At 38.5% G+C, this 60,948-nt stretch overlaps 3 protein-coding genes across 18 annotated transcripts in view; 1 reads left to right on the top strand and 2 right to left on the bottom strand.

Annotated features, from left to right (window-relative positions):
* Positions 1-2,581: 2,581 nt before the first annotated feature.
* On the bottom strand, positions 2,582-16,362 carry LOC143034586 (SET domain-containing protein SmydA-8-like). 2 transcript variants are annotated; one of them, XM_076200865.1, is made up of 6 exons: positions 16,226-16,362; positions 10,330-10,564; positions 8,282-8,387; positions 6,552-7,623; positions 3,867-3,982; positions 2,582-3,282 (listed from the first exon to the last, which is right to left on the bottom strand). In XM_076200865.1, the coding sequence occupies exons 2-6, from the start codon at positions 10,467-10,469 to the stop codon at positions 3,145-3,147; spliced, it is 1,572 nt and encodes a 523-aa protein (XP_076056980.1). In that variant the 5' UTR covers positions 10,470-10,564; positions 16,226-16,362; the 3' UTR covers positions 2,582-3,144. The 2 variants fall into 2 exon arrangements, with proteins under 2 accessions (XP_076056980.1, XP_076056981.1); XM_076200866.1 differs by lacking the exon at positions 16,226-16,362 and adding an exon at positions 15,885-15,957.
* Positions 16,363-20,585: 4,223 nt separating this feature from the next.
* On the bottom strand, positions 20,586-39,713 carry Miox (Myo-inositol oxygenase). Its single transcript, XM_076200863.1, has 7 exons — positions 39,558-39,713; positions 31,230-31,412; positions 28,657-28,860; positions 27,734-27,870; positions 25,104-25,238; positions 22,139-22,234; positions 20,586-21,911 (listed from the first exon to the last, which is right to left on the bottom strand). The coding sequence occupies exons 1-7, from the start codon at positions 39,561-39,563 to the stop codon at positions 21,803-21,805; spliced, it is 870 nt and encodes a 289-aa protein (XP_076056978.1). The 5' UTR covers positions 39,564-39,713; the 3' UTR covers positions 20,586-21,802.
* Positions 39,714-52,647: 12,934 nt separating this feature from the next.
* The window catches only part of LOC143034582 (uncharacterized), a 21,690-nt gene continuing 13,389 nt past the window's right edge, over positions 52,648-60,948 (top strand). For 2 of the 15 annotated variants that reach the window (XM_076200862.1, XM_076200847.1), the window contains exons 1-5: positions 55,350-55,452; positions 57,374-57,470; positions 58,355-58,442; positions 58,600-58,755; positions 59,121-59,258. In XM_076200862.1, the coding sequence (XP_076056977.1) occupies positions 57,383-57,470; positions 58,355-58,442; positions 58,600-58,755; positions 59,121-59,258 (470 nt within the window). In that variant the 5' untranslated portion in view covers positions 55,350-55,452; positions 57,374-57,382. Of the gene's footprint in view, positions 52,781-55,213; positions 55,271-55,349; positions 55,487-56,269; positions 56,413-57,373; positions 57,471-58,354; positions 58,443-58,599; positions 58,756-59,120; positions 59,259-60,948 lie in introns of those variants that run through there. The other 13 variants (XM_076200855.1, XM_076200848.1, XM_076200861.1 and 10 more) reach the window with 13 other exon arrangements.

The raw sequence follows: 60,948 nt of genomic DNA, 5'->3' as shown, positions 1-60,948 counted from the left end.
TAGTCCAACCTAGCAACTGTGGTCCTTTCCATTAAGATTCACCACTTCTGTCACCATCATTCCTTTCACTCCATCTCACCTCATATTTGTTAGGTCATTGAAAAATTACTATATGTACAATTATCATGTCAGTTATACCTAGTGGGAAGGTGCGGAAACTTCTGAGAAGGTGCTGGTAAAAATGAAATTATTTTTGCTTATGGAAATATATAATTTACCTCCAGTAGAAAATCTATCACCAACTACATACACCAACAGCTTTTTCCCCCATGCAAGGGAGGTAGCTAAAAAACAAAGGCATAAAAACCACACCCACCCATTCCATCCCCACACACTCCATCCCATCCCCCCCTCTTTTCTTGGCTCCTCCTAGATGACAGGTCATCCCCACATCTCGCCTACTGCCCTGGATCAGAAGCAGTGTCCCAAGACACAGCACATCCACAGGAAGTCCACTTCATTAAATAACTACCGTCTATATATATATATATATATATATATATATAAAAGTCGGCGATAATGAGTTTACTGCAAGGCCTATTAAACCATTTCTCTCATCTCAGCACCTTGGAAATGGAGGGTTGGCCTGCCACATCTCTCACAAAGCACTACATTTCATTGTGAAAATGTAAACTTTCATATTACAATGCCCATGCAATAACTTTATTAAGATAATTGTACATACATACATATACCAAGGCTTTTCCCCCCTTCCAAGGGAGGTAGCCAAAAAGGGAAAGGCATAAAAACACTCCCACCCATTTCATCCCTAAATACACTCCACACCCCTCCCACCCTCCCTCTCATCTGAGCACCTCCTGGATGACGGGTCATCCCTGCACCCTGCCCACCGCCCTGGGTCAGAAGCAGTGTCGCAAGACACAGCACATCCACAGCAAGTTTGATAGCCAGTAATACTGAAAACTAAATCATTTTGATGCTGTTGTGTTTCCATGGAACCCAAACAATGTAAATATGTGCTGTCATCAAGCAGGTGAGGTAGGTTGGGCCATGGCCCCCTCAGTTTTTCAGCTGGCCCCCCCAGTTTTTTTGCATACCCTATTTTTAAATTATATACAGTATATTTATATATACACCTTGGTAAATACTACTGCGGTACCGACCGCGTCACGGCCTCACACGCAGTGGCAATTCTAGGGGGGCCTGGGAGGGCCATGGCCCCCCCAGTTTTTCAGCTGGCCCTCCCACTTTCATAGTCCTAGAATCGCCACTGAAGGAGGCCTTCAGGCCACATTATTTTATCTTCTGTTCACAACTATTCTCCATTCACACCTATCTCTTGTCCTCTCCCAATCCTGTTCAACAGACATTCCCCTTTCACCTAAGCCCATCTTTACTCCATCCATTTCTTTCTTGGTCCTTCTCAAGTTCACTCCATCCACCTCTGCCTTCCACATTCTTTTTGCCAGTACCATCTGCCAGCTTCCTTTCCATCTCCCATTCTTCACCTCACCTCTTTATTTCTCACTCCATCCGCCCTCATAACCCCTGCCATATTTCTCAAAACATTTCACTCAAATTTATTTAAATTTCCTCTTTCTGCCTCCCTTAAATTCTAAGTTACGGGCTCATACAGTGTCTTATGCACAGTCATCCCTTCATACAGTCCTGTCTTTGCATCCATCATAAGATACCTATTTCTCATGACACTTTTCATTCCCACATTATCCTAATTCTATCCTCCATCAAGCACATCCTTGAGACATGTGGAATGCATCCCTTACATATATGGAGGAGCTGATGATTCTACATCTTTCTAGGTCATTCTCTAGATGTCTAGTTTCAATCAGTTTAATTAATTTAGAATGAACACAACAGAGCATGTGACTAAAGATCCTTCTATCACATCTGACCGTTACAGAGAAAATCTAGTGTCTTCTAGCACTACCATGACTCATTTTCTCTATCTTTCCACTTGGTTTTTCAAAGAGCTCTCCTTTTTTTTTTCATGGCACTCGGTGAAAGAATGTTGGGATGGTTTGGATACATGGAAAGAATGAGTGAGGAAATATAAGCAAGATTATGGAAGGAGTGAACTTGAGGGGAAGACTGAGAATAAGATGGATGGATGGGGTGAAGGAGACCTTGGGTAAAAGGAGAATGTCTGTTCAGTAAGAAAGATAAAAGGCAGAGGATAGATGTGAGTGGGGAATGATTGTTATTGGACAATAAATTGATACAGCACAAATGGATTTCCCCTTATCTTCTCTATTATTGCATGAGTGGGCAAGGAAGGAGGGTTGCCATGCAAATGAAATTGATGGCCCGGCTGTGGATGTGTTGTGTTGTGATTCATTGCTTCTGACCTAGGCAGTAGACATCCACAAGGAGCTAAGTTGGAACTTGGAAGGGAAACAAATGGGTGATGGATGGGTGGGAATGAGTGCATGCCTTGGTTGGTTACCTCCCTTATAAGGGAAGATAGCTAGAGCTAACAGATATATGTTGTAAAAGCTATAGTTCCATTAATAGCAAATGTACAAGCTAAAAAGGCAAAAGGATACTTTCTTTTCTTGTAAAAGTCTTATTCCTACACTGTTAGGTACATTCAAGAACTGAAGAGTATTAAATATAATTTTATTTCTACAAGGTACTGGAGCTAGAATTTCATTATCTAGTTCAGTTTTTTTTTGCAAAAAACTGCAAGGTTATAAAACATCTTGTGTGTATGGTTTCAGGTTCTTGAGTGGAGCCTGTCATATCCACTTGGATAGTTTTGAGGTGCTGCAAATCCTATTGAGAAAGTGGATATTTTTTCAGCACACAGTAGTCAGATGACACAGCATAATGGCAATCACACTGCTCCAAAGATTTTCTGTATCAATATTTCAGCACAAGTTCAAGAAACCTTTTCTCCCCTTGGAACTCTTTTGTATCCCATCTTCCCTTTTCCTTCACTCTCAATCCATGCCACAACCATGATCATTTCCTTACATCACAAGTTCTCTTTGTAGCTGGAAAATAATGTTGTTTTTCCATGTCTTCCATTGAAAAAATTAATAAATAAAATAAGTAAATTAATAAATAAAGTTATTAAAAAAAAAGCCTCATTGAGGCCCACTACCATCTTTTTGCAATTTCATAACACTTGTACATTCTAGCAATTTGACCAGAGAGGTGTCATCAATGTTTAAACTTCATGAGCATCTGAGTCACATGCTGCAAGGTGCTGTCAGCATCAAGACCTAGTTGGTACTCATCTTGAAGTGGCGATTCAAGGACTAGAATCTTGCTTGAATCCTTCAAAGCTTGAGAAGCATCCTGAAAGTTAAAATATATTTACAGTTGAAACATGATTTCCTTTCAATAAAGCTTATGGCAAGTACAAACAACTTATTTTTGTACTACGAGTCCCTGCTGCCTAAAATATGTACAACAGTGATTCTTAACCTGATGGGTGTTCGCCCCTAGGGAGGCATAAGTGATTGATTGATTGATTGATTGATTTTTTTTTTGGGGGGGGGGGGTGCACAAGCCTCAGGAGAAAAGTAGAAATTTGACCAGTTACATGTTATTTTCTTGACAAGAAAAAGGTAAGTAATGTAAAGGTAAGCTCGTGAGATAATGCAGAAGTATCATTGTTACTCTTATTTTCAAAAGTTTCCCAGGCATACCAGTTTTCCAATGTATTGACACCCCCCTTCTCTGCAAGGGCGGTCTATAGATGTATTTATTCAATATACTTACAATTTTTCTTGTACTGTTATTATGCCCCAGCCAAGAGAACATAGTTCCTCGTTTTGCCTTTATAGCATACATGCGTACACATTTCTTTTTTCCTAACTAGCATGGTGTAGCCCAGTTAACTGAGTATTAGTAGCTGATGCACAAGGAATAAGACTTACCTGCAGAAGGGTTTTTGCTTTATCTGACGTCTTTTGTTTCTTTGGAAGTCTGCGATGACGCTCAAGAAGGCAAGCTTGAAGCTCATACTGAAGGAGTCCTCGAAGACGTATCAGGCCTAAAGAACAGAACATAAGTAGTGTCATATGTATTCATAAAAACATTGGCTTAGGCTCAGAAAAAACAAGCAATGGGGTGAGAGGCGCAAAATGTTTTATGAGCAGTACCTGAACAAAATGGAGGATCTAGGAAAAGAACTCCAATCAGAACTCTAGAGATTAGATCATTAAATGCACAGGGGTGTAGTATACATGAGAGTAAAATGGGAAAGACTAGTCATATGTTTGTGAGAAAAATGATAGACATGTTAGCATTGAATGAAAAAAAAATATTAATAAAGGAAAGGGCGAGTTAAAGTTTGGGGTCACATGAAGAATTGTCACCCCAGAACACCCACATGAAGAATTGTCACACCATGAGTTCCCACCTGAAGAATTGTCACCCCATGAGTTCCCACCTGAAGAATTGTCATCCCAGTATGCCGAATATCAACGTTGGAATAAAGATTACGTTAGGTTGAATGAGGGTTATGCTTATTATCATCAACTTATGCAATCAAAGAATCATAAACCTGGGATGGCCCACATGAAGAATTGTCACCCTGTCAAAGTCTGGAGAAGCATTTTGGATTTATTTAAATAAGTGTATAGATTTTTGGAAATAATATAAAGTAGTGGTATTGTGAGAACTAAATGTGAGTCAACGGTGAGCCAAAAGATAATGGTAGGGAGGTATGGGGTGAAACGAAGGAACTGTAGTGGAGATCAAATGTAAGAGATGTGCATTGTGAAGGAAATGATGATTGTGACCACAGTGTTTAAGAAGAAAGAAGAGCATAATTATGTTGGCAAGGGTAGTGGGTGGGAGGGTATCTGAGACCATTAATGGACTGTATAGAGGTGTCTAAAAGGAGTATTGAAATTTTATAGATATAAAAGTGTTCTGGTGAGTAGGCACTACATTGTTAATGGAGGTGGGGTAAAAGGAGAAGAAAAAGAAGAGGCAGAGGGGTACTAAGGGTAAGCATATTGAATAAATAAAAAATAAAAAATGCCAGGCAAAAATGAGATGAGTATGGGAAGTAGTGAAAGATAAAAGAGGACTGGAGGAAGAGTGGTTGTGTTTGAGGGCTGGAGTGCCACAGTGCACAGGAATGGTGTATGGGATGAGGGGGATGGAAGAGACCTGAGTCAAAGGCAGTGAATGGTCTGCTGGGGAAGGTGAAGGTGGTACTGGCAGAAAGGAGACCAATATAAGAGATATTTTTGGCAAAGGATGAGGGTGTATTTTGGGGTGTTATGGGTTTGGAGGGGGTTTATGACAAGGTTGACAGAGATGCATTGTGGGATGTGTTGCAGATGTGTGGGAAGGAGGAGGTCAGTTCAGGGTGGTCATATTATTTTATGTGAGTGATAGAGCTTGTGTGAGGGTGGGGAGTGGAGAGTGAAAAGTTTTAGGATAAGTACTGTCACACAAGGGTTGTGTAAAGTCACCATGGTTGTTCAACATATGAATGGCATATGAAAGGTGGGTACGAAGGTGCTGGGCAGGGATTTAGAGCTAATGAGAGTTGAGAGAAGTGTGAGATGGACTAGCTGTTGATGGGGGATGACAATGCAAACGTAGTTGAGTCTGAGGATAAATTAAGCAGTTTGTGGCAGAGTATGGGTGTGTGTTTGAGGGAAGAAAGCAGGGAATGGATATGGTTAAGAGTCGGGTGTTGAAACATACAAGGACTAAGAGTGGCAGCAGGTTGGAGGTAAGTTTAAAGGGAGAAAGGCTGGAGGAAGTCAAGAGCTTTGAGTGCTTGAAGTCACATGTGGCGGAGAAGGGAGGAGTGTGAGCAGATAAGAATTGTAGAGGGGGAGGCAAGTGAGTGTCTGGAGGTAATGAAAAGTGTCATGAAAGTTAAATATCTGAGAATGAACATAAAGAGAAGACTATATGAAGGTGTGGTTGAGCCCATGTCCCTGTAAGCAGATATTTGGAATTTGATGGAGGCAAAATGGAAGAGCCTAAGTGTGTTTGAGGAGTGTGAAGGGGGTTGCAAGGAATGACAGAGTGAGGAGTGTGGAAGGTGTGGAGCAAGGAGCTGGGGAAGGAAGGAGAGCTGACAAGGGTTGGGCTAAGAATGCTCAGATGGTTTGAGCACAGAGAAAATGAGTAGGGAATGACTGACAGAAGAAGTGTGGAAAACCAAGGGAGAATTGAGAGAATTGAAAGGGGTGGGGGGTGGTGTAAAGGGCGCTGGATGCGGCAAGAATGTCTCTTGAGCAAGGAAAGAAGAAGACGAAAGATAGTGTGAACGGAGAGTGGTTGGAAATGGATGAGGGGGTTATGTGGCATCGATGAATTTAATTTGCCTGCTCTGTATATTTCTTTAGTAGATGAAGGTAGGAGTCATCATGTGGTGAAGCGATAGGGGTGAACCAACTCTGGCACCCGGGCCCTACTGTCATGCTGCATTGCCTCTGGCCTGATTGGTGTGATGGGGTCCAGGAACCTTTCATCCATGGAGGCCTAGGATAGGATGGATAACCGGTGGGTTTTTGAATGGGTGTGGGGTGAGTGTATGCTTTGATTTGGCCATTCCACTTATAAAGGGGAAGGAACCCTTTGTTATGTACCTGGACAAAATATATCAGCTAGGGCAAGAACTTCTTTGCACAGCTTCTCCTTCCGGTCAAGAATGTCTGGATCAACATCCTTGAGTTCTGTTCCGGCATGACCATACATTTGGGCCAGTGCGAGCTTCACATCTGTGCGGTAATAGTGGTTCTCGCTTAGCACCTTTGCCGTATCTTTCAAGAATACTTCTGATGCTTTCAGTGAACCACGGAGATTCACGAGACGCTCACCAATTTCCTTGAGCAAATCATCAACTTCCCCTGTAGGCTTGGAGGTTTTACAGGAGGAACATACCCATAATTTCTGCGGTTCTTCTGCATTTTCTTTCCCCAGGCCTTGGAGTTGAAGAAGGCCGTCCTTACACAGCTCACACCGCAGACTACTAAGATGCGTACCCATTTCTGTTGGGTCACGGCACCGTTGACAGGAACACTCAAAATACTTGGAGTTCTTCAGATGTATCTGGCGGTTGGCTGTGCCCCACATGGGGTCTGTGTAGGACGTCGTTATGTGCTGTCCTTTGCGAATAGGGACGGCAGCACGAACTACAATGTTCATTTGAGAATCAAACGTCCTAGAAGTGTTGGGGATACAGGTATGCTCCAGCATGCATGCCTTTCCGTAAAGACCAATCATATTTGGTCCCGGAATTTCAAAACCGTTCACATCGATGATACCACACACCTCCTGGACCTCTTGTTCTGAAAAGTCAGGGACCTTCAAGTAGTTCTTTATGAATTCCACGACATTGGTCTGATTAAATAGGTATACTTCGGTGTTCTTGCGTTCCTCCAGGTGCGATTCCATGGCCATCAACATCTTCCACTTGTCAGGAGCCTTGTCCTTCAGCCAGAGGCACCGTAAAGGGGATATACACTCGTACATTTGATTCACTTGCAGGAACTTGGTTACTTGTACCTTGGTGCCCCGGTAAGACGTGGACATTTGGCACTCGGGCGTGTGGAGAGTGATACTTTGGCACTCTGCACTACACATGGGCCAGCCACAGTCAGTGCAGGTGTATGATCCATCGACAGGAGTAAAGCAGCCGAGGCAAACTGGAACCGTCACCTGTTGGTGGTTCATCAGAGAAAAAGGAAAGAAGTGTATAAAATCAGGTAGGCCTTGTGACATTAGTAGTAAGACTAACATCATAATGAATCTACTGATCGTTGTTCATCGACGAGAAGACAGAAATTTTTTGTATTTTTGCCACATGAACTAGTGATACTGATTATTCTACCATTACATGATTATAACTATTTCAAAATCTAAGATACTGATGATGTTATTTCTTTAATTATTGTATGTCAAGAAAGTGATAGCCTCCATATTAAGAACCACTATTTTTTTTTTTTTATTACAATAAAGATATCATTTGAAATGCAATCTAGTACAATAGTATGAGCTCGTTAGTTGCTCACCATTCAAATTTGAAATATTCATAATGGATGGGTAAGATAGAGAGCTTCCTAATTAAGAGCCATTATTTTCAGGTGTAATTTTTATCAGTACAGTAAAGACACATTTCAAAATGCAATCTGCTACAATGGACCTCAGTAGTTGCAAGCTGTTCAGTTTGAGGTATTGATAATGAATAGGTAAGACATATTTAATTTGTAAGATAATCTATAACAGCAGAAAATATATATCATGCTGCTGTATCTGTTTACATATTTGAATATAACTATGTGAAACATCATTCATGTTTATCCTACAACTCACTGACTTGTTTGGGCCCTAGGAGCAAGGGTGTATCCTTTAGTATGACTTCACCAGGTTCAATATCTCTTGAAGCTTCTAGGTAACGTCCCAGAACCTCTGACACGAGGACTCTGCAAACAAAAGAAAATCGTTATTTGGGTGTTAAGACAATTCCAGATCAGGGTGAATACACCTAGAACCTCTAAGCACAGACAAAATTAAATAAATTCCATATGCATTCATGACAGACAGATTTGATGATTTGAAAGAGTTCACTGCAACTAGTGATTTATTCCATAATAGTTACAACAGCAAAGCCATTAAAAGCCTCGTTCAAATGCTACTATGCCAAGCTGGTGATATTAGGAACTCTGTAGAACAGGAGATATGACTGTAGATTTCAATTGTTTCCAGTTCAGGGTACTCGAGCATACAAATATATAAGAAAAGTTGCGCTCAACTTATATCTTTCTTGACGGTGTATTGGTCTAATAGTCAATACAGCACTGGTAACATTCTCGCCGCGTTGGTTCGAGTCCTCGGGCGTACCACGTTTCAATTTCTGCATATGTCTCTACGGTTTGTCCGATGTAGATGGCTTAGAATTAAAGTGCATTGTGGTTGATAATATATATATATATATATGAGAAGCGGTCTATAGATAAATTATAAGGGTCCATAGATTAATAATAACTGCCCCTCCCAAAGGGAAGGATGAGGCAAAATGGTCTAGTATACACCTACGACGTGTGAAATAAATAAAGGTTGATTAATACAAATAAATTTATAAGCTACTTGAAACTCCACGGGCCCCCAGGTAATTGTATAATATTTCCGTTTACCCATGATCGGTTTCATGACGAGTCAAGTGATCTAGACATAAAGAGCAGTCAGTGACTACGTCATTTTGTGTCACCCTGGTTTTGTATCCTATCCGAGAATTTGCTTCTTGACGTGGTAGATAGATATTGAAAGCTCTGCAGGGTCACCCATATCGAATAGGTACTGTACGAAAGATGATACAAAGCTGTTCGCGCACAGTCTCAGAACACATTGGTAACTGGCACGTCCATGATGGCGAACAGGGAAATTTATCATAGACATCTTTCTAAACATGCTGATTGGAAAAAGGCAACCACAAAAAGCATAGTTGGATCAAGTCGAACGGTCCCACCGAGAACTGTTTAGAATGAGAAGAGTGGATGCCTATAATGCCTTTACTCTGTGAAACCGTTGGGAATGACGTCGACAGCGTGTTATGCGACGTCTCTCGCCCTTCCCAGCAGTGAAAACAAATATATGATACATGCCAGTTCCCACAAATGAGTGAGATTTTTCCACAAAATTCCCACAAGGAGATCTGGATTTCCACATTTTCCCCACAAAAGAAGGTATTAGTATATATATAAATAAGTTTACTGCAACATATAATTTGCTGACAAAACATCCCATGTGAGCAAATTTCTCCCACAAATTTGTGGAAAAATTCCCATAAAATGGCATCGGTACCCCCCCCCCCCGAGTTATGTGCATCACTGATGATACAAGAAATTCAAGAGCATAGGGGGTCGTGAAGCCTTTGCTTTCAGAACAGAAAAATATATCTAATACTGATATAGTAAACTTTATGCAAATATATCAAGACCGCAGCAGTGAGTGTAATTATGTGTCCTGGGGAAATGCATTATTAAAGTAGGCCTACACGAATTTCACTGCCATGCTCAATGCTGTGCTCATGCACTAAAGATACATATTAATTTGTTTTTGCGTACATTGATGTGCAATATAAGACCACTACGGTCGTTTACTCTGAAATCGCCGTGATAGGTTATTTGCTGGGAGGAATGTAGCCTAACAGTAAAGTCATCCTATTTCCATTAAGACAGCCACACCTGTTTCCGACCACCTTGGTACAAGGCTATTTCATGATCATCTTCATGACGGGGAGGAGGGTGAGACTCATTCCAATTGCATTGTCTTGAATTCTTTTTCATAAACAGAGGAACAGCACAAATCAGTCTGGTCGCCGGTGGTCGGAAACAGGCCGTAAGCCTGGTGTGACTGGGCCCTTACCTGTACGGACTGCATTCGTTCTTGTGCGTCTTCCAGTGTTGTTTCTGGTGTTCTCTGGAGCAATAGCACACCACGTGACATTTGCCGCAGCGCTGACTAGCTGGGCCCATGCATAGGGCACATACACCCCCAGCCATCATTGTGCTGGACGCCTACGAGAGACCCAGGAACCTCTGTTGTTGACACTTAGCGAACTTGTGAGAAAACGGCACAGCTTCCTGACGTTCTCTGGCGACTGCGGGAGAAAAGTAAAGATGTACAGAAAACAGAAATAATAAAACAAACTTTTCAACAATTTGTGAGCGAGTGTGGGATTGTATAATCCTTCTGTTTTTTTTTGTTTTTTTTTTTTTGCCACGAGGACGTCTTTCTCTATTTCTCTATCTGTCTACCTCTCTCAGCAGCCTTTTCGATTCCGCTACAAAGAAATTACTCATCTCATCGCTGGCACTTAGGGGCTACACCACGTGGAGGAGCCATTGATGGGGAGAATTTGGCCACTCGCTCCCCAGGCGCCATCTTTCATCAACCACTCAGTCGCTGCCTCTCCGCCAATCAGTTTGGCCGTCAGAGGTTAATTGATGATACTAATGACAAGTTTAAGGTCATCATAATATAAGTGAACTGGTAAAAAAAAAAAAAAAAAAAAAAAAAGCCTCTCATGGATACAAATATTGGGCCGTATTCATAAAAATGAAGGATACCCTTGCAAGCATAAGGTAGAAGTATAAGGTAATGCTCTCAAGCAAAAGGTAGAAGTATAAGCATATCCTTCTTTCCATATTCATAATGATTACCTTATACTTGGGAGGATATCCTCCAAGCAGAAGTAAAAGAATGACTCGTGTTTCGGGAGCGCCGGGTTACATAGTTACATGTTTGAACGTGTCGTAACTCGTAAGATTTCTGATGTGATGTCCCTGTTTCCCGTACACGAGTTTACTATTGCATTGGTGGTTGCTGAGTGGAGGTATGTGGTGATTGCTCTCCTACATTATTTCAGGTAACATTATAAGCATGGCAAAATTACTAAATACAATATAGATAAGAAAAAAAAAATTATCCATTCTCGTTCCGAGTTTATTCCTGACCGGTTTCGCTTGTAGTTTCTTCGGTCAGGAATAAACTAGGAACGAGACCCGTGACTCTCTTTTTCCACCTTTTTCAACTTGTCACAATGTCTCAACATTTATCCATTCATTCGTATGAGCAATTATGCTATCAACTACTGCATTCACAGTCCGTGATACCGTAGCTTGGCTAACACCAAGTTCTTGACCGATACCTTTCTGATAGCTAGGCTCACTGAGATAACGCAAACATATCTTCATTCTACAGACAGATGACAAGGCGCCTCCCCGAGTTTCTTCATTGGTGCCTAAAAATCTGTCCGCAAGCCACTGTACATTTTGTTCTTCAAAACGGAATAACATCTTAAAATCACGATCAGGTGTAGGTAAATGGGGCATGTAATGTTTAACATGCCTCACATCCACAAACTCTGCCATCGTGCTGAGAGTTGGACAAAACAACCTTCCACTTCTAACTGTAGTCTGCTACTGACCAGACTCAGCCTTCTTGAAGCATATGCTCTTTATTTGAAGTAAAGGGTCTTGTTTATGTAAAACCATTTACTTTTATGCGATTATAAGGTTATGCTTTTGCTCGACAAGTAAAAGGTTTTGCTTGATTTTTTTTTATGAATACAAGTAGAAGGATTTCCTTCATATTTTGCAAGTATAAGCATATCCTTTTCTTTATGAATACGGCCCATTAGGTACCTATAATTCCTAAGAGCAACCTTCATCACACCTTCCTAGCTCACTTGTACTTTCTGTTCTCCGAGTCGTCTTGCGAATGTTTTGTTCTTTCTTTGTATGTTCAACCGTAAAGTGAAGAAGTGTGTGTGAGGAATTTACTTTTGATATTGTGACACAAATGAAATACAATGCAATTTTGTCTGGATTTCTGTCGTGTGCTCGAAGCGACTTAGCAATAATGGGGACTTCCGTGCTCAAAGGGCGTAACCACCACCTACAACGTTTTCGATCTAGTAACGGAATCCGGTAGATGGAACCCTCTCACTGTCTAGTCTTGAAAGCAGAATACTGGAATTGGACCTTTACGTCCCTCTAACTGAAGGCATTTAATCGCGTGCTGTGGCGAGCGAGCCATGATGTATACAAACTCCATGCTCAAGAGGCGTACTTGGCTGAGGCAGCCAGCCAGTCACCGTGCCGGCTAGTGTCCTGCCTGCCTGCTCGGCCAATCACAGCGCCGCTCCGAGTCTCTCACGCCTCCCCGCCTCAGTACACACACGTGGCGAGTTAAAGGGTGCCAACCTGTTGTTTTTGGACCATTATTTTCTTGTTTTATTAAGGATATCGAGTGAATTATGGGTGATCATGCTGATAATAATAATTATTTACATCACAAAAATACTTATAAGACACGAACCAATAAGAGTTTTAAGCTGAAATTTTCAGGGATCTTTAGTTTTAATACACTTGACTGTGCCAAAAATTAATAAAATGGGATGATAAACATTTACATATATAAAATTACCCCTGGATTTTTTAATTTTTTCATTGAAGGAAAAAACTCTTTTGAAAGAAAAAAATAAACATTTACACCATAGAATTTGTCTCCTCGTAAGCTATCTTTTCATACCAAATACCTTTACGTTTGTTGTTTTCTTAATTGTGTAATTGTTGATAGACTTTAAACACATTTTATCGATTGTTTTTTGCGCATACGCCCCTTGAGCACGGAGGTCACCAATTGCTCTGTCTTGCTCAACTCAACTCTTTTTTAATATCTCAGAATTCTCGAACATTTTCAAGCAGTACTTAGCTGAGTAAGTTTCTAGGCAGATGTAACATGGACAAGGAAATTTGTTTACAGTGCAAGTGATTTGAAAAAAAAAACAATAAAACAACGCTAAGCAGTAGGACCCGGTTTGTACTGTCCATGTTTGGTGTCAGAATATTGACATGTAATGCCCTTTTCAGAAAGTGTAAATTTAGGTGCCTGAGCCTTTGTAAGGTAAATTTCTAACCCTTTGTACAATTTTGGTCAATCTCCTCTGTATTGATTTTAGTGAATTAATACCCATTCTATAAGATGGAGACAAAAAAAAAAAAAAAAAAAAAACGCATAGTCAAGGATGGATTTATCTTCAGATAGAGTATAATGATTGCCTCTGCGCTTTTGTTTGTAGCCGTCTTAGCAATAAATCCTAATAACTTTTAGTTCTATTCCTGGCACTAACGCACTGTTTCATGGATATAAGTTCAGGACTCGCTAACACTCCCAAATGTTTTTCATATTCTGTTCTCTCTAAAATGGTATTATCTAAGCTATACCTGTTTTCTTGGTTGTGTAACTTACATTTAACATACTGCATTTTGGGATATTGAAGTCCATTTGGCATTTCACCGACCATACAAACAGTTTGTTAAGATCCTCCTGTAGCATCCCATTATCTTCCCTCGACCCAATATGGCATCCTATTTTAATGTCATCCGCAAACTTACTAACATCACTATTAATCCCATTGTCCAAGTCGTTTATATACATAATAAAAAATAAGCGACCCAAAACCGAGCCTTGGGGAACTCCACTAGTAACACTACCCAATTGGGATTTTGCACCGTTAATGGTGACCCGATGTTTTCTGTTAGTAAACCATGTTCTAAGCCGTTTGAACATCTTTCCTCCTTTGCCAAGGGATTTGGTTCTATTTCGCAGGCTCTGGTGGGCCACCTTGTCGAAATCTTTGCTAAAGTAAGGTAAATAACATCGTAACCAACATTGTTATCTGCCGCCTTGTAGGCATTAGTTAAAAAGGATAAACGATTAGTTATACATGACCTTTCCAAATTGATGAGCCCATGCTGTGATTCGCGAATCAAATTATGCCTCTCGATATAATCCATGATATTATTAGCTATGATTCCAGCATTATATCTATAACCAACGTCAAACTGATTGCTCTATAGTTGTGCATAGAATATTTATCATCTTTGTTATAAACCGGAACAACGTTTTCCTGTCCCCAAGAAACAGGCACGACCTGACAGCATCTAGAACAAAAGGAAACATGCCACTCTGTACAAAATGGGGTTCTTTGGGCAGGCTTGATGGTCTTGAGACTCAAAAGTCCCTCGAGGAAAAATTCGATGGGAAATGTGGAAGTCGTTATGGCGAAAAACTACTGTTCAATTTTGTATTTTGGACTTCCTTTTCACATTTTGCCTAATGGTCCTCCTGAACGCATTTTAGTCCCGTGCTTGGTGTTTCTCTTTGTGTAAGCTCTACCAGTGCAGAGATGATTGTCTCCATCTACTACACAGTCGATATCTTAGAGACTTTAGTGATGTCTCTGCAGACCAAAGCCACACAATATTCTTTAGTGATTGGAGACTAATCTCCACTTAGAAAAAATATACTGACTTTGGTCCCTTCGCTCTGCTAACCTTCCTTTCATCTCTCCTTTATATCAAATTTTGACAACACTTTTTGGATGCGAGATTGTCCCCAACGGACGGAAGCTTTGGAAATTGCTGACAGAATATAATGCAACCGAAGCGACACTACAGAAAAACATGTATGGTTATGTACAGTTCCCGGTACTTGGAATCGGTACTGCTGTTAGACCAGTGGTTCTCCTTTTTCAGTGCCCGTGCCCCTTGATATTTCAGAAAAAAAAAAAAAATCTCGTACCCCCATCCAATATAAATACAACGTAAACATATAAAAAATATTATAGTGATACAAACCTGACTGAGAAATTATTGTATTCAATTATTGAACAAAGGTACTTTTTTTATTTCAAATTAGAAATGTCAATTAGTAGGATACAATGAATGCACATTATGCTTTTTCATGGTAAATATACAGAACCATTGCACTGGCTATCATGTCTCGTGCCCCCGGGGATTAAGGTTTCGTACCCTTTTGGGGTACAGGTACCCCAGGCTAAGAACTACTGTTAGACCGTTGTGCCAGGTATCATACCCATATGCTCGTGTACAAAGTGGTATCACGCTGTAAATGATTAACGGTGATTGATTAATAACAGCCTATTCATATCCTAGTGTATATTGTACATCTAAATATCCACTTCCTACATTTAATGTTGTCATTTCAGAAACTACTATATTATCTTTAGGTGATGTTTAGCAACAGTGTAGGCCTGTAGGGTGATGTAATTTTGACGTGATGCATGATAGATACATTATACATCTTCAACCTAGATGATACAAACATTGTGACAGACGATAAACTTTTATGAGTTATAAAATTTGTAGCCCACAGCTAATGATACTCGTATGTTGAACCAACGCGTCCTCAGAACCGTCAGCGTTAACGGTTTTTCGCCAACATTTGATACCCTTACGCGTTGGGTCATAAGCGGTAAGCAATATTACAGTTTTTTACATGATCATACTGTACGCATGCAATGTGCATGTAAATAGTTGTGGTAATGCTTATCATTTATGACAAAATGCGTCAAAGTAGCAAATTATGAAGAAAAAATCGTCAATATTCACGGTTTTGTGGAAGACATCAGACGAATTCATTCAGCAGAAGTTCAGTCTAGGTACCAAGGTTCAGTTCAGGCCATGGTCCGTCCCTCAGATAAAACAAAATAATAAAATAAATAAATAAATAAAATAAAAATAAGTGAAGGCGTTTGCAACGACAGAATATATGCCGTGCTAAATGGTATCTAATAAGAATGAGCAGATGTGAGGTGTTAGAAAACCCAAATATAACAAAGGCAGCCCAAAGTCACCAAGTCTAGTGGGAGGAGTAGGAGATGGGTGTTAAGTGTTGCGCTGTTGCAGTTTGTGTGTTTTAAGTTGCAAGTTGTATGGAGAAGTCGACTCACCTTAGTACGGAAGATTGGAGCGTCCGCGTGGTACCCTACCTTCCCTGGCACTAGGGCAGCCATGCTTATGCCAGGGTGCCAGCAGCCGAAATAGATGCACCGCCAAAAACCAACCCTCCGTACCTACCCACCTTCACCCATCTCCTCCTCCTCCTCCTCTTACTTCCTGAACATCTTCCCGTTTCCTGTTTCGTATTCTGCCATTTCTCATCTTTGTCCCATTTCCCTCACTCCCTCTTTTGCTTCACTTCTCGCCTTCTGTTTCTCGTGTCTCCTTTCTCGTTTCTGCTTTTTTCATTAAGTACTCGTCACGCAACGAGACACATTTGCACACACACACACACACACACACACACACACACACACACACACACACACACACACACACACACACACACACACACACACACACACACTCACAAATAAATAAATAAATAACAACAACAGTAACGGCATCAACAAAGACAATGACAACAGTAACAACAGTGACAACTAAAACAATAACAACAATAATAATAACGATAATAACAACAAGGACAATAACAACGACGACAGCAGCAACAACAATAAGAATAACAATAACAACTATGGCAACAGGAACAACAACATTAACCAACAACAACATTAATAAGAACAATAGCGACAACAACAAGAACAACAACGACAATGACAGCAATGACAAGAACAATAAAAACAAATACAATAATACCAAATGACAGCAACAATGACAACAATATTTACAACAATAACAACAATGACAATAACAATAATTACAATAACAAAACAATATCAATATCAACGACAACGATAACAATAACAAATAACAATAACAAAAACAAGAACAACAAAACGACAGCAGCAACAACAAACAGAACAAGAGCAATGACAATAACGACAATGACAACAACAACGATAAAGATAACAAATAACAACAAAATGACAACACTAACAATGATAACAACAATAATGACAGTAACAACAACATTGACAAGAATAACAATAAAGATAACAATAACACCAACAATGATAACAACGACGACAAAAACAACACCGATAACAGCAATAAGAATAACAACAGTGACAATAATAGCAACAACAATAAGAAAGACAACAATAATGATATTAACAGTGAAAACTACAAAAGCAACAATAACAAGTGTAGGCGTAAATATGCCAGGCTTAGTTCTGTCTACAATATATACGGCAACCCTTCCAGTAAAAATCGGAGGATTGCCAGAAACATAGTATATACATTTTACAAGGGTTGCCAAATATGGAATAAGTAGGCTGTTGCCATATTAGCAACAGGAATATTTGGAAGGTTTGGTCCGACGCGGAGAGGCGCCGGCAGAGATCTTTTGTGTCTGAGCAGGTGGCTGACCCGAGATGCAGGGAGGCCATTGTTCAAAGTAGGGGGCTTGGCCTGAGATGCAGAGAATTTATTTTCGTTGAAGGGCGTTGTCGAAAAGGTCACTTGAAAACAATGAACCGTCCCTTGAGAGATGGTCGCCGTCGTCGAGAGTACCAAACTGTAGCATATGTGTGCGTGCGCGCGTGTGTACACTAGGCATCGAAGGGAGATAGCAGCTACGTTGAATATTGAGATGACACAAAAATGATAATAAAAACTGACAGTTACAACAACAACAATAATAAAAACAACAACGACGCCAGTAATAAGAACAACAATAATGAAAACAACAATGACAACAATGATAACCATGTCTGGAAGACGTCCCACTAGGAAGAATGCCATCACTAACACTGTGCAACCTCTTTACATCCGACTTCCCTAGTCCAAACCCTGAACATGTCACCAGTGCCTTCTCATACGCAGATCACTTAAGTAGGGATGTCAAACATGCGGCCGGTCACACTCCAATATGCGACCCGTAGCACATTTGCTGTTCCAATCTTACAGTAGTCTTGCCTTATGTTTATATGATTAATTAATCCGGCCTTTCGTCTTTTAAATTTATCATTTATATTCATAAATCTGTTGGTTCTCTGTACGTCAGCCACACCTATTATGTTTTAAACAATGACAATTTCGTCGCATCGACTTTTTACTGTACGTATTAAACGTGATCGTGATGCGGCAGGCTCTTGCCTCACCGGGCCCTCGAGCACGAGCACTAGTCTTGTTTTGTCCCTCGAGTCAATTGGACTGTTAGTGCGTAACGTATATCCAATATATTTGATACAAAATTCCTTTAAACACCTTCATCGTGTTTCCAAAGAAAAGAACTGGTGACGAAGAACATCGTGTGGTGTAGGGAATCATGTATATATATATATATATATATATATATATATATATATATATATATATATATATATATATATATAGCTGAACTGAATGAAAAACCAACTTATTTGATTTGTAAACAAGATGTAGCTATGGCAAAGGAACATAAAATTCACAGTTATTACGCAAGCTCGCATACTTCGTATTATGATGAATATTGTGGAAAATTGCGTGAATGAAAAGTTAGGGAGTCAGAACAGTCACTCAAAAAGCAACATTCAGCATTTAAACATGTTCATCAAACCAGTGAGAGCCTAGTTCGGGCAAGTTATAGGATTGCATATGAAATACCTGTGTCCATGAAGCCTTTTTCGGAGGGGAACTCTATAAAGAAATATATTTTGTTAGCCACAGAAGACATTTCCCCCCGAAAAACGTCACGTATTTGCAAACATAAGCCTCTCAAGAAATAAAGTTTCAGGTAGAATTAACGAATTATCAAAAAGATCTTAACACTCAACTCGAGAAAAAATGGCTAAATTTGTAGCATTTTATGTGGCAATTGATGAAAGTACAGATGTACCTGACACGGGACAAAGTGCAGTTTTTATACCTGGTGTCAATGAAAAAAATTATGTATTTTATTTGTTATTTACATTATTATATTTTATTCATTTATTAATTCATCATTACTATGATTTTTTTTCGTATCCGAGCTAGATATGGAGCAAAAGGTCTCCTGTCGGCATGCTCCGCCTTTGTAATCACTTTGGTAAACTATTTTGTTCTCTTAACAGTTGACATAGAATGTAATTTGATATGCTGAAGGAAAATTACTTTCCACCAGCATATCAAATTCTTTCCCGAGAGCGACGGGATGCAAATCTGCTCCAACAATTGGAGATAAAACAGCCCAGTGTGATACCGCCTTCAACAGTTACGGGACAACATTAGAACCACAAAGACCCAGACAAGATACGCAAACGTACCTCAAAGAAAAGGGAAAGTTGACTACACAAAACGTGATGTCATCTTCCAACACACGCACAATGGTAGCGTTTGCGGCCGCCACTACGGCGGTCCGAGTTTGAAACCCGCCCAGGTCTGAAATAATTTCAGTATCGCTGCGCTGCGAGTCGTTACTCCAACTCTCGTGGGCGGGGAGTTGTATGTGTGTGTGTGTGCGTGTAAGGTCACAGCATTACTCATGGATCGGTCATATATGAGCTCTGAGCTCTCTTCCGGGAGGGTAATAGCTGTCGATCATGAGTCCAACACGTGATCCGAGACCATAGTGAATCTCACACACACAAAATAGCTATCGATCACGAGTCGAACACATGATCCAAGACCGTGATGGATCTCACTCATGTTCCCTATAGACTGTTTATTTTTATCTTAAACGGTCTCTTATCTCGGTTGGAGAATATAATGAAACGAAAGAGATATGGACCAAGGTCTATCTCAATTTTGTATTCATTAGACCAGTGATTCTTAACCTTTTTCAGTGCCCCCCTTAATTACCCCCCCCATTTTTTTCGTACCCCTATTAGATACAAATACAATGCAAATATATGAAAAGGATTAGTGATACAAACCTTGCTGAGAAATTATTAGATATATTAAATTACTGAACAAAGGTACTTCTTTATTTCAAATTAAAAATGTAAATTAGTAGGATATAGTGAATGCACATTATGCTTTCTCATGGTAAGTATATAGTATCATTGCACTGACTATCATGTCTGGTACCCCCCAGGTTTAAGGTTTCGTACCCCGGGTTAAAAACCACTCCATTAAATGCTTATCAATAGATTTACAGCATCTATAAAACCTCGAAGGAGGGAAGAATGACTCTTTATCCATGAGGAGCTAAGGTAAGAGGAAAATAAGGGTGGATGGGGGTGGAGTGCTCGCCTTGATTTGGCTACCTCTCTTATAAAGGGAAGATGCCCTTGGTATATAAATAAAAATTCGAAATGGCAGACTGAATAGAAATATTTGTGTTTCACGAAAATTAGAATATTATTAGTTGATAATTTTTTATTGACTTCGTCTGACGACTCTTTAAAAATATAAGTTTAGGAACAACCACGGAAAATTAAATATACCTCAAAGAACAACATTTATTCTATCCTCATCTTGTGTCGGAACAAGATGCAGTTACATACATTGGTAAATTCTGATACATTTCAAAAGACACAGTAACTTGAAGTCAAACCTGCATATTCCCTGCGTCACACCAGGCAGATGGCCTTCAATTGTTGTGACTGAGCATGTTTGAGTAGAAACGACATCGACTACAGTCTTGTTTTTTATGTATTGAGAGTCTGAATGACGAATTAAGACTAATCAAACCTGTAAGAATGTTACACGCTGTTTATATATTATGAAGGAGGTCTGGAATACTGTAAGCGTAGTCTTCTACCTATTACAGTTTACAACATTTGACTTGAATCGTTCCAGTCTAAAGCGGCTTTTGGGCTGCGTTTACACCAAGCGAGTCTCGACTGATTCTCCTCAACCGTCGTGAGTTCGTTTGATTACAAACGACGTCGGTTACAACCTTTCGTTTTTTTCCAATCTTCAGAAGTCAAATTACCTTTGCGTCATGTATTGAGAAACTGAATGGCGTAATGAAAGGAGCTAAACCTTTACGAATGTTAGACAGATTGATGAAGTGTTCTTAGAATGTTGCAAGCAAAATCTTCTGGCTATTCAAATTCACAGCATTTTGCGAGAATCGGCCTGGACTCGCTCGGTGTATACGCAGCCAGGGCTGCCGTTTCGTAGAATTTTGTACCAAAACGTAGAAAAATAGCGGCATGTGGCAACTGCATAAGGACACGAGGAATTTTTTTCTTCATATCAACGGGCTGTTCAAAACATTCTAAAACTCAAACTTTTGTTTAAAAATCATAGAACTAGTTATCAAATAATAAATGGTACATCGAAATATGACTTTTATTGGTAATTGTGTTACTTATAGATTACTGTACCCCAAAATATACGTTTTTACGGTGTAGAAAAAATTCTACGCTAAAGTTTCAGCTTTCTTTTAGAGAAAATAATAATAATAATAATAAAAAATCTTACTGAATATGTTAGGGCATGGAGGCTTTATATACATTCAAGAATAAAAAACTAGAACCAGCATTTTGTCAAAGTTTTACAAGTATATCTTGCTATAAAAGTCTGCACACGCCCGAGAAAAATGTATGCCCCGGTATGGCAACACTCCCATTCTACACGGCAGTGTAGAAAACGCGGCAACCCTGCACGCAGCCATAGTCTACGCCTTTGCCTTCTCCCTAAGTGGTCGCTACCTACTACCACTCCAGAAGTCCGGGGCAGTATTTGTCGATGAGGCTTTGGTAGTAGGGTTTCAAGGCTTCTGCGTCAGGAGTCTTCTCTTTCTTGGTGTAGAGATCGAACTTGCTGCAAGGAAAAAAATTCGTGACAAATATTATTGTTGCTACTACCGTCATCAACACTTGTGTCCTCAAGGTGAATGTTTATAAATATAGTATAATTTCGGATAATCAAAGGACAATAGCCGCAAACATTAACATGGTGGAAAGTGGAATCTGAAGAAATATGTTCGTCTGATCGTAGAAACACTTTATGATGAATTGGAATGACGAATAAACTAGGATTCTCCTTACTTGAATTCTTTGATCCAAGGTATCATTCTGAGATCGTTGTCGTTGCAGAGATGCATGTAGTCACCTCCATTGTGCCAAGGGTAAAACGAATGGTACCTGCTCAAAACCAAGATGAAACGAACACAATTTACGTATGAAGGAAAGTGGATCTTATATTCTATAACAAGAAATGCAATGACTTGAGTTGATCTGCATTATTAAACATTTTATGATTTTTGTTTTTATATTTTCAAATACATTTTTCCCATATGGATTTATTTACATTTTTTCAAGTCACCACCTAAGAAGTTTGGGAACAGGACAACAAAACACACAAATCCTTTACTCAGGCTTCTTTCCGCAAGAAAATCTAAAGAAAAAATTCAGACAAGCAGGATAGTAACCAGGGTGCGAATTTATAAAGGTCCTAATCCCTAAGTCTAGACATAAATCTTCAAAATGGCGGATATTTTACCTAAATCCCTATGTCGGCGACCTAAATGTTTATGTCTATACTTTGCGCTATGACGAGGTTATGTTACCTACCGTATATCCTCGAGTAATATTCGACTTTATTTAAAATTCGACTCCCTATTTGTGCCCAAAAATCTAGAACTTTTTATAAATCTCGTGTAAAAGTTGGCTCTAGTTTGTTCTCTTTATCGTAATGTATGTATATTCCATGTGAACGTACTTTTTAAATAAAATACCATCAGTAGCATATATATATATATATATATATATATATATATATATATATATATATATATATATATATATATATAGGTAGGTGGGTATCGCTGGTGATGCAAAATAGCATTTGTTTACCAGTGTACCATGACGTGCTGACGAATATCGTTTAAACATTCACGTACCGGTTATTTACGGATAAACAACAAAACTAGGCTGTATATTAGGTCAGAATGTTAACATGAAGAAACAGGTCCCCGGTGTAGTAAATCTGGTCTCCAAAACAAGTCTCCATATCTTTGAGTGCAGGAGGTTTGAGCCATAGGGGTCTGGTTAATTTCCCGGGGCCAGTAGCTCAGTACCCGCTTGGACACCAAGTTCGCCAACTGTGCAGGCTGTCCGGGGCAGTTCTTATACACGGTTTGTTGCCCACGCGATACCTCTGTTATTAGGGCCGGTGTCCTGATCTCAGGGGAAGGGGGGGGGGGTACCCGTCAACCGCAGGAGACTCCAGGGGGTGGGGGAGTCCTCAAGAATATGAGGGTTGCAAAGAATAGAGGAGACGTTGAGGTGCCGCGTTTAGTGGCGTACTGAGCCCTAAGCGAAGAAGGACCGTTGCTCTACACCGGTGGTTCTTATCCTGGGGTACCTGTACCACCAAGGGGTAATAAACTTTAAGCCTGAGGGGGGGGGGGTACGAGATATGATAGCCAGTGCATGATACTGTATATTTACTTGGAGAAAGTAAAGCAAGGTTTGTATCACTAATCCTTCTCATGTGTTTGCAGTGTATTTGTATTGGATGGGGTAAAAAAAAAATTTAGATGTCAAGGGGTACTAAGGGCACTGAAAAAGGTTAAGAACCACTGGTCTACACTAGTAAGTAGTGGTGGAAGGGCTGTTGCACCTCGACCTCGTGATTTCTCCTTCCGTGCGTAGCACTTGCCACCTACAGCGATATCCTCGGTGGATTCTGTGGACGGTAGATTCAGCCCTTCTAGCCGGACGCAGGTAGACCGCCTCGTACCTAGTGACGGGGTAATACCACAGCGCTGATTCCGAAATACGAAGTTTGCTGCTGTGGCCCTGGCCATTAATCTTGCCTTCTTGATGGTAATACCCTTGATGTGTGTGATCGTGGTTGCCGGGGCAGTGTGGTTTTGCTGAAGCGGTAAGATTGGGTCGTCGGAAGGGGCGGAAGATGGGCCGGTGCACATTAAAGTCCCGGCAATGAATGTGGGTTCATGGAGGGCGAGAGCATCTCCCAGGTGCCAGTTCACCGTCTCGAGGACGATATATGTTGTACTAAAGGAGGGTGCCCCGGCGAATCACATTGAGACACAATTACTTCACGTTTGTCTGAACGACATCACGAATTGACAGGAAACGACATTACACACACAAGGCGAGAACGAGATTTGTGACATTCCCACTCGACTGGCACCCGACATCAATTGTGAACCCAGACTCCTAGCTCAAACCGTGCAATTTCGGTGGTTTGGAGACTGATTTTAGACATATAATCAACGATTCTCTTTTCATTTTGTTCTTCATTATTTTTATTGCGATTTGCCTCTTAACTGTTTATCTTTTACTCATTGCAATCATGAATTTCATCCCTTTGAAAATAGCATATATCTGTGAGTCGACTCCCTCATTTCAGCAAGAAGGTTTTAAACATTCATCTATTACGAGAGGATATATGGTATCTCACTCAGAACAGATCTTTGACCTCATACTTCACTGTCCGCATTGGTGAGGTCATGCACAAATAAATAAATAGCCTGACAACAGCTAGAATGAAAGACTAGGCCAAGGTCCATATAGTATATGGACCTTGGACTAGGCTACGTTACTGAGCGAGTCGGCCGATTCTCGATAAATGATATGAATTTGAATAGCTAGAGGAAGACTTTGCTTGAATCTTTTTAAATTTACAAAAGAATACTTCAACAATGTGTCTAACATTTGTAAATGTTCAACTCCTTTCAGCTCGCCATTCATTTTCTCAATATATTACGCAAAGGTGATTTGATATCTGAACACTGGAAGAACGAAATATTGTAACCGAAGTCGTTTGAACTCAAACGAACTCACAACAGTTCAGGAAAATCGGCCCAGATTTTGAACACTTGCCTATGTATAGACATTGACTCCACCTAGTTGAACACTTGCCTATGTTTTACCAACTTTTTCAACAATAATTTTTTTTCTTCATTCTCCTCCGCTCAATGCTGTGTATGCATCGAATAGCATTATCATAGATGATGAAATTTGCTCTTGAACTCTTTCTCACCTGATTAAGAAGAGACCCTCGTCAGGCAAGGTACAGTTGTTGTGTTTGAGCACGTGGTACATGTATTCATCATGCCCCCACGACATGAGCACGTTGTCCAGTCCGCAGTTGGGCTTGTACATTCCATATTTGGTGCTGGAAGAAAAACGGACTGAGTACATACATTCTGTTTTTGGTGTCGAAATAAGATGTGATGTGATTCCGTATAATGTACTGATTACGGACATTCTGTATTTGGTGTTGAAATAAGATGTGATGTTATGATTCCGTATAATGCAGTGATTACGTACATTCCGTATGGAAGGAATATAACCTTGTGACTACGATGCTCAGAAAAGAAGTAGTCATCACGTGCGCCAAATAGCAGTTTTGGTTTGTGGTGTAGTGCTATAAGATGCTCTAGCATTGGATACAAGCAGAGCACCGTAGTGTGTGGTGTGTCCCGACCACCAGTAACGCTTCCTACAAGAACTCTTTGTCACGATCGACAATGTCTCAATCATATGGCCACAAGGCCTCATTCATATGTGTATGAGGCGTGGCCTCATCTCGCTCTGCGTAGCGAATCTCAACCCAGTCTAGAATTGTCTGTCTTACCATGCGCATGCAGAACTCCACGTACTCCTAACGCCACAATAAAAGCGATTCAAACGTTCCCCCAAAGGGTTTCTGTTGCACACATAACAGGGTTCAGTTGTGATTTACAGCATGTGGACCCGTGATCGATTCCTAACAGCTACCAGTGACTTTGATTTGCTCAGGAGGTCCAAGTACGTAGGGCAAATGTGACGACCTCGGGCGCAGTTAGACTCCCTTTGGCGTAAGATCCTCATATTTGGGAATTGTAAGGAAAGAGTAATGTTTTTATTATTTCAGCATGGTGATGTAATCTGATGTTCTTCTGAATAGAGAGGAGGACAGGATGCGTCTTTGAGGATCTGAGGAGGCAAACTTTGGGCTTAATTTTGATTGATTTATTTATATATTAATTTATTTACCCATTTATCTGATTCCGTTATGGATCATTGTAACTTGTTGGACAATCAAAAATCAGTCCCATGTTAGATAGTGCAGGGTCTCGTTATGTAAAGAGACATTTACTGTATACTCGGCCTCAGGGTAATGCGGGAAGGTGAGGATCTAATTCATTTCTGCCCCCCACCCCCACCCCCCGCCTTAACAACCTCAATATGAATCAAATTCTCACGCGCAGCATCGGCTGCCAAACGAACGATTCATCACCCTACTCGCATTATAAAATATAAAGTCACTGCTGTATTACTCGTTCTCTTTTACTCTGAGTAATAATAAACACAGAAAACGGGATCAAACCAGTTCACAGAATCCGGGGGGTAACTCGTGTACAACTACGAAAAATATATATAATCAAAACACCGACACTGGCATTTTCGTGTACCCAGTCGCGCCTCATAACGCCTACGCGGGCGTCATCGTACCGTAGTGTCTCCCTCCCGAGCAGATGCTCGTACTCATTTACAGATGAATCAAGATTCTGGTCGGAATCCTTCCCCTCAGATGAATGAAATGATCGTCTGGCCTTATCCGGAACATCAGTCAACTGTTACGCTACAGTGATTGGGAAAGACCCATGTTCAATGCTTACAATAGGATAAAATCTTGCATGGTATTAATCTTACCTGAAGTTAACCATTTACTGAAATATGTTCTTTCCCTGGGTGACATTTATGTTAATACAACCCCTTTCGCCATTGCGAAGTTCCGCAGGTAATGCCTAATAGAATCTGTAGAGTAAGTCTTAGTACTGAGGGGAATTCAGGGAGACAACCCTCACTCCATTTGATGCACGACTCGGTGGCGCGGTTGATAGAGTACTGGACTGCCAGTACGGTGGCAGTACCTGGTTCGAATCCTGCCCAGGGCCGAAGTTAATTCGGTATCGTTGCGCTTCGGGTCGTTACTCCGACTCTCGTGGGCGGGGAGTTGGGTGTGTGTGTGTGCGTGTGAGGTCACAGCATTACCCATAGATCGATCATACGAGCTCTGAGCTCTCTTCCGGGAGGAAAATAGCTGTCGATCACGAATCCAACACGTGATCCAAAGACCAAGGTGAATACAGGGCCCTCACATGCGGGGGGGGGGGCATGTGCCCTGATGAGGCACATTTAGGGGGGCGGCAATTCTAGTCTGAACATGCCGCCCATAAGGCTGACAACAAAATAATTATAATAAAAAAATGTCAGAGGAGCCATGAATATTTTACCGTAATATACGAATTTTGCGTTAGAATCAACAGAATATTAAATATTTTTCCTATATCCTTTCTGCAATAGGGACATTAAATACAATTTTTAAAATCTGTTTAGTTATTTCGCAAACCGATAGCTATAATAGGCAGTAAGGAAGGGAGGAGATGGGAAGTGGTGATGGGGGGAGGGGAGGGGGGGAGCGTTAATGAGAACCTTACCCCTGGGCGCCACTCTTAGGCACGTAAGGCCTCTGTAGATGCAGTGTCTTTTTCCCAAACTGGATAAAAATCTTTAGAGTTAACCCAAAACGAGAGCTTCGGAGTATGCCATCCCGATGATGGTGGGATTTGAGAATCTAAAGAAGGGCGAAAACTTCACAAAAGAGTATTCTGTATTGCTCACTTGTACTTCGGATTGTGGAGGTCTGGGTTGTCGTGGAAGGTGCTTTCACTGTAGACGATGGAGGGCGCAAACTGACACCCGACCACGTAAGTGTCCCCTACTGTTGAAAACTGAGGTTCTCCGTAAAGGGCCATGACCTAGAACATAAACACTCAGATAGATAAAAGAAGGTGGAAATAAACGAAAAGCAGAGTGAAAGAAGTTAGTGAGACAGGGTAGAGTTCATAGAGAGATTTCCGATGGTCCTGGAAATCATTTCAAATATAGTTGGGTAAGATTTGAAAAATAATATAGTACTGTAGTCGATGGATCCAGGTCCTCTGGCAGTCCCCCGCAGTCCCCCCCAATTGTGGTGATGGGGGGATTGTGTGTGTGTGTGGGTTGTGTGTGTGTGTGTGTGTGTGTGTGTGGGTTGTGTGTGTGTGTGTGTGTGTGTGTGTGTGTGTGTGTGTGTGTGTGTGTGTGTGTGTGTGTGTGTGTGTGTGTGTGTGTGTGTGTTGGGGATGGGGTGCGCCTCATAGGATTCCTACATTCCAAAGTCCCTCGATGTTCCTCACAGTTACGCAAAGCCCCATGGTCCACGTCAGTTTTTTTCATGTGTGTGTGTGTGTGTGTGTGTGTGTGTGTGTGTGTGTGTGTGTGTGTGTGTGTGTGTGTGTGTGTGTGTGTGTGTGTGTGTGTGTTTACCTAGTATTTACCTAGTTGTATCTTACAGGAAAGGGAGCTACGCTCGTGGTGTCCCGTCTCTGCATCTCGCCACATCTAATTTGCTCTTAAATTCTTGTATGTGTGTGTGCGTGTGCACGTGTGTGTAGTAAGATATATGTGCAGAAGCTCTTCATTACTCATGGCATGAAATTAATCACTAACCGTATTCCATTTATCCAATATAAAAATGACAGTGAGCCGACGGTTACAAATACCTTTCCCAGGTCGTGGATGAGACCGGTGAGGTGAAGCCAATCCTTGTCCGGGTGCGACACACGGAGACGCTCTGCGGTTTGGAAGGCGTGGACGATGTTCGGAACGTTAACGTCAGGGTCGCACTCATCTATGAGGTCGTTCAGTTTGTCAAGGGTTTCCATAATTGTAGCCTTGAATTTGTCAAACTTGAGCCAGTACTCCCGCTATAGAAGAGACACCAGATAACAATGTACAGTACAAATTGCAATGTACAGTTGCTGCTGCCTGAAACAAACTCGCACTTTTAGAATATCACAGTTGTTGAAAGAAAAGAGAACTACGTTATCGAACAACGCTAAGCGGTCATGCAAAATAAAGAATGAAGAAAGATGGAAGTTTTCTGTATGTTGTTACAAAGGGAAAGAACAGAATCACGCTCATGTGATAATGTGTAGAGACAAGTCTATTAATGTTTTCGGGATTTTAACGTCTTCCGTACGATGACGCCATGTCGCACGATTGGATGTATGAGGATGCCGACGTCGATATTTTGATTATATTTTGTAGTTGTAGCTGAGTGATCCCCATATTCTTTGAACTGGCTTGATCATATTTTCCGTGATTATTGATATTCAGAGTGAAAGAGAACAAATAATACAAATGAAACTTTATAACACGAGTATTTTGATGCACCATCGAATCATCGTACATCAGGCAGCTTGCATCCTGGCCAAGGCCAAATGTTCTTACTCAGCCCATAGGAACCTTTAGGCCCCAAATTTAAAAATATCTTATTCACTCTAAAAACTACATCATTCAGCTTAAGTCAGCCTTGAGGTCTCATAGTATTTGTTATGCTCAAGTCTTGGCTTGGCAAAAATTTCCTTAAACCGAATAGAAACTCGTTTGGTCGGGACGCATCTACCGTGTGAATGCATTAAAACGCATTAAATGTTAAATAGGAAATTGAGTAGGGAAATGTGTGAGTAGTTATTGGTTGTTGGCCTCAAATTCGATTTGGTTGCTAAACCATATCCCTCGTGTTCTGTTGCTCGTGAAATAGTCTATTTATATTTAATGGTGAAGCTTTAGGTCCTTTTCGGAGAGGGTGAACAAATGGCCAACTGACGCCCAAACTTATCATAAAATCAGATCACACGACTTCGGGCTACATGTACTATTTATGATAACATTCGTACTAAGTATATCACTACTATCCTTCTTTTTAGTTTTAACCTGAAGCGTTATATACCAGTTTGTAAACTTGTATGTTTAAAAATAATCACGAAGGAATGAAAGGAAACTTAGAAGAAAGTATAACTTCTACATTTCGGCTAATAGCTATAGCCCTCTTCAGTTTGATACTTTAAACCTTGGGCAAACTTTGAAAAATCAGTGCACTATGTTTCCTGTTATTGTGTAGACCAGCGTTCCAGGGTTCCAAGGTTCCCCGGAACACTAAGGTTCCGCAAAAGGTCCCTAAGGGTTTCGCGAGAACAAGTGAGATAAGCTAATGCACTTTTGATTTTTTTTATCTAATTTCATATACGTAATATAATCAAACACGCGCATCTTCTTGGTTATTGTAATAATGTAATATAGACATCATCCTATCTAACCTATCATTACGATGAAAATAAAATGAGAAAGATATGGTATATGTGTTTTCTTTTGCGCAGGGGTTCCTTGAGACATGAAATTTATTTTAAAGGTTACGCAAGGGTAAAAAGGTTGAGAAACGCTGGACTGTAGACTGTGAATACGAGTATGCTGGTACATTGTGACAAGCTGATGAAGGTGGAAAAAGAAGTCACGGGTCTAGTTCCGAGTTTCTGAGTTTATTCCTGAGCGGTTTCGCTCTATGCTTAGAAGCATAGAGCGAAACCGGTCAGGAATAAACTCAGAAACTCGGAACTAGACCCGTGACTTCTTTTTCCACCTTCATCAAATACGAGTATGTATGCTAAATAATCCGGATTTGTCAAGTTCCTCGACTAATACAAAATCTCAGGAATGCTCATCGTAATGATTGCTCGTTATGTGCTGCTGTTGACAGGAAGAGTGAATCTATAACATTATTATAAAACTATTCAGCTATTACTAATAATATATGAAGTGTAATTCCAACAGAATTTATTTTATCTGTTTGAAGAAACTGAACAATCAGTTAATTCTATTCCATTCAATTCTATTCTATTTTATTTACTTATTCATTTATCAATGTATTTATTAATTTTTTAGTTGCTTAATAATTGGATGAGTCGAACTCTATAGCAAATGGGTATTACCTCCTTTTCTATGTAATTTTGAAATCTTGTTACAACATTGAACAATAATGTCACTACTTCACATAAACAAAATGTGACGACAAGATATCAAACTAAAAGCAAATCGTTCAAGATTACTTACTGAAATACTGCAGTAAAACAGTGCTTACGAATTGATATTAATTCCTGCATTAAGATCCACTGTTGAGACGTAATATCGTACACATCAACTAGATGTAACCCTATCTAACACCTGCCCCAGGTGTTAGATAGGGTTAGATACGCCTTGTCGGACATCACTGGCGTAGAATGAAATGTTCACAAACCCTGGATTTGACGTAGTCGACCCCTTGATGAGTGTGCATCTGGAGGTATGTCATCTTCACTTGTTTGAGCCAAGGATCCTCAGACTTCTCGTTGAAGTTTCGAAAGGTCCAGCCAGTCTCCTTGACGACTTTGTCAGTGTTGAACTCCATCATGGGTTGCGTGGATAGGATATGTCCAGAGGCCTGCAGGGGTATATAACGTGAGTGCGACAAATACCTGATGTCAAATACTATCGCACAGGCTTGAGCGTATCCGACAAGATTGGATCGTTTATGGGCTTATTGGTGTTGTTCGTGTGGTTGATACTCCGTCGGATAGCGTTCAAAGAATGTTTGGATTTTAGATAAGTCATATCAGTCTGTTCAGAGCAGATTGCAGTGTGTATGTTGATCATGAGGCCGACCATCAGTTTTGTATATATATATATATATATATATATATATATATATGTATATATAAATACATATGTATATATATAGATGTATATATATATATGTTACAGTAAGAACACGTAACTAGGGATTACGCGTAATCCCTGAATGTTTATTCAGTGAATACGCGTAATCCCCGTTTCACTAACCTAACCTAACCTAACCTAACCTAACCTAACCTAACCTAACCTAACCTAACCTTAGGTTAGGTTAGGTTAGGTTAGGTTAGGTTAGGTTCGGTTAGGTTCGGTTAGGTTCGGTTAGGTTCGGTTAGGTTAGGTTAGGTTACGTTAGGTTAGTGAAACGGGGATTACGCGTATTCACTGAATAAACATTCAGGGATTACGCGTAATCCCTAGGTACGTGTTCTTACTGTAACATATATATATTGCAGAAAAAGCACTGGGAAATAAAGTCCGAACGTTTTCGTATATTTAAGACGTCATTAGGGATTACAAAGTGACAAAGACACACACACACACACACACACACACACACACACACACACACACACACACACACACACACACACACACACACACACATATATATATATATATATATATATATATATATATATATATATATATATATATATATACATAATGGAGGAGACAAAGTAGAGAACATGGGTAGATCACAGAAGATATTCCATTAAACAGGTCGAGAAAAGAATTCTACTTATGGACATTTGATCACACAAGAAGCTGCCACCACACAGGCCTAGTAACTCTTGGAGATGTAGAATATTTTACAATTTTTTTCAGCGATAAATTCATCGAGTTTGTACAAGCCTAAACCTAGATTAATACTGTGATCAAGAATGTGCTGAATTTGCCTGGAGTCAACATTTTTTTCCTAATAAAGATTTGTATGAAATAATTTTCTTCGAATTATTCCAAGTCCATAGGATGGTTATGGTCCTTTACATGTACGAAAATGCCACAGGATATTTGGCTATTTCTTACACTATACTTGTGCTGATTGATCCTTGTTATCTTTAGGTCTTTGCCAGTTTGGTCAATATCAAATTTATTTCACTAAAAGCAAGGGATTAAGTAGACACAACCCTAATTTTCATCAGGTGAATTTTTAATTAGTATACTTTTTATGGTATTGTTGGAATTCCAGATGGTGATAGAGAAGCACCTGTTATTCCAAATTGTCCAGAAATGTGAAACTGGGAAGGGAAATGTTGGTTTTTGTAAGTGCATATGGACCTGGTAGTGAGAAAAATAAAGAGGAAAAGGAGGCTTTTGGGATAGATTTAAATGAGTGCTTAGAGAGTTTTGGGATGGATGTAAATGTAGTGGTATTGGGGGATTTCAATGCTAGAATAGTTAGCGAGCCACTAGATGGCCTACAAGTTTGACTTCAATCGTAGGAAAAATAATGGAAACTATCATCAGAGGCAGTGGACAAGGTGCAGGGATGACCCGTCATCCAGGAGGTGCTAAGATAAGAGGGAGGGAGGAGGGGTGTGGAGTGTATTCAGGGATGGAATGGGTGGGAATGATTTTGTGCCTTTTCCTTTTTGGCTACCTCCCTTGTAAGGGGGAAAAAGCCTTGGTATACGTATGTATGTATGTATCATCAGAGATGCCATTGAACATCATTTAGAAAGTAACCGTTTGATAAATGATAGCCAGCATGGTTTCAGACGGAAACGTTCTTGCGTGACTAACTTACTCGAATTCTACAACACAGTTATCTCGAATTATGACAAAAGAAACAATATAAATTTAATATATCTAGACTTTGCAAAAGCTTTTGATACCGTCCCACACGAAAGACTACTTACTAAATTAGCTTCGCACGGAATAAGTGGTAGCCTATTAACCCATTCAACTCGGATGACAAGATGTCTTGTCATTTGGTCAAATAAAACAAAAAATCATAAAACACCAAAATGTTTGATCAAACACCAGAAAAATATGACATCAATCCTCGCTTCGCTGCGAGCGAAGCGAGGATTGATGTCATATTTTTCTGGTGTTTGATCAAACATTTTGGTGTTTTATGATTTTTTGTTTTATTTGACCAAATGACAAGACATCTTGTCATCGGAGTTGAATGGGTTAAGTTGGACTAGTAATTGGTTGAATGATCGAAAACAGAGAGTTGTTTTAAATGGAAAAACTTCTAGATGGAAAAATGTTACAAGTGGAGTTCCTCAGGGTTCCGTTCTTGGGCCACTTCTATTCATAGTATATATAAATGATATAGACCATGGACTAAAATCTACTGTTTCCAAATTTGCTGATGATACAAAACTGTGCGGAATGGCAAATGATCACTTAAATCAATTAAATATTCAAGAAGATTTAGATAAATTACAGCAATGGTCTGAAAAGTGGCTAACGAAATTTAACACAAGTAAATGCAAGGTAATGCACATAGGTAAAAATAATAGTAAGTACGATTACAAGTTATTTGGAAATTCGTTAACAAAAGTAGATAGTGAAAAAGATCTCGGCGTAATTATCAGTAATTATCTCAAATCATCCAAGCAGTGTATTTCAGCCTCTGAGAAAGCAAATAAGATTCTAGGACTGATTGCACGATCTTTTGATTTCAAAAGTCCATCACTCGTTAACAAGCTATATAAATTGTTAGTTCGTCCACATTTGGAATATGCTGTTTCCGTATGGTCACCGAATCTCATTAAAGACATTGACAGACTGGAAAAAGTACAACGGCGAGCCACAAAACTGATTCCAAATATCAAATATAAATCATACGAAAATCAACTAAAACATATAAATCTGTTTTCCCTACAAAAGCGTAGACTCAGAGGTGACTTGATATAGGTCTTAAAAATTCTAAAGAAAATTGACAACTTTGAAAGTGACAAAATTTTCACATTGAATGAGAATCAGACAAGTAACAATGGTCTCAAACTGTCCGGAAATAGATTCAATTTGGAAGTAGGTAGAAACAACTTTGCCAACCGTGTAGTTAATGAATGGAATAAACTTCCTACACAGGTAGTGCAATGTAGTTCAGTTCGAAGCTTTAAAAATCATTTAGATAAACACCTAAGCAAGATGCTGTAATGATTATAAATTATTTCATACTATTTGTTTTTGTTTTGTTATCATTGGTCTGTTTTGATTTTCATTTATTATTAGTTATATGTCAATTCATTATTATTTACTATTCAACTTTTTGTTTATTATCTAACTATACCTATGCATTTATTTGTGTATTTTATTTGTTATTTACATTGTTATAGTTTTTATTTATTAATTTATTATGATTTTTTTCACATCCGACCTAGATATGGACCAAAAGTTCTCCTGTCATCATGCTCCGCCTTTGTAATCTTTTGTAATCCTTTGTATTTTTGTGTGCCAGGTAAAAATCTTAGTGAAGGGATGATGTTTGAGATATGATTAGATGGGGAGTTTATGATAGCAGACATAGTGTTTAAGAAGAAAGTCGAGCATACATATACATGGGAAAGGGTGGTGGATGGAAAGGTGGTTGATGGGGCATCAATGGACTATGTAGTGATATCCACAGAAGGAAAAGAAAGAGTTTCAGACACTAATATTTCCAAGGGAGAGAGTGGGGGAGTGTCATTTTTTTTTCTTTTTTTTTTGGGGGGGAAGGAAAATTTAGAGTGGAGGAGGAGGAAAATGGTGTGAGGTTGAGAAGTGCTGAGAGTTGACAAATTGAGTGAGAAAGGAAAAGAGAAAGAATACCAGAAGAAACTGAGATGGTGAAGAAAGAGGGGTAGATAGGAGCGGAAGAGGAATGGGTACCCTTTAAGGTGGAAATAACAAAGTGTGCAAATATGATATGTGTGACAAGGAGGAAAGTAAGGAATTGTGATATTGATGAACTTGTCATCCTTTCATCTCGATTCTTTCATCTCAAAATCAACTAATTTTAACAATTAACACATTTATAGATACAGTTCACCAAAAAACCCTAATTAGTTTTTTTCTCGTCTTTTAGTGTAATATTTCATTATACAGGTAGATATATAAAGCAATAAGGGTAAATCAGGCAAAATAAAAATAAAACGTACCCATATGTCTGGTATAGAAAACGCGTAGAGTGAGAAAAGTTTTAGCCATAAGGAACCAGTCATGGCGGCACTGACAATACATCAGTTATGTGGTTGGATTAAGGGGGGGGGGTGCACAGGGGCGTCTGTCCCTATTGTGGTAAAGTAACCTACAAAAATTTCAATATTCTATATACAGTATACCTTTAATTATTATGTTTCGGTCAAAATTGTTCCGTTTGGGTGCTAGGGTCGTCTGGCCCTATTGTGGTAAAGTGACCTACAAAATTTTCACTATTTTATATATTTTTTTATTATCATGTTTTCGGACAAAATTTGTTCCGTTTGGGTGTTATCCTAGCGTCAGATCTACCGCCATATGTCGCCTACCCAGGTGTAGCCTGAGGTGTACCGTGTGATGTGCGTTCTTCCGAGACGCTCCCCTCACCTGCCCATCAAACATGTGTCCTGTCCAAATACATCAAAAAACGTGACCTAGCCACGTGACCTGACCTGACCTAACCTTACCTATTTGCGTCATTCTTAGAAGATGTATGATAAGCTCGCCATGTCATGCACTGATACAAATGTATTACATATAACTCCCCATGTTATGCACTGATATATAATACAAAAGTATTACATGGGTGCTATTATAATATGCGGTCTACACCGCAATCGATCTCTACATAAAAGAGAGTGCAGTCTATCATTGACCTACTATAACATACTATAATAACACCATTACATGTATCTCAAATAACAAATATTCTTTCATGAGTATGTAAAATAATCTCGTAATATAAATGAATTGAACTTCAGAGAATTCTTGGACTTCTGTTTTTTTTTTTCTTTTCTTTTTTAATAATTTCAACACCATCCTACCTCCCAAATCTTAGCTGAGCATTCCCATATATGCGTTATGCATAAGTATTTTAATTACAGTGTAGCATGAATTAAGTGTCCACTTATGTGTGAGAAAGTGTTCGCGTGGGAAAGTGGACGTGTGAAAATATCATGTGAAAAGATATCTTTGGGGGGAAATGTCCGCACACCGTCTGCCCTAGATTGAGGGCAGTTTTCATAACACGAACATAGACACTCAATGTAATTATATCAAAGAGTTGAAAATATTAGAAGAATTGTATATTTGGTGATGGTCTCTTACCATAGATATTCAGTCTAATATAGTAACGGCCATTCCCTTAGTCATTAGCTCTTCGAGACGGATTCATGACAAAATACCTCCGCCCAAAATACCTCCTAAACCACCCATAATACCTCCCTACGGAAACAGCATAGTCTATATGTGGACAAACTAATGATTTATATAGCTTGTTAAGTGATGGACTTTTGAAATTCATAGGTATAGTTAGATAATAAACAAACAGATAGATAATAAATGATAATAAATTGACATATAACTAATAATAAATGAAAATCAAACAGACAAATGATAACAAAACAAAAACAATATATAACTAATAATGAATGAAAATCAAACAGACAAATGATAACAAAACAAAAACAATATGTATAGTGTAGAATCCCATAGAAAGTATCATTAGAGGACTTTTTCATTCAGGATTATGGTAGTATGGTAGATCAAAGGAATAATCAATTCTATATAGAAATTGTTAATCAAAGGAATCAGACAAAACAATTGATCAAAGGAATAATTAATTCTCTATAGAAATTTTTAATCAAAGGAATCAGACAAAACAATACGACTTCAGTTCACATTGATTAATAAATTGGATGCAATGGTCCTTAAAATCAGAAGTTAAATCAAATAATGTATTTTACCCTATATCAGTACCTGGTCGCCATGTAGTAATTAAGCCGATTTTCAAAAATAAAATAAAATAAATAAATAGACAAAATAAAATAAAATACCTCATTCATCGGGGGGATCTAAACACAAAATACAATTTTATCCTATTTCATCAATTATTCACCTGTCATGTTCTATTTTCAAAGGCATACACCATTTTATTTATTCCTGCAATTACACTAAGAGCAACTTAAAAGAACATGCAGTGTATCTAGTATTATTTTTTGGTAAATAAAAACGAAAATGCACCTGTGAGTATTGTCATGACAAATTCAATCAAGTTAATTGAAGATTTGAAAAAAAAAAACATAATGTTCCTGATTTCCAAAAATACTGGAAAGATTTTCAAATGGCGACCAGGTACTGATATAGGGTAAAATTCATTATTTGATTTAACTTCTGATTTTAAGGACCATTGTATCCAATTTATTAAACAATTACCTATGGGTGAACATGTGAACTGAAGTCGTTGTATTGTTTTGTCTGATTCCTTTGATAAAAAAAATTCTGCAGAGAATTAATTATTCCTTTGGTCAATTGTTTTGTCTGATTCCTTTGATTAACAATTTTTATATAGAATTGATTATTCCTTTGATCTACCATACTACCATAATCCTGAATGAAAAAGTCCTCTAATGATACTTTCTATAGGATTCTATACACTACATATTGTTTACAATATCATCCCCAAATGTCCTTATCATAACACTTATCATTTGCATGGATGATTTGAGATCGCTACTGATAATTACTGTATACGCCGAGATCTTTTTCACTACTCACTTTTGTTAACAAATTTCCAAATAACTTGTAATCGTACTTACTCTTATTTTTACCTATGTGCATTACCTTGCATTTACTTGTGTTAAATTTCATTAGCCACTTTTCATATCAATGCTGTAAATCATCTAAATCTTCATACTCATTCCAATAAACTTGACAATTTAAGATTGTAACCTTCTAACCAGTACAAACAGCATGATATGCATTGAGGTATTTTGGGCATTTTTGGAGGTATTCTGGGTGGAGGTATTTTGGGTGTGGGATTTTGGGTGGAGGTATTTTGGGCGCCTACCCCTCGAGATACTTGAACATTGTATTCATTTCATATTATTTGTTTTGTTATCATTTGTCCGTTTAATATTATTTGTATGTATGTATGTATGTATGTATGTATGTATGTATGTATGTATGTATGTATGTATGTATGTATATATGTAGGTATATATATATATATATATATATATGTATATGTATATGTATATGTATATGTATATGTATATGTATATGTATATGTATATGTATATATCACTGGTGAGAAATGTAGTAACACGTTTGTAAATTACAACTAACACCACAGTCGGACGAAAGAAAGAGTTGAGTAAGCGAAACTGTATATTTCGATTGCTAACTGCAATCCTCTTCAGTACTGAAGAGAATTGCAGTTAGCAATCGAAATATATAGTTTCGCTTACTCAACTCTCTCTTTCGTCCGACTGTGGTATTAGTTGTGATATATATATATATATATATATATATATATATATATATATATATATATATATATATATATATAGATAGATAGATAGATAGATAGATAGATAAATAGATAGATAGATAATGTATATGTGTATGGATAAAAATATAATTACTTTTTACCTCTATGCCTCCGTTCCACTCCTATCATCTTTACAGTGACTCCACCTTTGCTTTGCGATGTTCTCCCCAAGGATAGAGGCGCCGTTTGTGTTAATCGCCGACAAAACATTTGTAATTGTTATTTCGAACTATGTGTTCTTTTCTTTATCTGCTCTTCATGTATATTGATTTAATGTCAAATAAAATTACTTGCTTCACCTAAAGTTTGAGACTGAAGCGCTAAGCTGTCCTGTACTCTGGCCTTTTAAATCATAGAAGAAATCGACTGGCCTCAGCCATAGAAGAATTATGTGGACACTCCAAATTGGATAAACCGAGATAATCTTCAAAGTTTAAAACTTGGGAGTTATGACGTTGGTCAGAATAGAAATGTAGTTTTCGAACTCACCGACATTTTCGATGCTGAGAAGGCGAGACGCGGCTGAAGTGGTTTCCCGGGGTCGGCCGTTGGTAGCGTCGTTTGAAGACCTCGCTAGCTTCCCGGAGGAACACGTACAGAACGCCGCACAGGCAAGGTCCTTTTAATACTTGCCAGTGGCATAGATAATAGTGAGAACTCGATGATAAGAATGATACAGTCCACAGTGAGGCTTGACTCCCTGAAGTGATCAATCTAAAAAAAAAAAAAAAAAAAAAAAAAAAACGAGACTTGTTCACCAGTAACAGCATTGATTTAAACAACGTTATGATCAAACCTTGTAATCCATGTTGATATTTTAGCATGTCAGTGTTTAAGTTTTACTTGTAAATCGACCTCTGAATAATCTGCTCGCCATATCTCGGTAGAGCAGCCTAGTTGCTTAATCATCCTTGGATCGACATATATAATCTATGACATGGCGATTTTATTTATACCGGGAAAACGTCTGGTCTTATAAAAGGTTATATATACTGTATATATATATATATATATATATATATATATATATATATATATAGATATATATATATATATATATATATATATATATATATATATATATATATATATATTCGTGAAGTAAAGAAGCAGGTTTTCTTTGATGCATGTAGAATTAAATACGACAGCATTCTGACAATTGTTAAACAATTGTTAAAACAATTGTTAAACAAACCTGAAGGCTTTATAGCTTCGCTGGATGCGGAAAATTTATTCACTAATATTCCCCTCATTAGAACTATTAACATCATTCTCCAGTATGTGTACCAACACCCTGTACTCCCACCACCCCCTATTCCCATGGAAACCATGAAAGAAATGTTAACTATTTGTACAACTGAGGCCCCGTTCAGATGCCCCGAAGGTAAACTGTATGTACAGACCGATGGAATTGCAATGGGCTCGCCCTTGGGCGTTTTATTTGCTCAGTCCTTCATGTCACATGTGGAGGAAACAACATTTCTCGCGAGTGAACTTAAACCCAAAATATACTGTAGATATATTGACGATATTTTCGTATGTACATTCTCCAGAGAGCACCTGGAAAAATTAAGACTGCGTCTACAGGACATTTCGGGTTTGAATTTCACAGTAGAAATGAACACAAATGGTAAACTTCCTTTTCTTGATGTCCTGGTTGATTCCACCTCTACTAATTTTATTACCAGTGTTTACCGTAAACCCACCAACTTAGATAAATGTATGAACGGTAACAGCGAATGCAGTGATAGTTATAAGAAAGGTGTTATTAGAGCATACGTCAGAAGAGCTATAAAAGTATGTTCGTCCTGGGAAGCACTACATGCAGAACTCCAGCATGTACGACAAATGCTCACCAATAATGGTTATGCTAACTGTGATTTTGACCGCATAACCAATAAATTACTGTGTGAACTTGGGTCCAACCAAAGCGCCAATAAGCCTAATTTTATTAACGTTTTTTTATCGTAACACCTTCAGTGATGCCTACAAAAAGGATGAAAAAGCAATCAAGGACATAATTAAGAAAAATTGTCACCCCACTAAAGAGAACCATGAGATCCGAGTCCTTATATACTATCGTAACCCTAGAACCTGTTCAATGGTGATGAAAAACAACTGTAATAGTCGAGCTGACTTTACATCTAAAGCCAACGTGGTGTATTTATTCAAATGTCCAGCCGAGAATTGCACGTCTCGCAATATCACATACGTCGGGCACACCAGATGTACTCTCAGCCGAAGACTAACCTTTCACCAACAGGACGGAGCGATCAAGGACCATTATTCAAAATATCACAATAGAAATATTGACAGAGACACCTTAGTTCAATGTACCAAAATTATTGCGTACAATGAGGACCCTAGAAGGTTGAAACTCTTGGAGGCATTCCACATCAGGGACTCTGCCCCCACTATAAATATTCAGTCGGACATGACGTCCAGCATTAAACTGTACAGTAGCGCTAACCTGAGACATCGCTACATTGAGGTCCCCTCTCCCCCTCCCCCTCCCCTCCTACCCCCCACTCCCCCACCACTCAGACGATCCGCCAGACTCCGTAATGGGAACTCGGATAGCAGTTTCTCACCATTTCTCACCATACACCAGGTAGGGCTATGCCCTGTCAGCGATGATGCCTCACGAAGTCCCTCCACAAGTCCCTATCAGCATACAGCTGCACACTCTCCACATCTTCCATAGTTCTTCCTCTTGACTCTATGGCTTGTCTGATACCGTCTCTCCATCTCTTCCTGGGTCTTCCTGTTGGACGCTTTCCTTGTGGCTGCCACTGGTAGTATTTTAATGGGTACTGATGCTCATTCATCCTCATGACGTGGCCAAACCATCTTAATTGGCTTTTCTCTACATATTCTAATATTGGCTCTATTTCCAGCTCTCTTCTTATTTCTTCATTTCTTATTCTGTCACACCTTGTTACACCTTTTATTATTCGCAGTACTCTCATCTCTGCTGCTTGTATCTTACTTTTCAGCCTTTCTGTCAATGTCCATGTTTCTGACCCATATGTTAGAACTGGTCTTAAAATATTTTTGTAAATTGTTAACTTAACCTGCTTGGGTATAAGTTTTTCTCGCATCAATGGATATAGCGTTCTTAAATTATTTGTATGGCACTGTATTCTATTTAATATTTCTTTTTCCATTTGACACCTTTCATCTATCTTTACTCCTAGGTATTTAAATTCTTCAACTAATTTCAGTTTTTCGCCTCCCAACCATATTTCTATCTCTTCTTTTTGCCTTGCGACCATCATTACTTCTGTTTTATTTGTGTTTATTTTCATTTTCGCTCTTTTCAATGCACTGTTCCAAGCAGTTAATGCATTTTGAAGTTCAATGGGGTTGTTTGCAACCAGTGCAATATCATCTGCGTATGCCAATGTAATAACTTCCTCTCCAGATCTCAAATTTTTCATACATTTGTCCATAAAAAGTACAAAAAGCAATGGGGATATAACCCCACCTTGTCTTACTCCAGAATTTACATCAAACCAGTTATCCTCGCGAGTTTGTGTTCTTACAGCGCTGGTACATTTACTGTATAGACTTTTGATTGCTCTAACAAGTAATCTATCTACACCATATATAGGGTCTTCCAATGTATCCCAAATCATCTCCCTTGGTAGCCTGTCAAAGGCTTTTTCTAAGTCAACAAAAGCTATACACACTGGTTGATCCCATTCCCATCTCTTCTCCATCAGCATTTTCAAGGAGAAAATTGCATCTGTTGTACCTCTCTCAGGTCTAAATCCATACTGTCCCTCCTCTAATTTTTCTTCTACCGTCGCTCTTAACCTTCTTTCAAGTATTCTTTCATATATCTTCTCCACATGTGATAATAAGGATATTCCTCTCCAATTTTTGCATTCTGACTTGTCGCCTTTCTTTGGTACTTTACATATAATGGCTTTCCCCCAATCCTCTGGTACTCTACCTTCACACCAAGCTACATTGAAAATTCTCGTTAGCCACGTGACTGTGTTTTCATTTCCTTTTAGCAGCTCTACAGGTATGCCATCGCATCCAGGACTTTTTCCATTTTTCATTTTACTGATGGCAACTCTAGTTTCTTCGATAGATATTTCGTGGTAGTAGTTTAGTCTCAGGCTGGTGTTTTCACACTCATCGTCCAATTCCTGAGGATTCAATAATTCTGAGAAATATTCTCTCCACCTTTCATCTACTTCGTTCTCATCTGTTAGTAACACTCCGTCTTTATTCTTAATTGTATTTACTACTGTTTCTTCGCCCCTTTTATAACTCTTTGCCAAACTATATATGAGCTTCCTAGTTCCCAGCAGATCCTCTTCAAGCTCTTTTCCCAATTTCTTCCAAGAATCTCTCTTGGCTCTTGCTTTTACTGTCTCTGCTTCGTTTCTTGCTGTTTCGTATTCCAATCTATTTTCTGGGGTCCGTCTTCTCATCCATCTTCTAAAAGACTGACTCTTCTTTTTAACAACATCCCGGACTTCATCCGTCCACCATATAGTTTTCTTTTTTCTCCCACCACTTATTTTCTTGGTCTCCAGGACCTCTTTTGCTATTTTTGTAATTTTATCCTTCATGCCTATCCATTCTTCTTCAATGGATAGCAGTTTATGTATTTAAACCTTTCTCTCTCTCTATCATTTGTACTTTCCTTGTAGACGTAAGTAATAACTCTCGTTATATATCTTTTGTTCTACCTGTTTATTTGTATTTGTATTTTTGTAATTTATTTTGTAACTTATATGTACCAACATTTGTATTCATTATTGCAGAAATTTTGTCAATCCTGATGATGTCTCTTTGAAGACGAAAGCTCGAGAATATTAAATGGAAAACTTTGGAGAACTTGTATCAGCTCACCCTACAACTGGAAAAAAAAAGTTGATAAGACAAATAGAAAACATTAAGAAAAAGTTTAACAATTGTCAGAATGCTGTCGTATTTAATTCTACATGCATATATATATATATATATATATATATATATATATATATATATATATATATATATATATATATATATATATATATATATATATATATATATATATATATGGAATAAACATGTATTATTATAGTATCGAATGTAGCCATAAAACGCATATCGTGCCAAAAAAGACGCCATGATTTTGGGATATGTATTTACAAATGTTGGTTGGGTTTGCAGAACCATGTATTTTTTACAATTTTTATGTCAGAAGGAGTCATGTTGCCAAACAAATAAATAGATAAGTAATGATTGAATAAGTAAATAAAGGAATAAATAAATAAGTAAAAAATAAATTAGTAAATAAAATATGTAAATAAGTAAATAAATTGTAAATAAGTAAATAAATTGTAAATAAGTAAATAAATTGTAAATAAGCAAATAAACAAATAGTAAATTGCAAATGATTGAATAAGTAATTAGATAACTAAGTAAGCTATTTATGAAAATGGAAATAAAGATAAAGAAAATATAAATAAATTATGGTGGATTCTCTACCAAAACCCTCCATAGCAGAGGAAGTTGCTGTATTGCTTACAGTGTGGCGTCACTTTCGTCTTGATTTTTTCAGATCAGACCGTCCCTATCAACCTCTTTTGAAATGCACTAGGTCATTTAGCACATTATCGGAATTGGTTTGACATCCATCAATATCACATGACCAAAAGCCTGCCATGTTCAATTTGAGGAAAATACTGATCGTTCGTGTAGGCCTCCTGAGCACTGGTCTTGAATTGTCTTTGGTGTGAGAATGTAGGAAGGTTTTCCTCCTGAGGCTAATCTCCGATATAGAGAGAAGCTAGAGAACTGTGTCCATATAAGCTCCCATGAGATCAGTGGCTGAACAACTCACTATAATGGTCAATGGTGGAATATCCTTATATTTACCATTATTTGATTAGATATACTCGTGAGTATTTATCTGTTTATTTTTATTTTATTTTATTTTTATTTTTTACTTATTCATTGTCGTTGTTATTATCATCATCATGATCATTATCATCATCATTATTATTGTTTTAATTATTATTATAATTTATTTAATGATTGTAATGTAGGTGTAATACCGATGATTTGTATGAATTTGACTTTAGATTTACTGAGATCAACTTAAAATTCCACTTCTGCTTGGACCTGTCACCTATGCAATACCGGTATCTTTACATCAAATTAAATGTATTATTAAGTTTGATCTGATTTTTTGTTTGTTCAGTTATATCGGATTATTTTAGATTAATAAACCAAGGAAGTATAATTATAATTGAACACAGGAACTTGGATACAAATATGAGAATGTACAATTTAGAGGTATAAATGAATAAGAAAAACTAGTAAATAGATAAACGAATGAAAATATAGATAAATGAATAACTAGACAAATAAATACATGCATAAATATACCAAGGCCTTCTCCCCTGCTTACAACGGAGGTAGTCAAAGTCAAAAGGCATAATTCCACTTCCACCCAATTCCCCACCCCTTCCACTCCTATTCCACCCCCCCCCCTTCCTCTTATCTTGGCTCATCTCTGCATCTCGCCCAATGCCCTGGGACAGAAGCAATACAGCAAGACACAGCACATCCACAGTAAGGCCGTTTCATTTAATCGACAAGCCCCCTCTCTGTCCCCTTTTGCAGAAAAAGAAAAGACGGATAGTGTTGTGGTCTTAATGTGCGACTACATCATTGATGAAAAATGAAACTGTGGTCTCTTCTATAGCCGTTTAATCAGAGACCCAAGCAGGGTCGTACAATGTACACACATTGGCCTACAGGATAAACCTGACGAGCTAGTGCGTCATATATGCTGACAGTGCGTTATCTCAGATGCCATATATGCACAAGCTTTTATAACTATTGAGACTAATTTATTTGTATATATATATTTTATATCACCTTATTTTATGTAAACTAAATGAAAAAATTATTTTATATATACTCATGTGTACTTGTGAATGTGAATGTTCTAAATATAGTTACGTAAATGTAAATTTTATGGTAACAATGAGGCTATTTATAGAACCTGTGTGATGGTTAGACGTTTATGTTTGTGTGTACGTACGTATGTATGTTTGTGTGTGTATACGTATATTTCTAAGTATGGAATGCATGGTTTTAGGTATAACAAAGGCTCGGCCCGCTATGCGGCGCTGGCCCCAGCGACGAGGTACAGTGGGAAGTACATGCAACAGAAGAGACTACATCGAAATGAAGGAAAATGTGAACTGAACATGTGTAGAAATGTAAAAGAGTATACATCACTTAAAACTAACAAAGTGAGTATATCTGAAGTACATATGAAATAGATTTGAAGCAGACAGTACTTTTGGAACACCTCAGACATGAGTGTAATATTCAGGGAATGGTGGTATGACTTCGGAGATCATAACGAGGTTGAATATTGGAAGTCGGGAGAGAGTGTGAAGTAGAGGGAGATTGGCCCTCGGAAGGTGAAGGACGGTCAACTGGAGAAATATCATACAAGTCGAAATCACGGGGGATTCTCTTCATGCAATCAAGGTGCAATACGGTTTCCTGGAAGTCATGCAGAATGTATGTTTTGATTTTATTACCTGATTCTGAATGATTCTGTAAGGACCAAGAAACTTAAGATAAATTTTTGAAGTAGGAGTGTGATTGGGTGAATAAACAATGTCTCCCATCTCAAGAGAACAATCTCTCGCAGATTTGTGCTGAAACCGTGCCACGTCCTCCATCGCAAGAGTAAGCGAACCATGAATTCTCTTGAAGAGAGAGCTAAAATTGGATATTTTGTCTCTATCTTAGTCATCGAAATTGTAAACAGACCCTAAGTCTGAAGCAAGGAGGTCATATGAATATGAGAACATAAGAATGAGGGAGACTGTAAGAGACCATAAGGCCAACACTAGGCAGTTCCATGTCCTTTAGCACCTGTCATCCCCATCCATAAAGTTGTCTAACCGTTTCTTAAAACAACCGATATTTTCAGCGCTCACTACATGATTACTAAGTCTATTCCATTCGTTGACCACCCTATTAGTAAACCAGTTCTTGTCTATATCCTTCTTAAATCTAACTCTGTCCAATTTAAATCCATTACTGCAAGTCCTGCCCTGTTGTCTTAATATGATTACCTTGTTTGCGTCACCCTTGTTAAAGCCTTTGATCTACTTGAACACCTATATTAAATCATCCCAGAAAATGTAAGTTAAAGTGCCTAACCCTCTGTTCGTAAAGTAAATCTCTAAGCCCATGTATCATTTTGGTCATTCTCCTCTGTACTGATTCTAGTGAATTGATGTCCATTCTATAGGACGAAGACCAAACCATCCCAATACTCTATCATCAACTCTAGTCCCAACCCAGCTCTCCTTCTTATCTCCTCGTCTCTCACTCTATCCAACCTTGTAACTCCTACCATATTTCTAAGACATTTCATCTCAAACACATTTAAACTCTTTCTCTCTTATGTTCCATGTTTCTGCCAAATAGAGTGATGTCACCACGCTCACCTCTGTATACAATTTCCTCTTAGGATCCATTCCCAAATGTCTATTTCTTGCAATACTTTTTAATCCCCCAAGGTACTTGCTTCTCTTATTCTATATTCCACCTTCATCCCCCTCCCCCTTTCCCGCCGTATACGACCCCAAGTATCTAAAGCTGTCTACTTCGTCCAACCTCTCTCCTTTTAATTCCAAACTGTTGCCATCCTCTCCCCTTGTACATCTTATCGCCTTATTTTTTACCCACATTTATATTCAATTTTTTTCCTTCGCACACCTTCCCAAACTCCGTCACTAACCTCCTCCTTCCTCTGATCCTGCTGCAGGTGCAGCATCGTCAGCAAGCAACAACTGCCTTATCTCCCTTTTTTTTTTTTTTTTTTTTTTTTTTTTAGATATTTCCAATCACCGGCTCATTGCCCTTGCACTACCCAACCCATGTACACATTGAACAGTCATGATGGCATGACATATCTTTGGTAAAGTCCCACCTTTACCTCAAACCCCCCACTCTCTCCATTTCAACAAACTGATTCCTCTGAAACTCACCCACATTTGTCCCCTTTTCCCATGTAAAACGGAACTATACAGGCACTTCTCCAGTCCTCCGGCACTCTACCCTCCTTTAGACAAACCTCAAACAACCTCACCAGCCAGTCCACCATCATTGTACCTCCCTTTTTTTAGACACTCCACATGACACCCATCTAACCCAGGTGCCTTACCTGCTCTCATAATTTTAATAACTGCTTTCACCTCATCTTTTCTTCTCCATTTTCCTCATCCATTTTCTTATAGACTCTCACTGCAGCCACCGTTCCCCTCCCTGTCGTCCTCCTCATTCGGCAACTTTCTGGACCAGCTTTCTCAGCCAGGGTTCTCCAGAACCCTAAGGTTCCGGAAAAGGTCCCTAAAGGTTCCGCGAGAACAAGTGAGATAAGCCTATGCACTTTTGATTTTTTTTTTTATTCTACATACATAATATGATTAAACACGCGCGGCATATTCTTGGTTATTGTAATAAGGTAATATAGATGTCACCCTATCTAACCTATTATTACGATGAAAATAAAATAAGAAGCATGGTATATGTATTTCATTAATTTATTTATTTATTATTATTGTTATTATTATTATTATTATTATTGTTTTTGCGCAGGGGTTCCTTGAGACATGCATTTTATTCTAAAGGTTACGCAAGGGTAAGAAAGTTGAGAAACCCTGGTCTAGAATATTCTGCCCATCTTTCTCCTACACTTGTTTCTTCCATTACCATCTCTCCATCTGCACCTTTCACCTTTTCTTCTCTACTTGATTCGCCTCCCCTGCCTCTGTTAGCTTCTTTACAAATCATCTTTTTATTATTTTCAACATTTTCTCCCATACTCTTCTCCCATTTCACATCTGCGCTCCTTTTTTTTCTCTTTTATCTTGTTTTACTTCTTTTTTCTTTGCACCTCTCCTATAAATAAAATTAAACAAATAACATTAAATAAATAGATTAATTAATAAATAATGATTTAAGGATATCAAAAATCTTTACATAAAAAAGAGAAAAAAGATAAAAGAAAAGAAAAGGAAAATGGAGACAGGACGAGACGGACCTACTCACACTTATCTAATTATTTATTTTGTTGCAGCGAAGCCGCCAACGACTCATCCACAATCGAGCTGAGCCTGCTCTCTCCTAAGAGATCAATCAGCATTCTGTCGAGTCTTGTGCAGAGAACTGACAGACAGACAGTCTGTTGTTGTCCTAGAGTACGTGCTTACTAGAGGTGGCCGCGTCTCCCATACCTCAAGAACCTTGTGGGAATGACTGGACTAGATAACCTACTATTGGTGATTCATCGTGCATGTACCATTTACGTTTGTATGCATGGATGCATACATGTATGTATATATGCATGCATGTATGTATGTATGTATGTATGTGTGTGTGTGTATGTGTGTATGTATTTATGTATGTATGTATGTATGTGTGTGTGTTTATGTATGTATGTAAATATGTATATGTAATGTATGTATGTAGGCTATATATGTATGAATTAATGTATGTATATATGTCTATTAATGCATGTATGTGTGTATATATATATTATATAATGTATATATATACATACATATATATATATATATATATATATATATATATATATATATATATATATATATATACTGTATATATATGGGGACAGAAACATAGGGACAGAAACATGGCAGATTAGAGAGGAAGAGTTTAAATGTGTTTGACATGAAATGCCTGAGAAGTATGGTAGGAGTTGCTAAGCTGGATAGAGTGAGAAACGAGGAGGCAAGGAGGAGAGAGGGGGTGGAGAGGGAGTTGGAAGATAGGGTTGATGTAAGAATATTGGGATGGTTTGAACACATGAAATTAATGAGTGAAGAAAGATTAGTAAAAGAGGTGTGAAAGGCAGAGGTGGAAGGAGTGAACACGAGGAGGCGACCAAGGATGAGATGGATGGTTGGGGTAGAAGGGGCATTGGGAAAGAGGGGAATGTCTGTTGAGGAAGGAAGGGAGAGGACAGGAGATAGGGGTGAATGGAGAATGGTTGTATACGGATGATGCTGTGATGCATGCAAGGGAGTGGGTGGGGGATGTGGGGATGATGGAGTATGTGTGAATGATATTTTAACGCAGCCCGAAGGGATTTCTACCAGTCTACTCTTTTTCTGCATGATGGGACGGAGAGGGGGTGTCGCCGATTAAACGAAGCGGCCTTGCTGTGGATGTACTGGGTCTTGCTGCATTGCTTCTGACCCAGGGTAGTGGGCGTGATGCAGGGATGACCCGTCATCCAGGAGTAAAAACAAACAAATAAATAAAGAAATAAAGAGGGAGGAAAGGATGGTGATTAGGAGTGGAGGATGATATGGGTGGGAGTGGATTTATGCCTTTTACTTTGGTTACCTCCCTTGTAAGGGGAAAAACACTTGATATATATATATATATATATATATATAGATATATATATATATATATATATATATATATATATATATGTATGTATGTATGTATGTATACTTTTGACTAACTCCTGGGTAGAGCAAACGGGCTTTCGGCCTTAAAAGATAATCTAAACAATAAAGAATAAGTAACACATTTTATCTTATTTAAAAGAATTGTAGTAGACATATATTGCAATGCAGCAGGATACACAGCAATTTTTGTCTTCTTGTTGGTAGTAAGGATGTAAACATTCTTTGAGTTTCTAGCCCTTGAGCATCCAAAATAACCAATTTCAGTGATTGGCTTTGAGCCTTGTTGACAGACATTGCAAAACTAACTTAGGAGCCGGGGTTCCATAAGAGGCGTGGTTCCTTAGGAGCCGGGGTTTCTTTGGAGGCCAGAGGCCATTTAGGGCCGTTGTTCCTAAGGGATTTGGGGGACATAAGAGTCCTTTTGAAAAGTTATATTTTGTCAGTTCAGGGTTCCCATTCAGTTAATTCAGTTTTGTCAAAAATATATTTTCTAAACTCTGAGCATCACCCTGAAAATAAACAAATTAACTAATTAATAAATAAATGAAAAAGTAAATAAGTGATTAAATAGATAAATGAATAAATAGATAAATAGATGAATACATGAATAAATACACAAATAAATTAACAAACCAGTAAATAGATGAATAAATTTATAGATTAATAGACCAATAGATAAGGGAATTAGTCAATCAATAAAAGATAATCGAGGTAAATGTTACATAAGGATATTAGGCAAAGAAGAAACGGAATATTAATGACGGGATTCAATGTAAACAAAGTACAAAGGTCTTCTGTCGGTGCGAGACACGCGGATGTAAGTGTACTTGACTGGATCTGTCAGTACTGCGGGGTTGTTTTTCACCGCAGCATTTGTTGAAGATAAGATACTCCGTGACACGTGATATAGTTAGTATCACTGTCCCTATAGCGAGGTCGGGGTTTTAAATCGGGGTTAATGGACAATTACTACTAAAAACGAAAAAAATTACAAGCACACTTGACTTGCACACACGTACATGCGCTTTATCTTTCTCTATCTCTCACATACTCAAAGCTGCCATCATTGGAAAAAGGAAAGAAAAGAAATTAGTCGATAGTAGACTTCAAGGAAAACGAGTAAATAGTCGGCTGCATCGATGAAAAGAAAGGTGTCTTATTCCAGAAAATTAATATAAAACAACACGATTTTTTTTTTCAATAATACAAAACGTGCTAGGAAAGGTATCACATGGAGATGAACGAAGTTAGAAGATGAAGTTTTTCCAAAAGCAAAGTCCTTACTGCTACACTCTGATACTCTCGTTCACTTTGACGAAACCCTACCATTGTACTTATCCTGTAGTGCTTCCTCATATGGTATTGGTGCTGTTTTTCCCATGTTATTGGTGGTTATTACAGACCCATTGCTTTTGCATTCTGTACATTAACTGCTACTCAGAAAAATGATTCTCAGATAGCCTTGAGTATTGTATATGGTGTTGAGAGGTTCAGACAATTCCTCTATAGCCTCACCATTTAGAAATTTACTCTCATTACTGATAATCACCCTCTAGTATCTCTATTCAGTCCCGAGAAGACGGTTCCAATACAGGTATCTGCCAGGTTGTAAAGATGGGCTCTGTTGGTACCATTCAGCTATGAAATTGAATATAGAAACACTGCTGCTCACAGTGATGCAGATAGTATGTTTAGGCTTTCTTTGGGTAATACTGTTAATTGTGATACAGAACTTGTCGAGTGCTACTTCTTAGATATATTGACAACTGCAATACACCAACGAATTCAAAAGAAAACTGCTACTAACCATGTGCTAATCAAGGTTCTTCACTATACTATAAATGGATAGCCAAATGCTTCTGAGAATGACCAAGATTTAATACCATTTTCCTACGTAAAGATGAACTGAGTCTTGAACAAGGGTGTTTGGTGTGAGGAGTCCGTGTTGCCATCCTCACTGTTTTACAAGGAGATATACTTCGAGAACTACACGAAACCCACCTTGGCATGACAAAGATGAAAGCTTTATAAGGTCATATGTTTGGTGGCCTAGCGTGGACAAGCAGATTGAAGATGTTGTCTCTTCTTGTAAAGTATGCCAGTCACTCAGATCAAATCCTCTAGCTGCATCTGTACATCCTTGGATTTTCCCACATTGAGTAGAGATCTGGGTTACAGAAAGACTCCGTAAGTCTCCACCATCACGATGTCTGTGTTTACCAGGTAGGATTTTTTTTTTCGGGATGTCTGTTGTTATTTTTCACCGTTCTCATATAGTGTCTCACGTCGGTGAATATGGCGTGATTTGTTTCGAGTTAAGTTTCATTGCGATATTTAGCCATACTGACATGTTATCGAGCGAAATGAAGTGGGTCCTTACGAAATGACTGCCATGGCATTGTTGTGGGAAAAATTGGTGGTGTAGGCGAAGATCGACCGCCAACATGTGGGGGAACATCGATGCGTGGAATTTCGAATATTCTGAAATACTTGGAAAAACATCACAAAAAGGGACTGATTATGTATATTAGCATGAAAATAAATGGTGGTAGTGAACTAGTGCATTTAAATGAAGCAGAACAGTGATTTTTGTGTAAAGCGTCTCTCGAGCCAGGGGTAAGGGTGTCCTGGTAACCACCAAGGGTGTCACCAAGTGTACATCCCCTCTGATTGCCTTCAACATGCACTTCTGAGCCTGTAGTAGCCTACGGGCTTAGGTGATTTGATAAATCTATTACGCCTAATGGCGGCAAGCAATTTACAAACTGAAGTAGTTACAGAGAGATGAATGTCGCGCAGGACATTGTGGAATCTAAATAAATCAATAATCACCAAGATATGGAAATCTCATGAATGAATCCAAATTATTCTGTTAGAGATATTTGTAGATAAACATAGTACACATGTCATACATATATATGATGTACAGTATACATACACATACATAACACATATACAATACAATATATTATTTATATAATCCTTATGTAATTATGATAATACTTAATTACATAAATATACGCTGCACCACCAAGATACAATACTAGAATGATATATGCATTGGAAATTTGCATAGTTAGTAAAATACTACGCTCAGTGGCGGTAAACAAAATATAAACTTATGGAGTTACAGAAAGAAACGTGTTGCGCGGGACATAGTAGAATTAAAATTGATTAACAACCACCAAAATGTGGAAATCTCATCAGTAGTACATCTAAATTTTCATTCTGTAAGAGATATTTACAAACATAAATTAGATCTTGTCCTTGTGGTAGTAAGTCTTTCACTGTGGGACATGCGAGACAATAATGTTCGAGTGTGTTGGCGTTGGCGAGGTGACACAGCTTGCAGGTGGAGTAGTGAGGCACATCCTCAGTCTGGGAGACCTGCCACACTGGTCGGTAACCCAGCCGGAGTCTAGCACTCACTATATTGTGTCTACGGTCGGGCATAGGTATTTCTTTGTATATAGTTTTATGCCTTGAATTCCCTCTATTTGTATATTATTAGGCTGTAAGTTGCTCAAATATACTTTAAGGTGCCTTAACTTTCCTCTCTGGTTGAAATGGTTGTTAATAATTAATTCATAAAATTTATTTAGTTGAAAATGTTTACAGTAAGTTTATTTTGTCAAATAGATGTTAATTTTTCATGTGTTCATCTTTCATTTCATCACTTAATAATGATGGGGGTGGCTAGGATTATCATATATGTTGATTTCAGGCGAAAAAAAAAAAAAGTAATGGTTGATGTTTCCTCACTCCCCGGTCGGTGTTCTTCTACGGTGGGGGAACACCGACCGAGGTCCTAAAATATCTGAAGTGCAAAATATGACACTTATTTTCTGAACTGAGGATTTATGAGTATACCATAGGTGGGCCATGTTGTGTAGTTTGTTTTTGGTACAAAATGGAATATTTATGCAGGTTTTTCTACTAATAGGTCGGTGTTCCCCCACCTCACCCTACAGGCGGAATACTATATATATATATATATATATATATATATATATATATATATATATATATATATATATATATATATATATATATAAGTATACGTGATATTGCATTGCATCATATGGTACTGATGCATTTGTGTAAATGCGTGTTTGTTTTAGTGACGCACAAAAATGCGCAGGTACTAACTACGCACTTGAATTATATTACAATCACTACAGGATTTACGTTGGTGAACGGTTGTTAAGTTAACACTTTTTGTCACAAAACAAATACTCATGCGTTATCCACATTTTGTGAAGTAGTTTTATGTAAATGGTATGACTGAAGCAGCATGACATTGTATGATTGTAGTGTCTGTCACTCTTATATACCTTATGCTATTTTCAGCCATTAACATATATGTATTGAACGGTGTGTCTTGTGAGTCACGAACTATCTGTATATAGATCATTTCTCATGTATTAAGTCTGCCGCTCTTTGAAAAAAAAATCTTCTTAGACAACAAATGAAGAATGTGTTACCAATGAAATGTTTATTCATTTATTCATTCATTTATCTATTCTATATTTATCTATTGTATTTATTTGTATATCTATTCATTCATTTATTTTATTTGTTTATTTATTCATTTGTTTGTTCACTTATTTACTTATTTTTAATTTATTTTATTCTATTCATCTTTTATTTTTTAAGCGGTGGACTACCACGACTATGTGGAAGAACTAATGACTTCAACAAGTAAACAAGTAAGTAAGTAAGCAAACTAATTTGAAATGTATGAATTGTTATCCTTCAGAAAAAATTATAAACAGTGTTTGGCGCTAAAAGACGAAGATTTTCATTCGGGTGTTAAGCAGGAACTGGATATTTGAGGGTGGTACGAATTGTCGTGTTGATTAGACTGGCAAAAAAAAATACAAAGGCTCGTTACAGTATGTATTGAAATACATTACTTCAACTTTTGTGGTAAAAATCTTTGGTTATATGGTGGAACGAAATTATTTACTTCTTACCTAATAGGTTTAGAAGACGACAGACGTTAATGGGATTGCTAAACATGACATCAGTTTAAAATCGGTGCAATAAAAATAATAAATATGTGGCTGCCTGTACTGATTCATATAGTGCTTTCCTGTAAGCCAAATTAGTGGCCTTATGATAGGCTGAAAACAGTTTACTACATTGGCCAAAATTCCTTTTTTTTGTTTTGCAGATCCACCATTGACATTGTAACTGTTTAATTGTTGTATGTTTTCTTTCACATTAATATGTGGTCTCTATTAACAAATCTGAAATGATTCCCACATGTTAATGATGACGACAAATTGAGCATACTGACCAATTTCACTTTTCCAAATGTACACTCATTAATATGATACCACGGTCTACTATCAACATACTCACTGTACTTTGTACATCAAACTTGCCATCTTACATCTATCTGTCACGTTAGTTGTTAAGAAACAGAAGGTGGAAGAAACTATTAATTTATTCCTTTGAACACTGAAAATGTTAGCAAAAGGTGGTCAGTTTGAGTTTGATTTGAAGAAGTATGTGTAGCTGAACATGGTTACTACAAAATGACAGGGAATAATGGGGAAATGAAAAATTATTTAATACAAATATATACAGAGGTGCAAACCTTTAAAAGGAAGATGACACCTCTTACATTTGGAGGGTTTATTCAACTAATCTGGTCTCTCTTCCTGAAGACTCTGGGCCTCTTGGTGTTGGTGGCACAGCTTTGATAATTGCCGTCCGTCTTCTTAGGGACGTGTCATCCTCTCTTTGCCATCTTGACACATGGTGTAACTGCTTGCACACTGAACATTGCACTACTTGGAATGTTCAAATAACCAGTAGTTGTGTTATGAGTTAATGTAAATATAAAGGTGGGATGTAGTGAATTAATCTTTTTCCTATCTGTCTGTCTATCTACATACCAAGGGCTTTATCTCCCATATCAGGGAAGTAACCAAAGTCAAAAGGCATATACCCACTCCTACCCATTTCATCCTCATCCATTCCACTCCCATCCACCATCCTCTCCTCCCTCTCATCTTAGCTCCTCTTGGATGACGGGACATCCCTGTATCCCAACTATTGCCTTGGATCAGAAGCATTGCAGCAAGACACAGCAAAGCTGCTTCACCTAATCAGTGACCCCCCCCCCCCACACCCCGTCACCGTCTCCTCATGCAGAAAAACGGTAGATGGAGAGATCCCTTTGGGCTGTGTCAAAATATTCACACGTGACCAATCCCTAACCCCCCTCCCCATCCACCACCCACTCCCTTGCATCACAGTATCATTTATACACAACAATTCCCCATTCACCCCTTTCTCCTGCCTTCTCCCTTCCCTGGTCAACAGACATCCTCATGTTGCTCAATGCTCCATTCACCCCATCCATCCATCTCATCCTTGGTCACCCCCTCAACTTTACTCCACTCCATCTCTCTGGGAAGAAATATTGAACTACTGCAGGTGTTGCATTTACCTGAGCAAGTTTTTTTTTCAGGAATAAGGTTGAAGTCAAGTCAAGCATTTTCCTGGAAAAAAAAAATTGCTTAGGTAAATGCAATACAGGCAGTAGTTCATTATTTCTCAAAGACTCTTGGAAGGCCAGAGGGCTGTTGCTGGCTATTGTGGGGGCTGCAATTTGCAAGACAGAAACTGAAGGCAACAGTTGATTAGTTGAGAATTTTTCAAACTTCCTGTTTGTTCAACGTCTCTTAATGAGTTCAGCATCTATTACACTTTCCAGTAATTTTAGAAATAATGTGATATAACTTTACTGAATACTTTTCAACAGTAAGAAAAAAAATCTGTATAATATGTTTTGTTTTTCAGAAATAGAGGATGGCACAGCCAAACAATAAGAGTGGAGGAAGTTGCTGTTCTTCATTAAACACTGGTTCTGATGCGTCGTCCTCCACTCATGACTCAGGTGCTGTATTGACCAGATCTTATCTTGTTTCCTTCAGAGTTGTCAATGCCACATCCCATTTATAAGCATGAAATATGTAACATGATTATTGCAATATCTATGAAATCATGTAAAATCTTGATCATGGGATTAACCATATGAATATCAGTTAGCAAGAAGATGGGTTGGTTGGTGGTATCGCATCTAGATATCTTAACTTTATTGACACTGTATGGATCAGAAAGGAGAAATTTAAAAGTGTTGGAGGAGTATGGTTGGGGTTATAATGACAGGTAGAGTGAGAAATAAGGAGAGTGAGGAGGAAAGTGGAGTAAGAAAGGAAGTTGGCAGATAGGTTTCATGAAAGAATACTGGAAAAGTTTGGGTTCATGGAAAGAGTGAAGAAGACGAGTAAGAAGATTGTAGAAGGCGGAGGTAGATGGAGTGAACTTGAAGAAAGGCCAAGAATGAGGTGGATGGATGGGATACAGGGAGCCTTGAGCAGGGAAAGGAGAAAGCAAGAAATAGGTGCAAGTGGAGAACAGTTGTGAATGGGTAATCATTTGACATGTGGTAAAAGAATTTCTCCTCTTCTCTATTTATGCATGAGGGGATGAGGGAGGAGAGTTGTCACATATATAAAGCAGTAAGGATAAATCAGCTTGGTTGTAAAAGGCCCTGCTGTGGGTGTGCTGTGTCTTGCTGTATTACTTCTGACCTGGATAGTGGGCCGCTGGCAGGGATGACTTTCATCCACAAGGAGCTAAGATAAAAAGGAAAAAGGTGGGTGTGGGATGGGTGGAGGGTGGGTGCATGTCTTGGCTGAGTCCCATGTAAGGAAAAGAAGCCTTTTGGAATATATATAGACATCAAATGTTCATGAATAAGAAAATGCATTCTTACAGCAGCCAGTACAATTGAAAATTTGAGTAAGTCTAAGAATGGAAGCTCAGCAAGTTTGAAAGGGAAGACAGGGAAGACCCCTGTGAAAGGGTAAGTAGTTTCTAATTGTGATAGTATTTTACCTTGTAGGTTTGCTCAACATGTTAGACACTGTGATATAAAATATCTTAACTAATTTAGATAAAGTTTGTCAGTTTCATTTACTTTCATGATTTTCTGTCTCTGCATTTATGTATTTTTGGAATAGAAAGAATGTCAAAGTCGTGGGATCTCGCTATCTTCAAGCAGCCCTGAAGAAAGATGAGAAAAGCAATAATAGTAGTTCTGGAAAGAGCTCTCTGAATAGTTCTTTTGGAAAAGTCCCCACTAGGGCTACAAGGATAAGTTCTGCAAGATCAATTAGGTGAGTTTTGCTTTTCTTCATTTTCATTTTAATTGAATGATCATGGGACTAATGACAGGTACCTGCATATGATGGTCTGCAAAACAGACAGCAAAACCATTTTCAAGACCTGCAAACACCCCAAGCCCTGAGGGGGGCTGATACCAAAAAATGCAAAGTACTGTAAATGGGGAATTGCTGCAAAATGCCATCCTTGCTGCCTGTCCAGATTTTCTTGAGTCATTAGTTATTCAATCAATCAGTTGCCCCTAAACTCTCTTACAGAAGACCATTAGTCTTATTTTGTTCTGGTTTCAGTCTGTGATATAATTTTCTTTCATTATTTAAATACTTCATGGAAAAATAAATGTTAATTTTCTTTGAAGTGATATTCAGATGAAGAAAATTCGTTCACGTGCCCCAACAAATGTGAAAGGACCTGGGGCCAAGCTTCACTCCACAGCTCTCAATGCTACGACACTTCTCTCGTCACCCGTGAAGAAAACCAGAAATGATACCTTCAGGTAATTATGTATAAACCAGCACCAGTAGCATTTTAGTGAACTGGAAACTTGTTTATGTAATCAACATAGAATTGGACCAGTTTTAGGTACCTGTTTATGGTAGTTCAGGGAGTTTTATGTGAAATATAATGGTTTCTTCATCACTTGTCTTTAGAGTACATCTTCATCATCACCAACAACTAGATGTATAGTCCTGAGGGATTGGTTCTTGGTCTCTGGACTGGAACCAAGATTTTGATCAACTTCAACTACTTTTCCTTTAGTTTTTCACCTATGGAAGACTGAAAACAAGCAACTGCCTACTTTTACTCATAAGCCAGTGACAGAAACTGATCCACACTAATGTGTCAGAGGCAACAGGTCACTGTTTCTTCCCAGAGTGATCTATGGAAGGAGGCAGGATCTGCTGATAACTACTGTGGGTGTGTGGATTTCCAATAAGAGAAATTTGGGACACCAATTATTGCAGTTAATACTGGGATTTTGTCCCCTTTTTTGAATGGCCCCTTTGGGGCTACAGAGTAAGATGCCTAGTCCTATCCCTGTCCCATTTTTAGATAGATAGAGATAGATAGATAGACTTTATTTGGCAATGAATCAATGTACATGAAGTGCAAATAATGACAAGAACACATAGTTCGAAATCATAAATGCAAATTGCCGAGGATAACACAAAAAGCATGTACGCTTATTTCTATTGTGGTCCTCATCTTTTACAACTCAAGTGGGAACATAAGAATGAAGGAGACTGCAAGAGACCATAAGGCCTACACTAGGCAGTTCCATGTCCATTACCACCTATCATCCCCATCCATAATGTGGTCTAATCATTTCTTAAAACAATTGATGGTTTCAGCATTCACTACATGGTTACTAACTCAGCCAGACTAGGCAAGGCTGGTTTAAGCTTAAATGATTACCTGTGGATGGGTCCTTATATAACATCTGATTTATTGAAAGTACTGTTGCGATTCAACGGTACTTTCAATGAATCCGATTAAGAGGATGCTCGCTGGCTGTCGTTACTTGCGGCGAAGGTTGAGGGGATGGCGGCTCGAATCCTGCCACTGGTGAAATTGAACCAAGGGCATGGTTCATTAAATTCCACTAGCAGGTGCCCATCATTGGTCCCATCCGTACTAATACAGCCCAGACAACTGTCAGAGCTTCTTCCCAAAAAGATTAATGGGAAGGTATGAGGATTGTTGCTAGTTATTGTAGGGCTGCAGGTTTCCAGTCAATTAAACTCAGGCAGAAATGTTTTTTTTATTTATTCTTTTCCAGATACTTAAGGCATGCAAGCTCAAGAATTTTGAATTACAGTATTACCTCACATGAACAGGCTAAAAGGGGGGTAATGGTGTCCGTTGATGTGAATAATCCTTTGATTTGGAGTGGTTTTTGGGTGGCATAGTGATTGCACGCACTAAACAACAGCACCAAAAACACAGCGAAAACACCGCAAACACAGCTAATTAACGTCCGTTAATGAGAGGTAGTACTGTACATCAGTAATGTTGTATACTATGGATGTTATGTTGACAAATAACAAATTTGATCAGGTGAGGACAGACACCTCCCCCCCCCATCTAAATTATTTTAGTTTATTTCAGGTCTTGTTATTTTCGTTGTTTGACCTCCATGTGAAATAAATCATTGAGCATGTGTCACAACAAGAATTATGTAATAC

Source organism: Oratosquilla oratoria, chromosome 17 (genome assembly GCF_046742065.1).
Source record: "Oratosquilla oratoria isolate Oo_2021 chromosome 17, ASM4674206v1, whole genome shotgun sequence".
Taxonomy (NCBI): Eukaryota; Metazoa; Arthropoda; class Malacostraca; order Stomatopoda; family Squillidae; genus Oratosquilla; species Oratosquilla oratoria.
The sequence above is the reverse complement of the archived record's forward strand: the minus strand, read 5'-3'. Positions and strand labels throughout refer to the sequence as shown.

Excerpts from the sequence above, each read along its gene's own strand:
- LOC143034586 (XM_076200865.1), bottom strand. The coding sequence starts at position 10,469 with ATGATGGCTGGGGGTGTATGTGCCCTATGCATGGGCCCAGCTAGTCAG. Across the intron at positions 8,388-10,329 it reads AACGAATGCAGTCCGTACAG|AGTCCTCGTGTCAGAGGTTC; the intron begins GTAAGGGCCCAG and ends TTTTGTTTGCAG. Across the intron at positions 3,283-3,866 it reads AAGCAAAAACCCTTCTGCAG|GATGCTTCTCAAGCTTTGAA; the intron begins GTAAGTCTTATT and ends TTTAACTTTCAG.
- Miox (XM_076200863.1), bottom strand. Across the intron at positions 25,239-27,733 it reads CTCCACAATCCGAAGTACAA|CACCAAATATGGAATGTACA; the intron begins GTGAGCAATACA and ends TTTTTCTTCCAG. Across the intron at positions 22,235-25,103 it reads GAGGGTCTCTTCTTAATCAG|GTACCATTCGTTTTACCCTT; the intron begins GTGAGAAAGAGT and ends GGTTTTGAGCAG.